Below are 61,513 nucleotides of genomic sequence, written 5' to 3'. Positions count from 1 at the left end.
TTAATATTTTTTGCATTTTCAATATGTTGTTAATTTTTCTTGCATTTCCAATTGTTTCTTAATATTTCTTGCATTTTCAATATGCAGTTAATATTTCTTGCATTTCCAATTGTTTCTTCATATTTCTTGCACTTTCAATTTATTTGTAAGGTTAATTGCATTTTCAATTTTTTTGTTACTTGCATATCCAATATATTTTAAATATTTCTTGCATTTCCATTTTTTTATTAAATAGATGATTCAAGCACATATGTGGTTCGGTGCAACCGGGGGTGGCAAAAAAAGTTTCAACCATCATGAATGTTGGGAGGTGGTGAAATATTGTAAATGCTTCATAATTATTTTCACGTGTCCCGCCGTTGTGTTAAACGAGACGCCACTACGTGATTCAACTACATCGGCTTCACCTCTCGATTCCCTTATGAGTCAAGACTCACCCATCGAAAAGGAGCCGAGGCCCATTGGCCGAAAGGCAGTGCGAAGGCAAATAAAGTCAAGCAAAGCAACATAATTCAAAGTTTTGGAGGAAATTGCAAGGCCAGAGCGAGAATTGAAATGGAGCAGAAACGCCAAGATATGGATGTGGCAATTCAAGCCGAGTGTGCACGAGAAATGGAGTATTTGTGCAAAAAAGATATGGAGAAGACGGATCGGGAAACCATGGCGATGGATACAAGTCATATGTCCCCTAAAACAAAACAATATTGGAAGATAGAACGAATGGATGTTATGAGACAAGAAGACTTTTCCGGGATGATGGGCCTAGCAACACGGATTGGTTAAATGATCAAAACCATTAAATTAGTTGGCATACCTTTTATGTATTTTTATTTTTCATGTTTTCTATTAAAGTTGTTGTACTTCATGTATTTTATTTTAGTAGTAATTCTTAATGACTTGTATTGGATTTCTTTATTTAATAAACAAAGCATTCAATAAAAGACCTTTTTATTCAACATATTCCATGCATCAAACAAAGCATAATTAAAATAAAATAAAAAATTACAAACAAGGCACAATAATAATAACAAACCACAACCAACCAAACCATAATAAATAAAAAACAACACAACCAAACCATAACTAAATAAAACATAACCAATGCATCATGCTCCATATTCATCTTCATTGCCTTTCACCGCCCATAGATGCTCCATCAAGTCAAGTTGACACCTTTCATGAATATACGAAGAGATTGATATCGATCTATCATCCGGAAATGAAACGACCGTCCTCACCAACGGTTCCGGCCTCAAACGGTTCTCCATTTGGCCCCATCGCCCTTTCATAAATCCGAGTCAAGGCCTTGTTCATTGGATCCGGTTCATAGACCTCTAAAGCATCATAATCGTACTCATCCTCCACAATCATATTATGGAGGATGATGTAAGTCATCATAATGCTTCTGAGGATCTCCTCATCAAACATACGGGCCGCACTTCGAATAATCAACCACCGAGCTTGAAGGATGCAAATAATTTTTACTTCTTGGATCGGGGATTCGGAATGGATTTGACAAATGTGGTCCACCTTAGGTAGATGTCGTCGGCTAGATAATACCCTATTTGGTAGACTGTATTGTTGACTTGATAGGTGATATTTGGGCCTTGGACTCTCAAAACATCGTTGAAGACCGAGATTGACCCAGCACGTTGATGTCATTTTGGGATCCGCAACTCAAGAAGGCATGTCAAACCCATGCGTCGAAGCAGAACGGCTTCAAAAATGATACTTTTTGGCTTTTCTATTTTCGTAATCACCTTGCAAGGCAGCTTGGGCAATTCTTCCATTGCCTGCATGCAAGTCGATGCTACCAATAATTCCTAGAAATCTCGAGTTTCGCTTTTTGTAGAAGCCGCTGAGGTCCTCGAGTAGGTCTACGCAGGTAGTCCCTAGTATACGATTTTCAACGCATCACAAAATCTTACCAAAGCCTCTAACGAGTGGACTTCCCCATTCGGCAATCTCATCCACGACATTAGCAGATGCTCCATATGCCAATATTCGTGATACATGTAAGCTTTTGCTCCGAAAGAAGCCCCAAAACCCCAGTAGCATCACACTTTTGAACAAAGTATGCATCATAATTGCAAATATCATGCATGACTTTATTGAACAAATGAGGTTTCATTCTAAATCGCCTTCGAAAATTAACATAAGAGTACAAAGCAGTTGGGATAAAATAATCTTCCAAAAGATTCTTACCCCGAGAATGCATATGTCTCTCCACATTCCGGTGACGGCCGACTTGTGAACCACGATGGCGACCTTGGTACTCTTCATCTTGCAAAGCCACTGCTATGAGAACTTGTTCATCGACTTGTCTCGCAACTCATTGATTTCATCAGCTCTACGATTTCCCTAATTTATTTCTCGCTCTTGCCTCTCCAAACATCTCCTATATTCTTCAATTGAGAATTAATGGAGTATGAATTCTAAACTCTAAGAAATGAAAATATAGAAAGATGTGGTGTGAGAGATTATGAGTTGTGCCTCTGGTTTTATAGAAAATTTTGGCAAGATAGAAATGCCAGTGGCTTGATTTGATTGGATGAAAATCTTATCTGAAATTTAAAATTCATCCGACATTTGAACCCAAATTTATCTGAAAATTGAATTTTGAAATTCATCTGAAATTTGAACCCAAATTTATCTGAAATTTGAATTTTGAAATTCATCCGAAATTTGAACCCAAACATTTATCAGAAATTTGAATTTTGAAATTCATCCGAAATTTGAACCCAAAAATCTTATCCATAAATTTTATCCAATTATGAATAGTCTTGACATGTAGGAACTCTTGGAAATCTTATCCGAAAATATTATCCAAATTAATTATTGAGGTAAAAAAATTTGTGAATAAAACAAAAAAATAAATAGTAATCTGCCCTTAGCCATAACAATAGGTGGAAACACAAAATACTATTTGCAGAGGGCAACCGCTCATTCACGTGAATAGTGGTCTGCTTTCTAGCTCCCCACTCTCTGCCGGCTAAGGGCAAATGGGTGAAGTTGCTCTTACTGGTTTGAGTTTTTGAAGGTTTCACATTTTCTCTTTAAATGACTTCTTTTCTTTTTTTCTTCTTTTTTTTTTTTTATACAAGCAATATTATATCTTTTTTTTTAGATTAAATTAATATAAACTATTGGAAGGGGAATTTGAACTCGGATGCAAAGTGGAGAGCACATCCTCTCTAGCCAACAAACCCATGTCTGCAAATAACCTCCTTTCTTGTCATTTGAAATTCTAATCAATTTTAGATAAAACTTAGTTTGTTCTAGAGTGTTGCTATTCCCACCCACCATTATTCCTAGAATAATAATACCCTTTAATTATTAATTCAAGCAAATTCTCTTTGCTAATCATTAATAGTTGAGATATGGAGATGATCAAATTGTGTTTAATGGACTGGATAAATATTTTAGTATAATATTTTGATTTTCTGAATCTTTTAGTTTTTTTTATTCTATGCCTTTTAGCTTTTGAAAATATTATGGATAAATGTTTTAAAGAGAATGATGTAAATTTATCCGTAAGTCCTTAGAAATCATTTTACAAATGGGTAAATTTGTCTTTAAAATTTTGAAGATAAGGTAAGTAGGAAAATAGGACAGGAGGTGAAAATAGCAACACTCTTGTTCTATTTTAAAAGGCATTTAAATCTTTTTTTAAAACCTAATTTACTCTCCTTTACTCAACACTACAACATTTTAATCTAAGGAAAACCAGCAAATGAGGTATTGGTTCAGCAAATGTCAATTGAATGACTAACTAAGCATTCAACGAGAGTCCACACATAAGATTCTTAAATTAATCACTACATCACTCAAAGGACAACCCTAAGAATTTAACAAGGCTTTCAGTTCAATCCTAAGAATCAAGTGTATATATACATATATATATATATATATATATTTGAAATATATATATGATAAACTTAAAATTCATATGAAGGTGAAATGGAAAATGTATGATGTTTCAAATATATATATGATGAACTTAAAATTCATATGAAGGTGAAATGGAAAATGAAAAATGTATGATGTCTAATTTCAAATTACCTATTTAAGTTTTCAACCAAAAAAAACAAAACTTAACTGTTTATCTTACTGTTTGCCATAATGCAACGAATGCTCTACTTAAGTTTTTCTTTAGAATAGAAAAAAAAAACTAAGATATATTAGTTTTACTTTGTAGGTAAAATGTTGGAGGAAACTAAAATATGAAGATAGTTCAGATGTTTCATACAAGTGGGAAGAGAATGTCCAGAAATTCAAATGAACTCATTTAAAGAGTTACATATTATATACATGTATATGTACCCTAAAAGGATCATATAGTAAACATGTGGAGTTAGGACAAATTTGGATAAGGATACAAACGTTTTGGATGCGGTTTTGTTTTCAGGTTGCAACTTTGCAATTCTGAAAACAATTGTAGTGTTTGCTTTTTCTCATTGGCTAGCTCCTTATATTGTTGTAAACATATGCGTGGGTGGGCACATATCCATCCCTTAGAGCAACTCCACCCATTTGCCCTTTGCCATGGCAAGGGGGGAATTAGAGCAGCCACTATTCACGTGAATAGTGGTTGCCTTTGCAAATAGTATTGTGTGTTTCCACCCGTTGCTATGGCAAAGGGCAATTACTATTCATTTTTTAATTTTTTTCACAAATTTGTTTACCTAAACAATTAATTTAGATAATATTTTCGGATAAGATTTTTGGGTTCGTATGTGTCAATATTTATTATAAAATTCATATCTCAATCGGATAAAATTTTGGTATTTATAGAAAAAAAAAAATCAATAATTTTTTGGTATTTTTTAAAAAAAATTTTGATTTTTTTCATTTTATTGCACAAAAATTGACCTGCTTGGATTGGAGAAAAAATCTATCGGAGAGCCCAGGCGCGACACGTGGACTTTAGCGAAGTGTAATGTAGCACGTGGGCATCAGAGCGATGATTACAAAGCAAATGTTTTGAGCTTGAGCTCGCGTTGAGCGCCCGAGGCCAGCCCGATTTTTGGGACCCACTCGGCCGGCTTGGGTGGGCATCATGGCCGCCAATACACCTGACACCACCTCAAATTCCTAACCTTTCTCTCAGCACTCTCCGTCGAACTCTGGCCTTACAAAATTCTGTTCTCTTCCTAGAATTTCAATTAGAAGATCAATTTTTTACTATTTCACTCTTAAGATATTAGGATTTGGTCTTTGTTGAGGCCCAAAATGTTACAAGAAGCCCAAATATATTTAAAGCCCAATGTAACATAGAATGATTATCACATGCTAATACAAATTGTATTTTGAAAATTAATTCATTAAATAAATATATAAATAATAGACATGTCATGCTCAGCCAATAATACATTTTTCTATGCTAAAACCACCCGACAAGCTTAAGTGGGCGCTAAGCCATATACATGTCTGGGACTTGTCTGAAGCGAGTTGTGGTGTGAATGGTTACAAGGGTACATAAGGCCCGTTGAGAGATTAGAGAGTGGAAGTTTTAGGTCTGCTTGGGAGCACCAAAACTTATGCCCACTTTCTTGATCCCAATACACACGGGTAAGCAGAGAGAGATCATGCATTTTCTTCCCAAAGCACTCAACCCCAAGCTGCCAACTGTCAAGCACTAAAAGCTACGAGCCTAACCTCCCGGAATAAAACCCTACACCGCAACCAACGGTCGAGCTAGAACATTTATTATTCGACTCCCAATTTCTTCGGGCACTAAACCCTTCCAGCAGCTCTAAAACTAGGTTGTGGTGCCTACTACCCTAACCCTTTCAGCAGCAAAACCAAGTCAAACTCAATTAAATCCATAGCCACCAATGCCTCATCTTCTTGCATTAAAAACCCAATCTTCCACAACTGCCAGGAACTCCCAACACCTATAAAAGGGAAGGCATCAGTTGCCAAGAGGGGAGGGGGGAAGAGAGGCAGAGGCAAGCTTACCCTCTGCTAGAAAACACCAAGCCTTGGCCATTCTAAAACCTTGCAGATCATCTAAAAACAAACAAGAGGCAATCTCACCCTTTACAAAACACCAACAAGCCTTAGCCATTGTAAAACCCAGACACTGCCAGAGCAGTAGCACAGAGGAAAGCTCATCCTCTAGCTGCTAGAAATACCCAAAACCAAGCCTTAACCTCTGCATCATGCTTATACCACTTCAAGCCTAAAACATCAACACAACCACCACACAGCCAATGGTGGCAAGTAGCCAGAGCTTCTCTTCTTCTGAACCACTCCCAAGTCATGAACATCATCCAGAAAACCCACGCCATGAACATACAAAGCCCAAGCCTTCCTCCATCATGCTTATACCACTTCAAGCCCAAAACACCAACACAACCACCACACAACCAAGTAGTAGCCAGAGGCAAGCTCATCCTCTAGCCGTTATCACCATGCCCCTGAATACCATCTCAAGCCTTAAACACTACCCAAACCATGCCACAACACACTGCCATAATCATTCATTCCTCATGCAAGTCTCTCTCTGATGCTAAACTTATGGGCACTTAGCTCCCACACCACAGACCTCTCATGCCAAGCCTCTTAATATTCTGACTCACCATGCCAAGGTCATGTGGTCTCTATATCAACTCATGCAGCCACAGAAATCCAAAGAGCCGCTAGAAGAAGAACAAAGTATTCCCTAGGACTTGCTTCTACTTCGGGATACTTTCGGTCTAGTTCTTGCTTACTCAAAAAAGGGGACTTGAACGCTTTATTCAAGACCTAGCAACCATCAAGCCCAGCTAAACCTTCTCAAACAAAAAAGACCCCCAGTACTCTTAACAATTTAATTAAGCCGACTAAAAAATTATTTTGAATTGTAGATAAGTGGTGTGTCAGGTTCAAATCACAATGGCAAATTAGTAGTGCATGTAAGAAAATCTCCCTTCCCCTTTATTAACTTTTGACACAAAAAAAAATAAAAAAAAAATCAATTTAACTAACCATGGTTTAGGTTTTTGAAAGTTTCACCTTTTGAGGCTTCTCTCTTTAGGTAACCCCTTTTTTTTTGTTATTTATGATCAATTTCAAATAAAAATATAGTTTCTTTTATTTTAAAAGGCTTTAATTTTTTTGAAAAACCTAATTTACCCTCCATACTCGACCACTACAACACTGTACATGTACACTACAAAAAGGGTCATATACATCAGACCAACATTCTCCGAGGGCCCGAAATTTCTCAAGAAAGTGTTTTTCCACTAAAATACTGTCCGTTGGAAATATATCACGAGCCTGAAATTTATTTCCGACAAGGAAATACCTCGGAAACAGTGCTCTCAATTGTCGTCGGAAATGTAATTTATTTGGTGGGAAGACTTGGCGCCAACTTTATTAACAACCAAAAGTACGTTTGACGGAAATAGGATGATTATTGCCGAGGGCTTTTTCTTTCCGCTTCGGAACTGTTTGACTATTTCCGATGGGCTTCTTATTCCGTCGAAATTGCTTGAACATTTCCGAGGGGTTCTCCCTTTTCTGAATTGTTTGACTACTTTCGAGGAGAAATATGTCCTCTCGGAAAAACGTTTGAATGTCAATTTCCCATTTAGAATAAATTAAAAAAAATTTGATTGATAATATTGTTAGCTAGGGAAGAAAACAGATTTTTTTCAAGAGAATTTGGTTATCATGTAGACCTAACAAACCCGATGCCAATATATATGGTAGTTGGTGGGGGCTGTGTTCCATGGGGGGTTGGTACAGTTTCATTCGCAAGTCTCTATACAAAACAAAACAAAGGCATTATCTGCATATGAAATGAAACCCAAATTAAAAATCAAAATGATATGAAAATTATAATTTGATGCACAAATCAAAGCTCAGTAGTGATATGCAGTTCTTATTTGAACCTATCAACTTTTTGGCCCCTCCCCACAAAAAAGAAGAGCCTCGCTGATCTGTGAATTTCCCATTAGAATAAGTATATAAAAATTGATTGATAATAACCAATCACACTCCAAAATAAATAACTAAAAATAGCCAATCCAAAAAAAATAAGCAATCACAATTACATGACAACTCATCCCATAGTTGTAAGTTGAACACATCAATCCCTTCTTCAATCAATTTCATTGTCTTCAACACCATTTTGGATGGCATGCATGCTTTGAATTTGAGTCTCTCGCTTCTTGGTATGGCTCAATCTCATCATTAGTCGTCTCATAAGCATTTCTTGGATTTGTTTCCACGACAAAACTCCAAATTTTATTTTTAACCCCCTTAACATAAAAAACTTGGGTTGCTTGGCTTGCTAGTACGAATGGCTCTTGAGTATTTAGCTTTGCGTGTTGTATTAACAGTAATTATTCCATAACGATCTATCTTGTAACCTGTTCCTTTTAGTGCCATGTCATACCAATCACAATTGAACAATACAACTCTATTTCCTTACATGTGTAACGGAGTTCAACAATATCTACTAAGGTTCCATACCAAGGCACATCATCAATCTGATTCTCTCCTTAACCATAACTCCACTATTTTGTGTTTTTTTATTCTCATCACGCTGCAATGTATGAAATCTGAAACCACTAATATAATAACCAGGATAATAAGTTACTCGCCTTTCAGGACCTCGAGCCAAAGAAAGCATTTGCTTACTAACTTTACCATCGTTGTATAGTTCTGTGACCTGCATAGAAAGGAAGAGCATGATTTATGCTTAGAACGAGGTATATGCTTAGAACGTGAAGAAGAGCATGAGAAATTAAAGGAGGAAGTGAAGGACTTGAAAAGTGTGTTGTATGAATTGAAAGATTTAGTTCAAAGTATGAGGGAAAACAACTCAAATACTTATGCACGCTCAAGACAATCTGCTTTAATGGTGAACTCTTTTCTTTCTCATTTCAATATTTTGCTCACTGTTAAATATTGTATTTGTTATTTTTATTCTCAAATGATTTATGTCTTATTAATTATTATCTTTTATTCGACATGGACAATATAGAAAGTTGTTCAGATGCTCACCTCGAAGACGAGTAGTGCAACATCAATTGTATTTTGCTACAATATGTATTTTGAATTTCAAAGTTTTGATATATTTATGCGGATTGCATATATGTTTTAAGGATGATGGGGATTGTTTATGTTTTAACTATTTAGAATAATTTTAATTGAATGCATAAAATTTTGGTACAAGTATGGTGTCGTATGATTTTTTTATTATTATTACCAATTAAATACGGATGATTAGAAAACTATTTCTAGCAAATATTATAATTCAAATTTCTTTTTATTAATTTTTTTTATAAAATAATTACATTTTTCGATCGCATTTCCCTCTCGATAATGCATATTTCCAACAAACACTTTATCATCGGAAATAGTTTTCCTGACAATAATTGCCTATTTCCGACAAAATTCCCTACACGACATAATCGGGTTTCGAAACAATTATATTTCCAACCACTTGTTCGTCGAAAATATTTTCTGATAGGATTAATCTATTTGCGACAAACTTTATGCGATGAATAAATATGGTTGAAATATATATTTCCGACATAACTTGCCCATCGAAAATATATTTTTATACTCTTTTCCGACGAGCTATTATATATTTTCCACAAACTCTTTTGGTCGGTAATGATAATAATTTACGAAATCTAGCCCTCACAAATAATATATCATTGTCGGAAAAAGTATTTCTGACGACACTCATTGGTTGAAAATATGAATTCACAAAAACAAGAAATCACGATAAAAGAACTATTTCCGACAATCAAATAAGTAATTACGACCACATGTACGGTCGGAAATAAATATGTAGGGTCGTTTTAAAAATCCATTTCCGATAGAAATTTAAGCAATAGCTACGAAGAATGGGCGTCGGAAATACATTATTTCCGACGGAATGGTCGGAAATGAAGTATTTGCAACCGAGCTTTTAGCGACGATGCCGACGGACTTTTGCCGCCGAAAAAAGATATTTGCGGACGGCAAAGGCCTTTGCAACGCGACAAAATGCCTCGCAAAAGGGCTTCTGTTTTGTAGTGGTAGTTATTCATAATAACAATGTGAGGTATGGACTACAAAACTCAAGTATTATGTAATGTTTCATGATAATTAATGAAGATATGACTTTTTAGTTTGACATTACAATAGTTAAACTGCAAGGGACAAAAAAATGTGTTGTCCTTAAAACATCACTTGAATTATGCTATAGTTTGGACAAATGGCATAACTATAATTAAACATCATGTTATAACATGAAATTGTTATTTTTACTTGTTAACACATCTGGAAATATGCCAAAAGTGAAGTGGTTCTTGTTAAAAGAAAATGACACTTACGGAAGTTGGACACTACAATGTTTGAGAAGTAACTAATGCTACACATATTTTAAGATATCAGGAAATACAACAGAAGTGAAGTAGTTCCTTTTAATAGGCATCAAAGATATGAAGAAAACGATGCTTATGATTTTTAGACACTGCATTGTTTGAGAAATAACCAATGCTAAACATGTTTAAGATATTTGTAAATATATCATAAGTGGAGTGGTTCTTGTCTAGGCATAAGTGGACCGTTGTTGTTCAGCATCAGTTGATTTTGAAGTTACCGTCGTTATTTATGGTAATATGCATCGATTTTTCCCCGATGTCTTTTCTAATAAGCATCACCTTCCTATTGTCAAAGCAACAACGAAAAAATGATGCCTATAAACAATTTTTTGGTACCTTATCTCATTTCTTGAAACCTAACTTTAGTAAGGTTTAGGGCTTACTTTAATCTTAAGAGAAAACCATTGAATGAGGTATGGGTTCAGTAATGTCAACTGAATGACCAACTAAGGATTCAATGATTGTCCACTATGTAAGATTTTTTATTTTATTTTTATACAAGTGATAATGGGGAGGGGAATCGAACCTAAGACCTCAGGTGCTTGGGTAGATGCTCCTTAACCACTTGGAATTGGATCTCCTAACTCTGAGGTGTCAAGCTTCATGGATTGGCTCTACCCTTTAGTCTGCCCGCCCTCGTCGGCACACTTGCACCACACGGCGCGTTGGCTCGATACTATTATGTCAAGCTTATCGCTCAGCCGTGAACACGACATTGTGCCTGCCTTTGGGGGCCTCTCTTGCTCTCACGGTTTTGTTTCTAGGAACTCAAGAGCAACTTCCCAGTGCGTCATCCATCCTGATATTACTTTAACTCAAACTTGCTTAACTTCAGAGTTCCTATGACTCCGAAGCCAGTGAACTCCCAAAAGGCCTCGTGCTAGATGGAGGTGGGTATGTACATATAAGGCACATCACCCCCTCTTCGTTGGTCGATGTGGGATGTTACATGAGGACTTCATATCATAATCAGGGGATTCCAATTCCAATCCAAAAAAGTTCAAAATGAAAATTCTCTTCCATATTCAAGTATAAAGAATTGTTGAGTGCATGTATGTTTCAAAACTCTTAGAAAAATCCAGTTTTTCGAATTCAAATGGATGATGAAATTTTATTAGCCTGAATAGATGCAGAGCTTCACGCTAATTTTCAATACCTGAATGAAAGACGCAACTACCTACACCTATCTGACAATAGGAATGCAAATTGCAATTCAACATCTTCAATTATCCATCTTAAACCTCTGAAAACTTTTCATGCCATGACAATTACTTTTTTTTTTTTTTTTTGTCGAATTCATGTTGTAACACTTACGAGGGATATTAATGGTGCTTTGTATATCTAAAGAAGATAAACTACTTGCCTGAATAAATAGCCAAGCACACTTACGAAGGATATTACTTTCTTGTTTGTCGAATTAATGTTGCTATACACAAGCACACTTTTCTCATGCACTACTTGCCTGACTAAATAGTCAAAGAAGAGAAAGAATAATCCAAGCAATATGGGTGGGGGAACGCGCGAGACCTGGGAACGCTCTAGAGGGCCGTTGGGAACGCGAGACTTGGGAAGCGCAGTTTCACACCGTACATAAAACAATATAGGTACAAAATTTCAATATAAAATTAAATTAAACATATCCACTTAATCTATATATATAAAGCAAAATGCAAGGAATGGTGAAACATTCAAAATACTAGAAAATGCCCTTAGTTAATGCAAACATTAAGAATCTGTTTACACCATAATTAACCAAGCTGTGACTAAAACACCAAGGTAGACATGCCTTCCTCCCTCACAAAGGAGATGCTGTTCGTCCAAGGGACAACCACCCGGTTGCCGAAGCCTCCGAAGCGCCAAAACCTTAAACCACAGGGAGACACGTGTCATCATCACGAACTTGCACAAAGTCCCACATCGAAACTTTGTGCAAACCTCCTACTTTTACTTCCCTATAAATAAGGAACAGAACAAGAAAAAGGGTAACTTCTCTCTCACTTATGCTTTCACATTTTGCAATAGTCACTACCCTAGCCACTAGCATCGGAGAGCTTTCGCCGGCACCACACGGTGTCCGGTTTAATAATACGCTTCTATCTTTGTCTTCTGAAGCTAGCTCTCTATCAAGGCCCAGCCCTTCTCTTCTAAGGACAATCCCCTATCTCTAAGTTGACCCTCTCCAAAAAGAGCATCAACAGCTTATTTGGCCGCCACCGTCTGTGGGAATCCAATACTTAAACCCATTTTCTCTAGGCCATTTGCTCCTTCACCTATCCGCCCCCCGCTCTTCTTCACTCCACACTCGGTCATGCCTACTGAGGATAGCCGCGATGCCCAGCGCGCACTCCCTCGAGGAGGTACCTCCTAGAGGACCGCCGGCGAGGTCAACCTCCGTGCCGAGGTGGAGCTCTCGCGCCTTTGTCGCCAAGATGTCCGAGAAGTGTGACCATCTTCACCAGAATGTTGTGCGGAACACGACTACCGCATCCTCAAGCAAAACTCGGGAGCGATGTAATCAAGCCTGTGGCTCCTAATGCAGCCTTACAGGAACTCTGGCGCACACAAAGAAACCAGCCAGCAGGAGCATTCCCTACCATAGCCTCCATCCAGCCTAGGCCGGCTAGCGGGTAAGGACTCCTCCATCCGAGGCGACCTAAGTCGCACCTTCTCGTGATCTCCCGCCGAGGAACCAGCCTCATGAACTAACGAAGGTCTACAGGGATTGCAGGACCGTATCACACCGACCGCCGATTTAAACCCTTCTTATCCCCGTTGCTGTTAATCTCCAAGACCCAAAGGTGACACACACTGCCCCCACCAAAACCAACCCATGTGCCTACAGGAGAGGGTATGGGGACTCGGATGACTGGGAGCATGATTACTCGAGAAGAGCACTGAGCCTTATCACAAACCGAAGAGTTGGTGGACTGACTTTATCTAGCTCACGCCACACACACACTCCACTTCGAAGCACTGAGACTCTCCCTCATGCCGATCAGCAATGAGACTTCTCTTTGAGAAGGTCTGCGTACTGAGAATGAGAGAAAGACAAGAACCACCAACCCCTTCCGCAGGCTAAGCCACGACTGGCCCTTTAACCGAGCGCATCCTTAATTTCACCAGGAGGAAGGAAATCCAGCCCTCTCGTGCATCGCTCTTCTACACTGCATGGAGGATCCTCACCCACATACATTTTTTCCACGCTGCCATGGGATGCAAAGGCTTAACGGAGGCGAGGCATGTGCCTTATCTTCCCATCTACCCTCAGGTGGGCCCTCGAATTGGTTCTACAGGCTGAGCCCCGCACCATCAATACGCTTGATACAGCTGAAGCGAGCTTTCCCTGGACCATTTCATGATCGCATCGATCGCCTCTACTCGTGGATGGCACCCTGTACCTGCATGCTTAGGCAGGGTGAGGATAGAGCCCCTTCGGGAGTATGCAGCCGAGGTTCATGACCACAGTACTCCTACCGCCCGCCCAGAGACCGATGATCGTGCCGCTTTGGTGCTTTCAAGAGTGGCCTCCGAGGAGTCTAACTTTTTACCTTGTCCACAAAGAACCCTTGGAACACGTATCTTTGAATAATAATAGCGAAGAAGTGGCGCGGTGCATGCCAAGGTCGAGTATTTCAACTCCAAACGTGGCCCGCCACCCCAAGACATCATCCTTTCACGATCCCCACCGCCACCCACCTCACCCCGCCTCCACATTCTACTCCCGCCCTCTAAGTACCCAAGGTACCCAAGCACCCTGCGGAAGGATAACTACCAAAGATACCTTCAACAATAACAAACTGGGTATATATATAATAAACAACTAGCTACAGCCTACCAATGGGTCAACCCGCCTCAGAGGCGGTGGATCTGCCCACTCCCTTCTCACCCCTAAGCCTAGATTCGAGGTCTCACCACCCTCAGACACCACCTACGAATGTCCCGTGCACGAGGCACCTATCATGCACCCAAGCCTCCCGGAGACGGGCAACAAGCCCATGCCCAACACGAGTGTCTTCTAGCCGCTTCCATCAGTTCTGGTGGACACGACACTGAATCTTGTGTTGCCTTGCGCAACATCATCGAAGCTGACTTATTCGCGATGGGAAACGAATAAATATGTGCACAATCTCCCACCCTCACTAACCTCACCTAACGGCGGATCAACATGATCTCAACTTATCAGATGGTGGTCCCACTCGGCCTGGAATCTCTAGCAACTCCATCAAACATTATGTCCGCTTCCATTTATGCGCACGGTCTTATTGGCCACGGTGGACGCTGCGTCAAACCCATAAATCAGCCTGGGCTCCCTATTACATCGGTGAGGAGGAAGAGCGCGGTGTTATCCTTCCCACGATGACCCAATTATTATTCGCACGACATTTCTAACTGATGGGGCGATCTCGATGGACACGGCAGTTCTGGTCAGCCGCGTGATGTTTGCCGAGGCCTTCAACAGAGCTCCGAGTTCCATCTCACCGCCGACCAAAGCATCACACCCTAGTGAGCTTTCTCCCGTGAGGTGGTCCAGCCCTATTGAAGCATTCATCTCCCAACTCTATTGGATCAGCACCCCAAATGGAGGACAATCACCACTTCCCTTCCTTATGTTATTGGATCGCTACAGGACCTCATTAGAAGCAAACATCCTCGGATCGCCCGCCATGGCCCAAATGAAGGTCTTCATCTCCACGCATATGCTGCGCGTAGTGCACGTACTGCGCTTGAGACAGCGACTTTTAGCGCCCAAGCTGCTACGCTTCAGGCAGTGGAAGGTCCACCAGCACCGCCAACATCGGGTGGTTTCAGCAAATTTTGGCTTCATGATTAGCCGAGTGGTTATGAGGCTAATCGAGAAGATCAAGGCCATACTTAGACATGGTAATACCCAGACGGCCAAGGACATCCGAGCCCTTATCCGAGGTAGTAGCAGCCCCGACTAGATTCATCTCCAAGGCCACCGACACTGCGCTTCTTCTTCAAGGCACTTAAGGTAGAGCGGTGAGTATTACTGACGACGGAGTGCGACAAAGCTTTCAATGAGTGAAAGCGTATATGCGGGCGGAGCCCTTATTGTCAAACACTCGAGCACGAGAACACCTCATGATCTATCTCTCCCCGCCTCGCCATAAACAGCGGCCGGCGCCTTCAGGCTCATCCGACATAAAGAACTCGCTGGAGCACCCAGGCATTCGTCAAGGGCGCCCAGAGGTTTGATGCACCGACATCGAGAGAAAGTCGCGCATACTCGCCTCGCTGGTTTCGCTCGCGCTACCAGCAGCCGTGCTTTGTGCTCATACCATTCATGTCTTAACCAATCAACCACTCGCAAGTGTTGCAGAAGCCGAGACTTCGGGAGACTAGTCAAGCGGGCCATTGAGCTTCAGCGAATTGATATCCACTAAACCTCGCCCACCACGAAGGGCCGTCGTGGCTATCGACTTTATCTACGAACCACCGAACTCCTGCCGTGGCTAGCCCACAAATTACGATGGAGCCACTCCTTACCCCCGAGGCCCCACGCCGCCAGAACGGCACCTAGACTCGACCACTGCCCTTATGCGGACTTTGTATGTGGATGGCTCTTCCAACGCTCAGGGATGTGGAAGCTCGCCTTGTTCTCATCTCTCTGACAAAGATCTGTCATTCGGTGATCGCCGCTTCGCTTCAATTCCACGCCCAAACAATGAGGCCGACACGGCACTCTTAGCTGGCCTTTCCGGTTAGCCAAAGAGATGGGCGCTAGGCAAAGTCAGATTTTCAAGCGACTCACGGCCGTTGTCCACCAAGTCAACCAGGACTTCACCTGCCAATGATATGTCCATGCGCAGACCTACCTCCAACATACCCCGCCATTTGCTTACAACCTTCAACGCTTATTTATAAGCCCGTACCATCGCCTCGGAGAATAGCCATGCCGATGCCCTAGCTAGACTAGCCTCACCATAGAGCAGAGCAGGTCTTGGCATAATATCCACATGGAAATCTTGGATCACCAAGCATACTGACACCACTCATCTGCGCCATCGATCACGGCACCAACATGGATGGACCCCATCCTCCAATTTTTGCGAACCACGGGACGCTACCCCGCGGACTTTGCTGCGTGGCGCGTGTTCGCTATCGATCCGCCGATACCGATCATTAATGGCGCCCTGCACACAGCAGGCGGGATTCGACACCTTACCTTCGATGCCCGACCCCGGAGAAGGCCACTATGTCCTCCGGAAATTCACGGCTGCATCCTGTGGTAGTCATTCAGGCGCCCGCTCCCTTTGATAAGGCCATTAGGCAAGGATACTCCTGGCCCTCACTTCACATTGATGCCCAAGCCTTCACCAGTAGGCGACATAAGGGTCACGCGGTTGCTTACAATATCCTCAACTCCCACCTGAACCTTAATGCCCATGGTCAGTCCTCCTGGCCATTCACCCACGGGGGGACTTGACTCATGGACCTATGCCCAGGGCAAAGCGGCTGCAGTCAAATCTGTGCACGATGTGGCCGCCGACTACTTCACTAAGTGGGGCTGAGGTCGAGGCCCAGCCACCATCACCGCTTGCATTGAGGCATCTGTTTGGCAAAATATCGCAGCGCCGGGATCCCCTAGCGCCATCGCCACGAACAACGGCCGGCAATTTGACAACGCAAAATTTAGCAGCGCTTTGTTCCAACCTCAAGATAAAATCTTTGCTTCGCTTCTCCGCCCATCCTCGGTCAATGGCCGGTCCGGCCGTGAACAAAATTATCAAGAAGACTCACTGAAGACCAAGCAGCAAAGCCAGCGGTTGCTGGCGAGCTACTCCCGAGAGGTTCTTTGGGCTTACCGCGACCACCTTTACGTACCTCAAACCTGTGGAGAAACACCATTTTCCCTTTCCTTTGGTAACAAAGGCGGTGGGCACGGTGGAGATTGACCAGCCCACATACCGAACCTCCACTTACAAGGCTGAGGCTAACAATAGCGAGCAAATTGGCCTCAACCTCGACTTCATCGCGAGCTTCATGACTAGTCCAACATACGCAAGCGTCAGTACAAACAGCCGTGTTGCCAAGTACTACAACTCTCAGAGTTAAACCCGAAGCTCAGGCGGGGCGGGTCGCAGCGTAAGGTTTTTGGCCACTAAGAATTTAATGAGGGTACCCTGGCCCTACGTGGGAAGGTCCATATAAGATCACCAAGGTTTGCCGGCCCTCGACTTATCACCGGGATCCCAAGGGCAAAACGTTGCCCCTTGACACTTGAACGCCGCCCATCTCAAGTACTACTACAAGTAAACATACCTAGACCCTAGGACATTATGTTTTTATACCTCCGGTCTTGAGCCTTGACTCAAGCCCACCATTGTACTTTTTGCCCTTCGGCACCTATCTAATAGAAGCACCTAATTGGGCCCCATTTCTACTCATTCACACTTCAGCACTTAACAGAATGCATAAGGCAAAAGGGTACTGTGCATCATAAAAATCCAAAGTAACTCGCTTTTAGGGGTGGCAATATCCATACATGTCAAAAGACTACGCCTATAACAACTGTTACATCATAACAAAAATATAAACAAGCCCTCGTGCATCAGCGTGATCATCCGCCTCCTCCTGTGTGTCGATCCATGGTCGACTCCTCCGCTAGCATCCGCACCTCTTCGCCTTAGCCTCCGGCGAACTCGAGCCTCGCAGAGAGTGGCTGCAAAGCATGACTCCGACCGGAAGGAATGGGAGGGGAACACCACCGTGTCAAGTTTATATCCAACTCGATTAAACCTGAACTGTCAAGCCACGTACTTCCACGGCCTCGGACGAGCCACGCCACTCGGTCCTCCTCCTCTCGACTGAGCCTAGCCTCCTCCACCACCCTAGCCGGGTTGTCTCTTTTAGCTCGCTCCGGCCTCCCACCTTTGCAAAGACATTCTCTCCGGATGGCTGAGCCTCTGCAGTAGCCTTGCCTGTCTCGAACGGCGCCCTAGCCAAGTCCACCTTTCTCTCCGCCCTGGCTAGGGTGAGGTACATATCCCCAAAAGCCTGCAATAAAGGTATGTTCATGAGCTAGATCATAATTGCACTATTAGAAAGTTAAAGGCACAGGACTACTTACATTGGCGGTAGAGAGCACCGTCTTCTGGACCCAATCGGAGAAGTCCGTGACCTTGGTCCGAGCGAGCTCCCAACATCAATCTTGACCCGATTAGGAAGGCGTTCAGGAGGCACTTCCTGGTGATGCATGGCAGGTTACCTCCTTCGCCTCCCGCCGAACCGAGGCAAAGTCTATATCCCTCAGACTGCAGGGAATAGCCTCCATCTCGAAGCAGCTGGGTGGGGGATCTGGGCCAAAGGCGGCAGCACTGTTCCACCCATGACGCCATGGATCGAAACTCAAGTCCTCCGCTTCTTCTCCAGCCTCCACCAACACCATCCTCCTCCGTCCGAGGTCGCTTCCAGCCCGGCTGCCGTCCCCTGAGGTACCGGGCCCTTTGCTCGCTTCTTGGCCCTATTGGCCCTATCTTTCTCTTCTCTCTTGCAACTTTCGTCTGCTCTCCTCCGGATCCACCACTACCTTCGGTGACGACTCAACCACGGTCACCACCTTCTTCGCACTCAGCCACTACAAAACAAAACCGAAGCAAAGGTGAGCAGATATACAAAACAAACACATAAAGGGAGGAGGCTAATACTTACTTCCTTGAAGCAACCCCGACTGTCAGAAGAAGAGCCGTGTCACAATATTCTTCAGCCACGCTACAGGGCACCTGCCTCTCACCAGCTCTATCTCTTCCTCTTCCTCCCTAGACACTGGCCTACACTTCACAGAACCTGCACATGGACAAAGGCGTTAGCTTTCCCAAGCTTCGGACGACAATACATATTCATACCAACACATTCAACACAAAGACAGGAGTTATAACCAAAGACCTATAGATTGAAAGTGGGTAGGCACATGTTTGCCGACAATGCGTCGAGCCAGCACTCCCAATCACAAAAGGCAAAGAACCACTGATTTCGCTACGTCTTCGGGACGATGGTGGTTGCCCTATAAAGTATCCTCTCTCCTTCGCTCGATGCTTGACCTACACCCCACCCAAAGTTACCTCCCTGCGTCGACACGGACCGAAGTATACGCGTATGCATGAACCGCTTCACTACTACCCAAAGCAAATGGTGCACCCTGCAGAAGATACACCGAAATTGGGATTATACTTGCCGGGGCATAGCCCAGTCTGAAAAACATCATTTGCACCCAGGATGCAATGGTAACCTCAATCCATGTTTGTACATGGCGAGAACACCATAACGCAACCCTCAGGGGGGTATCTAGCCGCAGAGGTATGGGCAACCTCAGCCCCACACCAATCGGTATCGATAATCCGCCTTTAGTGACTCTAGATCATACTGCAGACTCATCATATTTTTCTTCAGAGGGAACCTATTGAATGCCCACATTGGCATGCTACTACCATCGTATTCACACCCTCGATGGCCCACGCGCCACTTGCACTAGCCTCTGGTGCCCTCGGGTTATCCCAACACCCGGTTTGCACAAGCTTCTAGGGTCACATAGTTCCTTTGCATCTCCCTATAAGCTTCCCTGTAACTCCTTGACCTCGCTCCTCTCCTCCCAACCTTATTTCTCCACTATCACCCTCCACCACACGCTCATACCCAAGATCTTTCTCCCTATCGATTCCAAGTCTTCATCATGGCTACCACTCTCAAACTCTTCCCCACTCAAGGCATGGGGACTTGGAGAGCTTTGACTTTCCTTTCGAATTATACATCTACAAACACAAAAGGGAAACTAAGGGGCATGCGAAGATTGAAAACAAGAGCCTAGGCATGTTCTTAATATGTTCATGGAAGTTCATCTACGCTCATACCAAATTCATGAAAACTCAAGCAAAAGGGGCATTTCAATCCAGAAGGGAAAAGGAATACAAGGCATACCTTGTTATCACGACCGTCCACGGTTGCCGGAAATCGCTTAGCTCACGAAGGTACCTTTTCCCGCCTCGCCGAAATTGCTCGCCCACCTAATCCTAACGGAAATTGCCCTCTCGTCTACTAAAATCTTCAAAACTCCAAGTGCTCATTCCTTCAGCCCTCCATAATGTTTTAAAGGCATACGAAGGACCCTCGATTCTTGCTCCAAGCAATAACTCATCATACGTTGACGCCTCGATTTCCACGCCGACGCTTTATACCACGCCACATGAAACCGATGACGTCACACCTTTCCTTCGAAGGGTCCTTCCGCTTGGAAGGATCCTTCGCGACACGCGATGACGCCACACTTTCCCTTCGTAAGGCTCCTTCCGGCTTGGAAGGATCCTTCGCGACACGCGATGACGCCACACCTTCCCTTCGAAGGCTCCCTTCCAAGCTTGAAAGATCAATCGCGACACGCGATGACGCCACACCTTCCCTCTCGGAAGGCTCCATTCAAGCTTGGAAGCGACTCTCATGATGACGTCACATCTTCTTCGGAAGGCATGATGAAATCATACCTTCCTTCGAAGGCTCCCTTCCAAGCTTGGAAGGACTCTCGCGATGACGCCACACCTTCCCTTCTAAGGCATGATGACGCCACATCTTCCCTTCGGAAGGCACCCTTCCGCTTGGAAGGACCTCGCGACACACGATGACGCCACACCTTCCTTCGAAAGGCATGATGACGCCACACCTTCCTTCGAAGGCTCCTTTCCAAAGCTTGGAAGCGACTCTCATGATGACGCCATACCTTCCCTTTGGAAGGCTCCTTTCCAAGCTTGAAGGACTTCGCGATGACGCCACACCTTCCATTCAAAGGCATGATGACGTCACATCTTCTCTTCGGAAGGCTCCTTCCGGCTGAAGCGACTCCTCTGATGACACACCTTCCTTCGGAGGCGTGATGACGCGTCACACCTTCCTTCGGAAGGCGTGATGACGCCACACCTTCCTTCGAAGGCTCCCGAAGCTTGGAAGGAGACCTTGAGATGATGTCACACCTTCCTTCGGAAGGCTCCTTCAAGCTTGAAGGAGACCTCGGACGCCACACCTTCCCTTCGGAAGGTACCCGTGACGCCATACCTTCCTTCGAAGGCCACCTTCGCACCCCTTGACCAAGCCCAAAAAAAAAAGAGGAAAATGAGGTGTTTTCTAGTTTCCAAACTTGGGGACTAGGGACTACCTTCAGACTCGCCACGCCTACACGCTTGGTTGAATTACACAAACTCTTCACAAGTTCCCAAACCAGAAGCCACTTCTTAATTGACAACTTGGGGGACTACTGTTTACACCATAATTAACCAAGCGTGACTAAAACACCAAGGTAGACATGCCTTCCTCCCTGCCAAAGGGAGATGCTCTTCGAAGGGACAACCACCGCCGAAGCTCCGAACTGCCAAACCTTAAACACAGGAGACACGTGTCATCATCACAGCAACTTGCACAAAGTCCCACATCGGAACTTTGTGCAAACCTCCTACTTTTACTTCCTATAAATAGGAACAGTAACCAAGAAAAAGGTAACTTCTCTCTCTCACTATTACTGTTACTTTGCAATAGTCACTACCCCTAGTGACTCAGCATCGAGAGCCTTCACCGGCACTACACAAGTGTCCGCTTAACGATCGCTTCTCCTATCTTTGTCTTCTGCAGTTAGCCCTCTACCAAGGCCCAGACCCTTCTCTGCTAAGGACAACCCTATCTCTAAGTTGACCCTCTCCAAAAAGAGCATCAATAATCGAAATTATTAATTAAATGAGGATAATATGGTAAATTCACACCTTTTAATATTAAAAAAATTAAAAATGAAAAAAAAAATCAGATAATGGATCATATTTATATGGAACACAACTACCCATTATATTTTTTTAATTCTAAAATAAATTTAATTTTTGTTTAAAAACCTCTCGCAGCTAAGTGCAAAGGAGAGGCTAGTTTACAATTAAGTGCCAATCATGCCCAACAATTTGAATATATATATATATATATATAGTCCCCTTCTATTGGGGGACGCCGTTTAGGATACCCTACAATTTTTTTTCCCAATCATCCAAACCATCTATTTTTTAAGTCTTCATTCATAGATCATCCCTACAAAAAATTAGACAAATCGGAGACCGTTTCGACATCCAATTGTGTCCTACAAAATCAATGAACACGGTGCTTCAAGAAAGTACTAAAATTTCAATAACTCAATTGAGTCATCAAATGATATCGGATTCAAGTGATTTTTTGTAGAGATGATCTTTGAATGAGTATCTACAAAATAGACATTTGGATTAGTGAAATACAATCTGAAGTGGGGCTTACAATAGGTGTCCCTCAAATAAACTTATTTGAGGGATCCCTCAATGGAAGCTCTCGGACCATTTAACTGTGTGTGGAATTCTAATATTAGCATCAGGCGTACAACTTTGTATTAAAAGTGTTTGATCTTTCGGACTCTTATTTAAAGCTTGAAAATTTATATTCGTACCAGTAACTTTGTAATAAATTCTATAGACTAAGGCTAAATGTTGGGTACCTGGGAGGACATTATAACCAGAAGTCTTAATATTCAAAGTTAAAGTTTTAAGAATATAATGATCATTCAAACTTACAGTAAAATCAGGGTAACAATCGAAATGAACTGACCATTACACGACTGGACTCAATCATTCCTAGAACACTATCATTAAACTCAGTAAATCTAGCATCACGTAAACACAATAAAATAGAGGCTTGTAATCCTAATCTAGTAAGTGGTTTAACAGCAACTTGAACGAGACCTATATGCAGGAAATTATTACCATCATGCTTATGTTTCTTAATAGACTCAAGATTAAGTAACTGGCATGATTGATGTTCTTTACTTAAAGCATAAACTTGTTCAATTTTTTTTACATGAGTAGTGGAATTAAAACTAGAAAGCGACCATTTTTTCTTATAAATATTTTGACTTGGGGACTTTAGGTATATTCCAATCTCTAAAATCTAATTGTTCATCATTACTGGAATTATATTCAAATTGTTCCTCATCTACTATCTCAGGGAGGTGACCTATTGTGGTTCTAGAACTGCTTGAACTACAAGAATTTGTCCTAAAGAGGTGACTCATGTTTACTCAAGTGTTTGGGGTTGAATTTTTGAAGAAGAAGATGAATAGTGTCTTCTAAAACTGACTATTTACTCAACCAGAAACCTATTTACTCAACAAGAAACCTATTGATATTCTCTCTAGCTCTTTGTGGAATATAGACGGTTTGTCTGAGCAAGAAATAATGAACAAATTAACTCATATGTCTATGGTAGCCAATAGTTATATCACTAATCATAACCTTCATCAATATGAGATAGTTCCTTTATTAGAAACTGGTTTTACTGGAACCTTACGTTCTTGGTGGGATAAACACTTAACTAATGAGTCTAGAAGAAATATAATACATCCTATCAAACTTAATGAAGAAGGTCTCCCCATATTTGATGAGAATATAGGTCGCTGTGTAGAAGACGGAGTCAATACCCTCCTTTACACAATAGGCTTTTTCCTCATCTGTTATTTTTAATTGTCGGATAGCATCTTTTACTTTACACTTATTAGCATAGTGACCGAACTTTTGACATTTATAGCATCTTACTTTTCTTTTATCAGTACTTTTCTTAAAGTGATTATTATCTTTTGGCACTTTTGACCAATTTTTCCTAGGGTGAAGCTTTCTTTTCTTATAGAATTCATTATGCTCATTATTATGTTGGAAGGATTGTCTCTTTCTATCATAATGTCTTTTATTACGGTTATGACTAGGGAAATTGGGCTTGTTTTTCCTAGAAGGAGGGATAGTTTAATCTCTATAAACATATTCAGCAATTCGGGGAACCTCAAACCAATCCCACCACTTAACAGAAAATTGGTAGGAGAAAGTTCTTGACTCCCAATTAACTGCATAATGCCACTTTAATATCCAGGGAATTTTATAACGGGCAATAAAATGTTGGGAACATAGAAAAAATAAATCATGCTTTAAGGACTTATAAGGACTTTGTGGCAGGAAATGAAAACCATTAGGGAAATGCTCTTTTGCAATCATGGCAGGACTCATTATTTCAGGAATATGAGGCTCAGTGATAAAAATTTTAGAACTACTTTTATGAACATAAGGAGACGACTTAGGGTAAGAAGAGATAGGAGTAGCTGTTGAGGAAAGCTGAAAGGGATCATAGCTGGAAACTAAGGCAGACTGATAATTTGGGCAAAATTGGCCAACTGTGTACCTAAAGGACTATAACGATTAACAACTGGGATTGGAGAAAAACTAGGATAAGCAACAATTGAAGAGGGTGACTCTGACTTAGGGAGAGAAGAGCAACTAGACTCGGTTTTGACTGCCTTTGGACTCATTGATGCAGGGAGGATTCTGGGCAACTGGGAAGGTTGGTTTTGATTCTCTTTTTGTTTTTCTTTTCTGCTGGCCATTGCTTATCCTGCAAAATTCTCTAGTAAGAAAATTAGGAACATAATTTCTCACTTCCTCTCAAATATTCAATTTCAAAATAAAAAATGCTTAAAATAGCTTGCCAACGTGCAAAAATTTGCTTTGATGCAATATTTTGAACATCTTTTTCTAATACATGTTTAGCAGATTTACAATCAACTTTGACTAAAAATTTTTGATTTAATAAATCATCTTGGAATTTAGTAATGCATAATACAATAGCTAGTATTTCCTTTTTTATAGTACTATAATTAGATTGCGATTGGGTCCAAATACCGGAATAGAAGCGAACAATGTGCTCAGAAGGGGTAGAAGTAGTTTTTTGCTTAAGAATCCCACCATATCATATCTCAGAAGCATCTGTTTCAACTATTTTAAAGGAATCTGTTGTAGGAAAGCCAAGACAAGGAAGCGTCTTAACATGACTCTTGATTTGTTTAACTATCTCAGTATGAAGGGATTTCCAAGAAGGAGGATTACTCTGTAATCTGTCAAAAAACGGCTTACACAACTTTTTCAGATTCTGATAGAAGTCAGAAACATAATTAAGAGACCTAAAAATCTCTGCAATTGATTTTTGTCAATTATTTGATCATCCAACCCAAGTGGCTGGTTTAGGATTTCTGAGTTGAAGTTTTGTAGTTTTCTTCTTCCACTCCTTTTATTCTACAAGACATTTATTTATTTTCTCTCTTACAGTCTGACTTGTGAGTCCTCTTTCCAAACGATAAGTCCCTAGGGTAGGGCACGAGTGGTGGGCAGAAGACAGAGAGCTAGAGAGAATATCAATAGGTTTCTTGTTGAGTAAATAGTCAGTTTTAGAAGACACTATTCATCTTTTTCTTCAAAAATTCAACCCCAAACACTTGAGCAAACATGAGTCGCCTGTTTAGGACAAATTCTTGTAGTTCAAGCAGCTCTAGAACCACAATAGGTCGCCTCCCTAAGATAGTAAATGAGGAACAATTTGAATATAATTCCAGTAATGATGAACAATTAGATTTTAGAGATTGGAATATACCTAAAGTCCCCAAGTCAAAATATTTATAAAAAAATGGTCGCTTTCTAGTTTTAATTCCACTACTCATGTAAAAACAGTTGAACAAGTTTATGCTTTAAGTAAAGAACATGAATCTTGCCAGTTACTTAATCTTGAGTCTATTAAGAAACATAAGCATGATGGTAATAATTTCCTGCATATAGGTCTCGTTCAAGTTGCTGTTAAACCACTTACTAGATTAGGATTACAAGCCTCTATTTTATTGTGTTTACGTGATGCTAGATTTACTGAGTTTAATGATAGTGTTCTAGGAATGATTGAGTCCAGTATGTGTAATGGTCCAGTTCATTTCGATTGTTACCCTGATTTTACTGTAAGTTTGAATGATCCTCATATTCTTAAAACTTTAACTTTGAATATTAAGACTTCTGGTTATAATGTCCTCCCAGGTACCCAACATTTAGCCTTAGTCTATAGAATTTATTACAAAGTTACTGGTATGAATATGAATTTTCAAGCTTTAAATAAGAGTCTGAAAGATCAAACACTTTTAATACAAAGTTGTACGCCTGATGCTAATATTAGAATTCCACACACAGTTAAATGGTCTGAGATTAGTCTACCTACTGATTGGACTTTAGTCACTGAAACCCAACCTGCCCCTATACAACGAAGTTTAAATAATTTAGATTATATTCAGCAATATGTAGATGGTACAGTTAAAATTAATTTTGGTAATCATCCTAAATCCTCAGTCCAATTACAACAGTTGCCTACACCTAACCAATCCAACAAACATACACCTGCTAGACATTCCTTCGCATCTTCTTCCTCTACTCAAGAAAGAGACTTAGAAATAGAAAAAGCCTTAATTGATTTAAAATTAGAATCTCTAAGAAAAACAGCCCAAGTTAGTCACCCATGCTATGGAACTCCACCTGTTCCCCCAGTTGCAAACCAGATTAAGCCTGAGTCTCCTCCTACCTCACCTACCCAAACAGATTTCTTAGCTAGTTCAGCCCATATTTATGACATAGATAATCAGTTAAAAGTCCTTAAGAAAACTAAGCCATTTAAAATTCATGGGAAAACCTTAGATAAAAACCTCTATGACCCTGCAAATGAGACTAGAAGAAATAATTACCACATAGTTGTCCTAGATAAGAACAAAAGACAAGAGATTTTTAATGCTTGGAAAGATTATATGCGGTCTACTAAAGTTCAAATTAATTATCTTGATTTTGTTGAAAGCCGTTATATTTCAAATGAATTAAAAACCTTAACTAAAGAGAAATGGGTAAAAGCAGATAAATCCGAAGTTGTCTTTAGCCATCCCCCTGTCGAAACTATTATTATTAACCATGGATCGTCAAAAGTTATTGAAAGTCCCCTTAAAATTGCTGACCAAACATATGATAAGAATAAGAAATTGATTGAACAAAATAATTATACCAATCAAAGTCTAGGAAAACAATTAGATAAAATAGAAACCAAAGTAGACAAGCTTCTTCCTTCTGAACCTAAATTTAAGTCAAAAGAAAAACCTTTAGTTCAGTTTCAAGAATTACAGCCCGATCACTCACTGAAGACTTCATCTACTATGAAAAAGATAGAAGGTATGCTTGAGCAGTTAACTCCAGTCAAACTTGAGAAATCTGGTCTTAAAGTCTTAGGATCTTCCTTAGCCTTAGTTGTCCAATGTCAGGTACTGATTCGCGAAAGTATGGAAACCATTGAGTCTAGTAATATTTCAAAAATTGAAAATGCGTTCAAGAATCTAGAATTAGAATTTGAGTTAAAAATAAAAAGATTAACTAACAGAGTTAACCCCACTAGCTTAACTAAAAACTGGTATCTTAAGCCTACACCACCTGATATCTAGTTCAAAGAAAGGAATAATTTGAGTCAGTTTTTTGTTTCTTCTGATAAGTTGTATGAGTCGAATATAGACAGTTTGTCTAAGCAAGAAATATGAACAAATTAACTCATATGTCTTTGGTAGCCAATAGTTATATCACTAATCATAACCTTCATCAATCTGAGATAGTTCCTTTATTAGAAACTGGTTTTACTGGAACCTTACGTTCTTGGTGGGATAAACACTTAACTGATGAGTCTAGAAGAAATATAATACATGCTATCAAACTTAATGAAGAAGGTCTCCCCATATTTGATGAGAATATAGGTCGCAGTGTAGAAGACGGAGTCAATACCCTCCTTTACACAATAGTTGATCATTTCATAGGAACACCAAGTCATACCCAAGCTAGAATACATGATCAACTGAGTAATTTAAGATGTCCTCAATTAAGTGATTTTAGATGGTATAAAGATGTTTTTATTTCCCGAGTAATGCTACGAGAAGATAGTAATCAAGCTTTTTGGAAAGAAAAATTTATTAATGGATTACCAAATTTATTCGCCCACAAAATTCGAACAGTCTTAAGTAATGAGTTAGGACATATAGATTATGATAATTTAACTTATGAAAATATAATTAGTACGATTAATCAAGAAGGTATGAAAATGTGTATCGATATGAAAATTAGTAGACAAATTCAATCTGAAAGAAAATCAGCTAAATATGAGTTAGGTAATTTCTGTGAACAATATGGTTTAATTGCTATCCCTCCTTCCAGGAAAAACAATCCCAATTTCCCTAGTCATATCCTTAAGAAAAGACATTATGATAGAAAGAGACAATCCTTCCAACATAATAATGAGCATAATGAATTCTATAAGAAAAGAAAGCTTCACCCTAGGAAAAATTGGTCAAAAGTGCCAAAAGATAATAATCACTTTAAGAAAAGTACTGATAAAAGAAAAGTAAGATGCTAAAATGTCAAAAGTTCAGTCACTATGCTAATAAGTGTAAAGTAAAAGATGCTATCCGACAATTAAAAATAACAGATGAGGAAAAAGCCAATTTAATTAAAGTTCTTGAGATACGCAATTCTGAGTCTAGTGAAATTGAAACTTCGGTTAATAACCCTGAGTCAACTAACTATGAGTCGCCAGATTCCCAGTTAAGTTCACCTAGGATCCAATTAGGATGTAGAGATAAATGCTGCAATACTTTAAAATCTATTTCTGTTTTAACTAAGCAAGAAGAACAAGAAGAATTATTAATAGATTTGATTAGGAAGATAGAAAATCCTGAATTAAAATCTGAGTATCTAAAGAAACTTAGAAAGATCATCACTCAAGAAACTAATACAAGTCATCCGAGTCCTCCAACAATAAGTCTTAATACTACTCTAGAAAGATTTCATAAGAAAAAAGAAGTTTCTTTACAAGACCTACATTCTGAAGTAAAAATGATCAAAAAAGAAATAATCGAGTTAAAACAATTAAGTCACAAGTTACAAACTGAGAATTATGAGATTAAGCAAAATTTAAATTCCCTTCTAGAAAAAGAAACTTCTGAGTCTAGTAGTCAACTTGGCAGTCCCTCCAATTCTGAGAAATCTTTACAGGAGGAACAAACTATTAATTTAATCAAACAAGTTCATTTTAGGAAATGGTATTCCAAGGTTACTATAGTTGTTAAACATTTGGAAATCAACACAATCGCCTTATTTGATTCAGAAGCTGATCTTAATTGTATAAAAGAAGGTTTAATTCCCACTAAGTATTATAAGAAATCTAGAGAATCCTTAAGCACCGCCTCAGGAAAGTTACTCCAATTAAGATATGAGATCTCAAAAGCCCATGTCTGTCAGAATAAAATTTGTTTTAAAACTTCTTTTGTTTTAATAAAAAAATATAACTGATGAAGTCATTCTAGGTTTACCTTTTATAAGCATTCTTTACCCTTTTCAAGTTGAATTTCATGGTGTGGTATCAAGTCATTTAGGTGAGAAAGTTAATTTTGAATTTTTAACCAAACCTGAGTTACATAAGTTAAAATCTTTACAAAAAAATGATATTGCCAAGACAATTACTTTAATAAAAGACAAAAGTAGCCAAGTCTGCCACCTTAGTAGCCCATCTTTCCAACAACATGTCTTAGAATTTGAGAAAAAATTAGTATCCGAAATATGTTCAGATCTACCCACTGCTTTTTGGCATAGAAAAAATCATGTCGTAAGTTTACCTTATGTTAAGAATTTTTCTGAGAAAAATATCCCTATTAAAGCTCGACCAATCCAGATGAGTCAAGAAATGATGGAATTTTGCAAAACTGAGATTAATGAGTTATTACAAAAAAAATAATAATCAGAAAAGCAAGTCACCATGGTCGTGTCCTGCTTTTTATGTCCAAAAGAATGCTGAGTTAGAAAGACGTTCTCCAAGATTAGTCATTAACTATAAACCACTTAATATTGTGTTAGAATGGATTAGATACCCTATTCCTAATAAAAGAGATTTAATTAATCGCTTAAGCAAAGCTGTTATCTTCTCCAAATTTGATATGAAGAGTGGGTTCTGGAAAATCCAAATCAATGAGTCTGACAGATACAAAACTGCTTTTGTCACTCCCTTCGGTCATTACGAATGGAATGTTATGCCTTTTGGTCGTAAGAATGCGCCTAGTGAGTTTCAAAATATAATGAATGACATTTTTAATCCTTATAGTCACTTCTCTATTGTTTATATTGATGATGTTCTTATTTTTTTCCCAATCCATAGAACAACATTGGAAGCACCTGCATAAATTTTTTCAAATAGTCAAGTCAAAGGGATTAGTTGTCTCTGCCCCTAAGATTAAGTTATTTTAAACCAATATTAGATTCCTTGGCTTTAATATTAATCAGTGGTAGATTCATCCAATCAACAGAGTTATCCAATTTGTAGATAAGTTTCCTAATCAAATAATTGACAAAAATCAGTTGCAGAGATTTTTAGGTTCTCTTAATTATGTTTCTAACTTCTATCAGAATCTGAAAAAGTTGTGTAAGCCGTTGTTTGACAGATTACAGAGTAATCCTCCTCCTTGGACATCCATTCATACTGAGATAGTTAAACAAATCAAGAGTCATGTTAAGACACTTCCTTGTCTTGGCATTCTTACAATAGATTCCTTTAAAATAGTTGAAACAGATGCTTCTGAGATAGGATATGGTGGGATTCTTAAGCAAAAAACTACTTCTACCCCTTCTGAGCACATTGTTCGCTTCTATCCCGGTATTTGGACCCAGTCGCAATCTAATTATAGTACTATAAAAAAGGAAATACTAGTTATTGTATTATGCATTACTAAATTCCAAGATGATTTATTAAATCAAAAAAATTTGTCAGAGTTAATTGTAAATCTGCTAAGCATGTATTAGAAAAAGATGTTCAAAATATTGCATCAAAGCAAATTTTTGCACGTTGGCAAGCTATTTTAAGCATTTTTTATTTTGAAATTGAATACTTGAGAGGAAGTGAGAATTCTGTTCCTGATTTTCTTACTAGAGAATTTTTACAGGATAAGCAATGGCCAGCAGGAAAGATAAACAAAAAGAGAATCAAAACCAACCTTCCCGTTGCCCAGAATCCTCCCTGTATCAATGAGTCAAAAGACAGTCAAAACCGAGTCTAGTTGCTCTTCTCTCCCTAAGTCTAAGTCACCCTCTTCAATTGTTCCTTATCCTAGTTTTTCTCCAATCCCAGTTGTTCATCGCTATAGTCCTTTAGGTACCACAGTTGGCCAATTTCGCCCAAATTATCAGTCTGCCTTAGTTTTCAGCTGTGATCCCTTTCAACTTTCCTCAACCACTACTCCTATCTCTTCTTACCCTAAGTCGTCTCCTTATATTCACAAAAGTAGTTCTAATATTTTTATCATTGAGCCTCATATTCTTGAAATAATGAGTCCTGCCATGATTGCAAAAGAGCATTTCCCCAATGGTTTTCATTTCCTGCCACAAAGTCCTTATAAGTCCTTAAAATTTTACCGAGAAATCCTCCACGAGACCTAATCAGTTGACATTAAGCCTATCCGTGATAAACAAGATCCTCAAAAAATCCTTTATCATTCCTTTTACATTCACCAAATCCTGAGCCAAAAAAGTTGGAGAGCACATCCCTATGAGTTACGAACCCTTCCATTCAAATTTCAATATAATTATACTGATTAGATTGATTCTTGGTATTATATTTTCCTACACTAAACAACTGATTTTTCCCATTCCTGGTTCATAAACTTTGATTACGAACCCTTCCATTCAAATTTCAATATAATTATACTAATTACATTGAGTCCTGGTATTATATTTTCCTACACTAAACAACTAATTTTTCCCATTCCTGGTTCATAAACTTTGATAGTAAATTTCACAGTGAGTTTCCCTATTGGTTCCTCCATTGGTGGGATATCCATGGTCCTAAATCTGAAATATTACCATCTCAAGTTACTGAGTTAATCACCTATTTTACTCAAAAATATAAGTTCTCTGAGCGTGATTTATTTTTTCCAAGTTCCCAACATTTTATTGCCCGTTATAAAATTCCCTGGATATTAAAGTGGCATTATGCAGTTAATTAGGAGACAAGAACTTTCTCCAGCCAATTTTCTGTTAAGTGGTGGGATCGCTTTGAGGTTCCCCGAATTGCTGAACATGTTTTCAGAGATTTTCCTCAAGTACCTACATCTCAGTTGCCTGCAGTAAGTCCTCCTCTTCCCAATCTTCTCAGACCTCCCTCTCCGTTGAAGGAAAGTGTAAAGCTGAGCTCCAAAATATTGCACGACAACTAATGCTCCAAGCCTCTCAAATGAATGATGATGAAGACAATGAGTCTCAGTCGTCCTCCAGCTGTCGCCCTCTCTCCTCTAGTCAAAAAAGTCCTGATTGACCTTTGAGATGGTCTGACTATCCTCATGGTCAAGACCCCAATGATGACTACCCAGCTTATGACCTGAATTCAGACTAAAAGCAAATCCTTCATTATGAGATTCCCCTGAGTAAAAGCAAAAGGTGGCCAGTAAAAGCTTGAGTTAAATAAAAAAGCAGAAGACAAAATTGAAAGTTGAATTGATGAAAGTAGATTCCCTGAGTTAAAACTGCAGTCTCTCTTCCCGTGTTATGAGTTAAAGAAAAAAGCAGAAGACAAAATTGAAAGTTGAATTGATAAAAGTAGATTCCCTGAGTTAAAACTGCAGTCTCTCTTCCCGTGTTAAAGAATCCAATACTAGTTGAGTTACTTTACCCTAGTTATGTAATCATAGTTGAGTTTGCTTTTCTCTTATTTAAGTCGGCTTCAGCCTCAGTTGCATCCAGAATGTAAAAGAGCGAAATTTTAGTTTCTCAGTTTAAATGTTCTCTCAGAAACAATGATTTGAAGAACAACAATAGGAACTCGAGAGCTAGCTTTCAATCTTTGTAAGCCAACATTCTCATAAGCCTATTTTCAAGTTATCAATATATTTTGAAGTATTTTAAATTCATATCATTATGTTCTTGTTTTTATGTTCTATATTTGTATTTTCATTAATTAGGTTCATGCATAAACTATATATATATATATCATCCGAAGAAGAAAATAGGACCTCAAACACAACACACAAACTCTACTTCATTATCTTGCACTTTTCACTTCCTGACTAGTCTAGTTCGTACTTTCCACATAGTATAGCCAAGTTCTTCAATTTTCTAGTTTATTTTCATGCACTGTAAATTCCATTGTTATTAGATTTCAAGTCATTTTAATTTAAGTTGTTTTCTTTAAATACAAAGTTTTTTTCTATTCAAGTTTACTTAATGAGTTCTAGGGATAATTGTCGGAATGTCACCTGAACTTATACTTCAGTTTCAATTGTTACCTTAAAGAAAAATTAAGAGAAATGTCACCTTAATTTTTTAAAATCCATGATTTGTCATATGACTTTAACACCATCCAATTTTTCATTCTTAGGTAACATGTGTACAAAAATCCCTTAGTTTTAAGTTTTTTTTTTTTGGTAGTTTATAGTTGGTTCTTCACTTTATTAAGTTTATATATTGTTTTTCTATTTTGTTTAAACACACTTACTTTCTTGTCATTTAGTTTCTTGCACTTACATTCATCATACATAAATCCTAAAAATCCAACAACATAAAAATTAAAAATCCAAAACCTAACCATTCTTGATCCCAATGAAGTAAAAAAAACCTAGGCCAAATGAAGTTTCTTGCTTGGCCGAACAATTATATGATTAGAAGTCAAAACTACAAGCACATCCCATACTATCTTTCCATTCAAGCCATTTTTGGTGGCTTGGTACGCGTCCATGCATCGCAAACAAAGAATGACCATAACTCATTCTATTAACCTACCTGAAGAGAAGGAAACACTACAAACTACCAAATGTTTTTGCATGCGGCAAAGGTGTGCCGAATACCCTGTTGCGTAAACATAAATAAATCTACCAAAACTTATGTTGATTGTTGCAATTAGAACTGAGAAACTTCATTCCCTCAATTATTTAAATTCAAAGAACTTCATGTTTTAATTCAGTTACAAAACTTCACGTCGTGATCTCTTTATGATACAAACTCATCATAAAATAGTGTAAGTAAATAAATATGTGCTTTAAAGAATAAATAAAAATTATAAATAAAAAACATATGAATTTACCCGCCGACAACGAGACGCTTCTCTCTCCTTATAATATTTGTTCCAACACTACCAATTTATGCATTCTCTACTCTCACTCAATGCCAAACAACTGCCACCAAGAACTTCAACCGTCTCCCATTTTCCAGCAATACTGCCATGGCAGAGCTTTGAATCGGGGCAAACAATGCACGCATGATCTTTTCTGGTCGAGCCACCTACTGTATCTGTTACAAGTTGTTTGATCCAAATATATAGTGTTACATTTTGGAATATGCGAGGTATTTGATGGAATGTCGCATCCGGACATGGTCTCATGTAACACTATGATTTTCAGGTATGCTGAGAGTGGCGACATTGGGTTCGCGCAGTCTTGTTTTGATGTTATGCCTGAGAGGGATGTGGTTTCTTGGAATTCTGTGATTTCAAGGTACTTGCAGACTCCTCGACTATCAGAAGTCGACTGAAGTAATTTATGTGATTTCAGGGAATTCTACTGTACTACGACCGCTGTTCTAAACACATGCAGAGGTTTGCATTCTCTAAACCCAAAAAAAACACCCATCTAAAAATCGTTGGGGCTATGGCTTATTTATTTAAATACAATAGGCCAATGAGTCATATTTTTATTTGTTTGAAACCAGTGTGCTTCACATGGCAAGTTGCTAAGCCTACCTTTTTCTTTTGTTTACCCTTTTTATCTTTGATTGAGGTAGAAGCCAACCATGTAAAATGCATCAAAGGAAACTTCGCAATCATGTGAAAGTCGTATGAACAGAACGGATAATGACACTATGCATTTTGGGCAAAACGAACGGTAATCCATCTACCAGCTTACATACAAAATGAGAAAGGCAACGAAACTAAAAGGAAGAATATCCAGATTCACTACTTCAAGAATATATTCAGAAGCATGAAAAATAAAAAACAAAAAAACAAATCCTGAACCGAAATCTCCCCTATGTGGTTACGACTCGAGGGTAACTGCTGGATAGTCTTGGTAGCCAGTGATGCCTGTTATCCTTATCCGTGTATTTGGCTGGATACATGAAATGAGTTAAAACTAAATCAAAAGCATCAAAACAGGAATAGGCAATTAAGAGGAAAAGTGATGTGTGTATTTGATCAAGGACATATATAAGATCTTAAGAAAAACACATACAAAAGTTTGTTTTCATCCCAGGGGATAAAGGTACATGTGCCTCTTCGTTTTCATAATTTTGTTTTTAAAAAAAAAAAAACATATAACAAACTATAAGCTATAGGTGTTTGCTCGATTATACAGGAACTTCTTGCTTGGGGCACTACTAGATGAAAAGTATACAGAACTAAAAGTACACATTGCTGCCTTTGCGTCCTAGCTATGATGATAAATTAAAATAATTGAGTTTGGTTTGAGTAAATTACATGTGATGCACTCTGCAAGATTCAGCAGCTTGTACTAGTACAATACATACATATATATATATATATATATATTTCAATTTCATACATAAATTTCCCCAAAAATCTTGTCAGTATGGTACCTTATTGACTCTAATACCCGAAAATCTCGTCACAACTCAAGAATGTGCTCACCACATGGGGTCAAAATCCCAAAAGAATTAGTCACTAATGACGATGATTGTCGCCTATATAGTCCATATAGACCCAATTCATGGTGAGACTCGGCATGCAGTCACATAATCCATAACACATGGTGAACTACCATAACAAATTTTCTTTCTTTCTCTTATTTTATATTTTGCTTTGTGCTCATATCAGCCCTTAACATTATATAATACCACTTAAACTCGAATTTAAACTAGGGTAAATAAAAGATGAGGGTAATAAAATAAATGAGAAGCAAAGTCTCATTGCAGTATATGCATAATGCATATACCTGTATGCTCTAACTTCGTTTCTATCATCCTATTAGGCCAAAAAACTATATAAAAAATTGAAACTTTGTTTCTTTCCTTGTTTCCATATATGAAATCAAGTCATCGCAACAAATTTAGTTGCATTCATGAATAAACTCTACTGTTCTGGTTAGCTCACAAAGAAATGAGATGAATGAAGGTAATACCTGTCGGTGACCAATGTTTCTCCTATAATTTTTCTTCTTTTTGTACTTGAAGACAACTACTTTGTCATTTAGTCCCTGCACAATAATATGTCACAATAAGACACAGAAAATATACGCAGACACACATATAGAGACGCATTATTTGTGAGGGTAAAAGCGATCGAGTCATTATGATATAGTGACTTACTTGCTCTTCAACTACAGCATGTACAGCAGCATTTGTCACCACTGGTTTTCCAATGTAGGTAGTTGTTTTTGTTCCCACAAGCAATACCTTGTTCAGAACAATCTGCATAATATCAAGTTTAAACATCTTGAGAACAAAGCAACGATCAGTTCTTGGCAAATAAAAGAGCCAATGCTGATAACATCACTGGTTTTATAAATATAAAGAATTAAAGATTTTTTTGGGTCATGAAAGAATTAATGATTTTGAATCATTATTTAAAGGCTAGACAACAGACCACAGTATTCTCCAACTATTGATGGATTCTAGTAAAGTAAAAGTACATTCTATGGAGTTAAATAATATTCTTGTGTTGAAAGGGAGATACGGGAAGAACCTCTACACTTTGGTACATTTATAATTTGAGATTTGAGGTGTTTCGGATTCAGAATAAGAAGTTGGTTAGTCATGAGTCTAGTTTCTTTTACCCTTGTTTAGGTGAAGTACGTGCACTGTTCAGTTACTGAAAAGTCTTTCCCCTTCTAAGAGTTTGAAAAGAATCTCCATATTTTATTAGAAATTTGCAGATTCTGTTGCTCTATGCGTAGGACTTTCTGCATGTTTTATACTTCGAAAGGTGAGACATTGAGGTTCCTAGAAGACAATAGGATGGTTATAGGTTTTCATATCTGTTGATCATTATTCTTCTAATTACTCTCTTCTATTTTCTTTCGCATCTATGCAATTTTCAACCAACTGTTAATACCATTACAAACCCTAAAAGGTTCTCAATGTTACATACCGAAACATATTCTAAATATTCTAATTCCATCATGAAAGAGAAATTAAATTATGTCGCTAACTAGAATAACCTATATTCTAACTCCATCATGACATGCTGAAATATACTCTGAACTAGTTCATATTCTCATTGACAAGGCATACCCATCGGTCGGTGTAATGCAAAGGAGAGTTTTTGTTAAATCGAACCACCAAAGTTATTTAAAGCATGTTACTGGAAATCTAAACCCAAAACTTAATGCAGGCAGGCTTTTATGAACCAAGATTGCACACTATTTCTTCAAGCATCCATAAGTTCATAGTTCAATTTCAAGGCAATGGAGGATAAACTACCAATTGAGTTGTAAAATTCTTCTTCCTTTTTATTTCTTCTTTTTTAGTTCAGGATAACAAAGGAGAAGACCATGTTAATTGTGTTAGGGAAAAGATAGTGTAACAAGACGAAAAGAATCTAGCACTAAGATCTTGAAGAAGTGCCAATACAGGTAAAAGTGAACAGTGTAGCTCTCCAAAGTGGAAAGCAATTATTTTAGCTGAAATTGCTCCTCCAAAAAAGTGCATCCACAAAAAGGGAAACCCATTGTTCATAGTACTTCCTCATTCTCCCTCATCAAGTGTCAGTATCTCACAGGAAACAAAAGGACTATATAATTATAATTGATGATGGAATTACTTACCATAATATTTACCCCTATCATTGACTGCCTTGGTTATTTAAGGAGCATTCATCTAAGTAGATACTAACAGCAAGGGCATTTACACCTAAACATTGAAAATTCTAGGTACAGTAGAAGAGAATACTGTTAATGCACTACTTTTACTAAAAAAATTATTAGACGCTTCCCTTGAAGTATTGTGTACCCAAAAAAGAAAACTAGATTTTGATCCCAAGCTGTTTACAACCATAAGCAAACCCAAAAGAATTCCACGAGAGGGCAAAGCTCATAAACTGAGGGCTGTGTTCCTGATTTTCCTTTCTACCAATAAAGGGTAACCTCATTAATCAATAAGAAATTTGTTATCGGCATAGATCAAACGCCCATGACTTTGTCTTGAAATGATTACTTGTGAAATAGGAAATAGAAGGCCAATACTTGCAAACAAGTTCCTTTCCCAGTTATAATTAATGCTTCTACAATATCTTGTAAAGGATTGACTCATTGCAGCATTTTCAATCAACAGTTTTCTGTAACTATGGTTCCAACAATTTATGATTTGATGCAACATTAGCTGAAAGTCACCTAATTTCACAGGTTCTCAACTGATGGGGTTAATAATTTGAGGCATGCCACTGGATATGGAATGTTTCTCATGCCAACCCAAGAAGTAAAAGCGTATTAACTTCATCAAAATTACTGCACTTGTGTGTGATTCTTGTACTGGCAATGTATAAAAATCCAATTAAAGCAAAAAATTTCACAAAACTAAGTTAAAGCTAGATATAACTACAACAAGAATTGCCAAAACTACAATTAAAGCCAAGATGGAACAAACATGACAAGAATTCAAGTAACTAATAACCAAAGAATGAGAAGAACATCATACCTTATCATTGACATTAGCGCCTTTCAGCCTCTGAGTATAGATATATCGTCCAGGTATAACAATGTATTGGCGCCCACCAATCTATACAGACACCATACACAAGCAAACCCAGTCATAAGATTAGCAATTATGATCTAATTACAGAACCCAAAATTCGAACTTTTGTTTTTAGAGAAAAGAAACCAAGCAAAAACGTAATTACAAACAAAATGTCAGCTGGTTAATCAACTGGACAACAAAATTAATGACCAAAAACGCCATTTTTCAGCTTAAAACATCTAGGTAACCATAAATTCAGTCAATGAATTGAAATTGAATACATACCATAACAACACCAAACAACTGCTCGCGTTTTGGGGACGAAGGGGTTTCAACCACCTGCAAAGCCGCAGGTTCCGTATCATCGGGTTTGGCCTCAGACTCCGAGGCTTGAAACTCGGCCTCGACGACCACAGCAGATTCAGCTTCCGCCGACTTGGTTAGAAGAGGGAATGTGGGTCGTGAAGAGGAGGAAGACAGCTTGTGCGAAGAAGAAGAAGAAGAAGAGAGAGACAGAAAGCTGACATTGCTGGAGGGGGTTTGAAGGTTCTGTGAGATTTTGCAATGGGTTGCGAACAAAGAGCACAAGGAAAGAGTTGCAGAGGCTGCCATTGTTTTGATTTGAGAGGAAAGGCTTAAAGCTACAACAAGTGAGCTGTTCACTCACTCTGCCATGGACTTATATCCTATCCGTTAGCAGAAACCAAATATGTATGTAGGGGAAGGAAATCTATTTCGGCCCAACAATTTGCTCTTCATACCCTACATTTGCAAACTTTAAAATTCAATTTTACCCTTTGAAAATAATTTGAAAGAAGCAAAAATTAAAAAATAAAATAAAATAATACCAACCAACATCCTTAGCAAAACTAATTACTATTACTCTGAGTCTCACTCATATATCCATACTTAGCACTAATAATATAGATAAACCCTACACCATTTAATTTCTATAAACAAAAAAAAAAACCTAAAAAATGACAAGCCCTATATCAATTTAATTTTGATTATTAAATTACTTTGATGACCTATTAAGTGTTTTGAGATTTTTTATGAGATTTTAGGGTTGAGTTTGTTTTATGAAATCTATGGCAGTTTTGTAATTTAAAAGAAGTTAAAAACTTTTTTGTTATGTTGTAAATAAGTTTTTGGTGTGTTTCTAAAGTTCATTTCATATAGGGTCTTTTTTTTATAATTTGGGCTCATATATTGAGTATAATAGTGAATCTCTCTTAATATTAATTAGACAAGAGGAATTATTAATTATTTTTTTATCGAAGCGATAATATATTATTGAGGCAAAATTACATAAGAACTTAGAAAAATGAAAGGATAATAAAAAGATTAGAATGTTAAAGAAACTTTGTTAGTGAGAGAGAGGAAGAAATTGATGTGGATTATTAAACAAGTGAATGGGTATTGATAAAGTTTGGGATGACTTTTGGGATTGGATCTAATTTAGGCATTTCGACCATTGGATCTTTTGTTTTTCATCTTTAGATTTGGTCAAATTAAATCTAGATCGTCATATGGGAGCTAGTCGTTGGATCACAAGAACCAATTAATCTAGGTCACTTCAAAGTGTCATTGGACTCTACGCACAGCTGGCCTTTTGCACAATTGAACCCGTGCATCGCAGTTAAGCGATAAATTCACGTGCATGCTTGTTGAGGGGGCTTTAGCCCTGAGTGCTTTCTCTTTTTCTTGTTCTTTGACCCATCCTCTACTACATGTGCTTTAGCCACCATGGAGTTACCACTAGTTTTCTTTTCAGAACCACGGTTGTCTTCCTCAATCCTTAGCCTCAAGATCAGATCTTCAAGTCTCATTTCTTTGTGCTTATGCTTGAGATAATGCTTGAAATCTTTTCCAAGATGGTGCCAATTTTTCAATGATTGTAGCCACTTGGAAAGTCCCACTCTGAACCATGTTTTTCACCTCAATCTCATGCAGAATAACTTGGAGTTCTTGGACTTGGTTGATGACTGTCTTGGAGTCCACCATCTTGAAATCAAGAAATCAACCAACCACGAATTTCTTCATGCCAGCATATTCAGTCTTGTATTTCTTTTCAAGTGACTCACACAGGGCCTTGGCAGTTTTGATTGGACTATATACATTGTACAAAGTATTGTCCAATCCATTGAGGATATAGTTCTTGCAAAGGAAGTCCGAGTGATACCACGCATCTACAGTAGGAACCACTTCTTTAGTAGTACTAGTAGCATGAGCATCTTCCTTCAAGAACTTGGCCAAATTCAGTGTGGTCAAATAGAAAAGCATCTTTTGTTGCCACCTCTTGCAATCAGTTCCATTGAACTTCTCAGGTTTCTCTCCATGAAAGGAGGAAGTAGGGATCACCACAGGTAAAGCATGAGCCACACCTTTTCCCTTGCCATTACTAGTACAATCACTACTAGTAATGAAACGACCTGAACCAATTTCCACTTTGGAATCTGGTCGAAACTTGTTTAAAACTGACACTGTAATCGTGGGTCGTAAATGACCAAAATACCAAAACAGAATATAAACCCGAGCCCTAACTCGTGGCTGCGCCGATAATCGTAGGCTGCCTACGCACTTCTTGAGGGATCAAGCCACACGTAGTTCTTTTCTCTGCTCATGATCTCGCAATGGTTCGCTTATCTCAGAACTCATTTAATTATCCGTAAACTCGCACTAGGGCTAACATTCTTGGAGTATCCGGGACTCCATTTTATGATCTGTCAACTACTATACGATCCTGGGAATGTTTAGATTAACCTATCTGAAAATGGTTACGATCCAACGGTTCAAACATATTGAATCCGGAAATCACACACTAGGCGAGATTCGTTCGGGGTTCAAATGTATCCAAATTAAGATCCGCAAATCCTACACGGTCGTGGGGACTAAGAGATTATTCTAGGCCGACTCTGGTCCCCACCCGCTACCCATGCACCGCCACACGCCCGGCAACGCGTGGTGCCTAAAGCGATAACACTTCACCGAAAAACCTCTAAACCACGGCTCAAGACTCCTACCCTAGGTATAACACCCTATTTGGATCCACTTTTGTTCTTGGACCTACCCCAAAAACTGGCCGGAAGTGGCCGGAATCTCAACCTCAAATCAAGCAAACTTTGGATCCAAGATCGAGTTATCTACGCTAGAAATTTCTAAAATCCTATCCAACCAGCAGCTAGGGCTCAAGAAATAGATGAGTTTCCATACCTAGATCACCGGAAATTGTGGCTGGATGACGGAGAACGAGCCGGCGAAACTTTATGAAAAACTGTCCAACACCGCCGCTTATTGGCTTCCGCTACCACGGCGCGGATCGGGGCAGCAAAAGGCTGAGGCTGGAAGAGGGAAGTGTGGTGGTTCTAACGAAACTGGTCTTGCTCGAGTCGGGGGTCGGAGTTGAGAGAAAACACCTCCCGAAGTCGGCTACTCCCCCTCCCCAAAATGCAGAATTCTTGGTTTAAAACTACTAAACTTCGCAATATTTACGGTTATGTCACTGAACTTCTTTTGATCGTAACTCCTTCGTTACAACTCCGATTCGAGTCCACTACATGTCTACGAACTCGTTTCATCGCGCTCTACGCAACAGTACAACTGAAATCTCCAAATTCCTTCCTAGTCAAAAAGTCAACTTTTAAACTAATAAAATATTATAGGGGTATAATGGTCTTTTAATGGAATAAATTATTAATTAAATATTAATTAAGGACAGGGTTGTTACAATTTCCCCCTTACAAAAATTTCATCCTCGAAATTTACATACCCATCACTCAAAAAGGTGAGGGTACTAAGCCTACATCTGTTACTCGGGTTCTCAAGTCTGCTATTTTGAAACTGCACTCACCACTTGCATCTCAATAACTGTATCTATAAGGCAATCAATAAAATCTGAAGGCAACCTATGTATATATGGGTACCTGAGGTGGCTTAAGAAAGTATAAAACTCTGAAAAGATATGCCAATTAACTGAATTTCTGATAAATTTAAAACTCTGCTGCCATTAATCTGATATTTAGCTAAAATTCTCCTTTTTCCTACGAGTGCTCGACACTGCTAATGCTGGGCACAAAAGACTAATTTGCCCTTTTTAATCAAATTAACTGAAATTCAAGTGCGACTTCTACCAAAAATTCGGCAGAATCTCCCATGTAAATTGAACATTCCTAAAAACATTATACCTGTAAAACAAGCATATATGTTTAAATATGTATCTATATTACAACTGTCAGCATGTAACGAATTATATCCAAAAGGAATCAAGCATGTAGCACTTAAGTCTCAGGTTGCAACAAATCAACTAATTCAATACACTCATGAGATTCATGTCAACTTTGCGATCAATAAAAATACTCTAGCAACCTCAAACATTCTAGCTCGTGCATTCTTACTTATGCATGATTATCAAATAGTAGTTTTGCTGAAAAAAAAAAAACATTGAATGTATAGTTCATCCTATTCTATAATCATTGCTGGACTCAGGAGACATCCGTCAACCTGATCTACAACTCGCTCCTACATCTGGATAACTGTAAGACTCGTGGGGCAAAATATGCTAGTATTACTAGAACTGTTTAATACCATATCCAATAGTAAAATATGAAAGCCAATAACTTACATGAAATAAAATAAAACAACTTAAATAAAATAAACTAAGATAAATTAAAGCAAACTAAACTAAAATAAATAAAGTCCATAAGTAAATACATATATATATATATATATATGCAATATATATATATATATGCATATATATACTCCATCTATTACTTGTAAAACAACTGTGATGTTTAAATAAATAATGGTAACTGTATAAAATCCTTAATTTAGTTTAAAAACATCTCAAAACTTAAATCCTCTCCACCTAGGTGTACCCCCATATCCAGTGGCGGAGCCAGGAATTTATGTGTTGGGGGGCCAATATATAAACCAAACAAGACATCAAAAAATTTCAAATTTTCAACCTTAACAATGTTTGGAAAAATTAAAGGCAAAAAATAATTGTTTATTCAATTAGGTATCAAAATAACACTCGTCGTTCTTTCATATCTCGAAAACCATCTATGATTGAGTCAACGCTAAACTTTTCTGCAATTTCCCTTTCGATGTACATAATCAAAGAGTCTGTGAGAAATTCGTCTTCCATCTTGTTACGGAGCCTAGTTTTTACTATACGCATAGCAGAAAATGATCGCTCTGCAGTTGCTGTAGAAACAGGAAGAGTAAGCACAAGAACAACCACTCTATAAACAAGTGGATATGTCGTTGATCTTCTAGTCGTTACCATCCATTGAGATAGATCAGAAATTGTTGACAAGTTTTTGAACTCTGGAAGTCTAACGACGTCACTCTCAAAATGTTGAAGTTGTCTTCTCAAACCTATCTTCTCATGATCTTCAAAGTCTTGTGGATAGAACTTATCTACCAATTGACAAATATCATCAATCCTAAAAGATTTATTCACTTCACGAGGATCCAAAGCCGACCCCATAATAAGCAGCTCTGTTGTTTGATCACTAAATCTGCTATTTAATTCTTGAAGTTGAGAATCTATTGTAGCATAAAAAATATCTATCATATAATAATGCTTAATCGTAAAATCATCTTGTTGATGGCGAGCTCTACCTCGTCTTGCAACATAACGAGCATTCATATCTAGTATATCTATGTTCCGTGCTTCACAAAAAGAATTCACCTTGGTAAGCAAAGAATCCCATCCATCATCTCTTAATTCTTGGATGAGTGCTTTAGTGGAAGAAACAAGATTCATGGCATTTATGATGTCTTGGGATTGACATTGCAAAGCTTGACAAAGATCATTAGTGATCTCCATAAGTTCTTTCATAAGATGTAAGATAAAGATAAATTCATATGAAGTCATTGCCTCATAAGCTGCATCAGCATCTCCTCGTTGAGAATAAGTAGTTCCGTTATCAATTATATTAATTAGAACTATGCATGTTGCACTAAACATATTTACCAAGCTAGTAATTGATTTCAAATGAGAACCCCAACGAGTATCACCAGCACGTTGTAAGGTGCCAATTTGGTTCATTCCTTTCCCAGTCTCGAGCTCATCAATTGCAATCATGTGCTCAATTTCAGCAGCTTGAGCATTTTTCAGTTCATCATTACGCTTGCATGAAGCACCAACAATATTGACAATAGAAGTCAATTTAGTGAAAAAGTGGTGAACATGAATAACTTCTCTTGATGATGCAATTAATGCCAATTGTAATCGATGTGCTAAACAATGAACATAGTAAGCATATGGGCAATCATTCAAAATCAAAGCTTGTAACCCATTCCATTCACCTCGCATGTTACTTGCACCATCATATCCTTGTCCTCTAATATTTTGAATATTTAGTGAATTATAAGACAATATAGAGTATATACCTTTTTTCAGAGTTAATGCCTCAGTGTCTGACACATGAACAAGCCCAAAAAAGCGCTCCTGAATAAGACCTTCTTTGTCAACAAATCGCAACACTATAGCCATTTGCTCTCTCTTGGATTCATCACGCGCTTCATCAACAATTATACAAAACTTTGATTCCCCAATTTCTTCACAGATTGCTTTCTTCACTTTAGTTGAAAAAACATGTAAAATTTCTTTTTGGATCTGTGGTGATGTGTAAGAGGCATTTTTGGGAGCTTTATCTAAGATAACTCCAGCAACTTTTTCATTATATGCAGCCAATATTTCTAACATTTGAAGAAAATTTCCACGATTGATTGAATTTTTTTTTTCATCATGGCCTCTAAAAGCACATCCTTGGAATGCAAGCCACCTGACTGCTTCAATTGTTGCCTTAAGTCGTAGTCGATTGTCTGCAATTTGTTGGGAAGAATAATTCTCAACGACTTTCTGTATATGCTGGGATTGATTCATCAAATCCAAACATGATATTTCAGCAATCTTATGGGGGGAGTTAGGATCTTTCCCCTCGTGATTTAGAAAAGAACAATTTTTTCCATCTCTAACTTTCTTCCAACTTTGAAATCCCTCAAGAGTGAAAGCATTTTTTCCAGAATGTCCAGATGGTTTGTTAAAAAGATAGCACGGTAGACAAAAAGCTGCATCTTTCACAGGTGAATATTCTAACCACGAAGGAAATAATTTGAACCATGAACTTTGAAAGCTACGCTGATGAGTTACTGATCCAGATTTTGGATACTTGGAAAGTATAGGTTGGTATGGACCGACGTTAATGTAAGCTCGTCGAATTTCGTCACGTTGATTAACAGGATAATTCCATATTTGCGGACGTAGCCCTGGGTCGCGCTCTAAAGTACTAATATCAACTTCATTATCAATAGTCTCAATTCTTGGAGATCCAGAACGATTTTCATATGCTATTGTCTCAATATTATAATCAGGTACAGATGAGGTAACTTCAATATGTTTTCTTTTGAAAAATCCATCAATTTTAGGTTGTCTCTTCATCTACAAACCAATTACAAATTTTATTAAGGACATGATAAATTATACCACAAACCAAAATAAAAAAATAAAATCATGTTCTATGCATAGAACATATACAAATATATTATCATAAAAAGTAAATAAACAAAGGAAAAAAAAAATTAACTGTAAAGTTATCTAACCTGGAATTAGAAATTCTGAAGTAGGAGGTTGGAGAGCAAACTACCAAATTCAATTATTTTCTTTTGTTGTGTGCGGTTGCTTCGAACTAAGTTCATGTTGCTTTATATAGGAACATAAATTAAAATCCCAATCCTTTTTTATTTGGGTAAAAGTCTATTTCCTATTTGATAAAGGAAATTTTTTGAAACTTTATTTGATTGACTGTTTTAACTTTTTTTATTAATATATTGATGGACATGAGATTCTACTTTTTAAAAAACCAAAACTGGCGTGAGGATAGAAACATTCACAACCTTCAATCAAGTGGCAAGTGGTTATTATTATATATATATTTAATTGGAAAGAGAAACACATCTTGAGGGGGCCACAAGCAAAATTATCATATTTACTTTCTAAAATCTATAGGAACAGAAGACCACAAATCAAATATTATGAAACTTTTGGGGGGGCCCAGGCCCCTTCAGGCCCTCATATAGCTCCGCCACTTGCCATATCTGATCCACAATTTTGATATTCCACAATTCGATATCCAGTCAATTCCTTTAATACCACAATTCCATCTTCGCAGGTCTCGAAACACAAAGTTAACGAGCCGCATTCCTCGCAAGTCTCAGAGATAAAACTTTAATTTGAGCCGCAATCCTCGCAGGTCCCAGAGACACCAAGTCCATCCGAGCCGCATTCCTCGCAGGTCTAAGGGGACCATTAGTCAGCATGAGCCGCAATCCTTGCACCACATGGTTCAGGCATCCTCGAACTTGGGCAAAATAACCAACTGTCTCAAGGCAACTTGGGGGGTACCCTATGGTGGGTTTGAAAACCATAATCTGTTATTTACATAAACTGGTTCTAAACTGAACTTATTCAGTAAACTGGTTCTCAACTAAGCTTAAAATATATCCATATATATATGTATATATATATATATATACCAAAATCTGATAAAAACAAAAAGTTATATTACTTCCTTTTCAACCACCAAATATGTGCTTCAACTACTTAACTAGTTAATTAATCACCTTGCTATCTGCTTGCATATTATTCCAATATTATATTTATACTCTTATAACACAATTAATCATATGAGCAAGTATAAATAGGTGATGAATAAACAGATAATTAAATGCTCAACTTGCTAAACCTCAGTTCTCGACATACAAGTATATATATATATATATATATATATATTAACATGCATAACAAGTTTTTCAAATGAAAACCTCAACAAATTTTCCAACCATAAGAAATGTCCAGCAATTCTGAAAATAAGGATGCACAAGTAATGCAATGTCCACAGGAAGTTAACCTAATGCTCTGATGCCAATTGAAACGACCTGACCCAATTTCCACTTTAGAATCCGGCCAAACCTTTAAAATTGACACTGTAATCGTGGGTCGTAAATGACCAAAATGACCTGAATACAATAACATAAACCCCGAGCCCTAACTTGTGGCTGCGCTACCGATAATCAGTAGGCTGCCTACGCATTCTTCGAGGGATCAAGCCACACGTAGTTATTTTCCCTGTTCTTGATCTGCAATCGTTCGCTTATCGTAACTCGCTTAATTATCCGTAAACTCGCACTAGGACCGACATTCCTAGAGTATCCGGGACTCCGTTTTACTATATGTCAACTACTATACGATCCTGAGAATGTTTAGATTAACCTATCTGAAAATGGTTACGATCTAACGGTTCAAACGTATTGAACCCGGAAATCACACATTAGGTGAGATCCGTTCGGGGTTCAAACGTTATCCGAACTAAGATCCGTGAAATCCTACGCGGTCGTGGGGACGAGGAGATTATTCTAGGGCTGACTCGTCCCCACCCTATCGCTTCACGACCGCCACACGCGCCGGCAGCGCGTGGTGCCTAAAGCGATAAAACTCCGCCGGAAAAACTCTAAACCACGGCTCAAGACTCCTACCCTAGGTATAACACCCTATTTGGATCCACTTTTGTTCTTGGACCTACCCCAAAAACTGGCCGAAGTGGCCGGAATCTCAACCTGAAATCCGGCTAAACTTTGGATCCAAGATCGAGTTATTTACGCTAAAAATTTCTGAAATCTTATCAACCAGCAGCTAGGGCTCGAGAAATAGATGAGTTTCCATACCTGGATCACCGGAAATTGTGGCGGATGACGGAGAACGAGTGGCGAAAGTTTATGAAAAATGTCCAACACCGCTTATTGGTCGTTTCTGCTACCACGGCGGATCGTGGGGCTAGAAGAGGAAGTGTGGTGGTTCTAACGAAACTGGTCTTGCTCGAATCGGGGTCGGAGTTGAGAGAAAACACCTCTGAAGTCGGCTGCTCCCCCTCCCCGAAATGCAGAATTCTTGGTTTAAAACTAGGGAAATAGCTTAAAATGCCACCCTTTTCATAATTTTCATTAAAAATACCACTCTTTCCCAAAAAATTTAAAACTATCACCTATAAATATATTTTTATTGTAAACTGATTGCACCCATATTACATTTTCAGAAATTTGGTTCTCTCTCAACTCTATTGGCTCTGTCTCTCTCTTCAGCCCGTCTGTCTCTGTCGCTGAGCTCTCTCCCTCGTGTAACTCTCTCTCTCTCTCAGACACAATCATCTTTCTCCCTCAGCGGTGGCTGTTCATCCAATCTTAACTCCACCGTTGACATCCACGAGATACTGTTCATCTAACCCTCACCCATCTAGCAACAACAGGCACACTCCATCACCTTCATTCATCACTCCGAAATGACGGCGTATCACAGCTCATTCTCATGGTGCCGTACTTAAACTCCAGACTATCTCCTTCCTCCTCCCTCCTCCCTCCTCCTCCTCCTCCTCCTCCTCCTCCTCCTCCTTCTTCCATCTCCGCCAGTGCTGGTTCCCCAGTTTTATAGATTGAAGAAACAGTATAAAGAGATAGATTGAACAAGTGTACAAGGAAATCAGATTTCTTCCATGGTAGCGTGCCGCCAATAACTTTGCAAGTAAATTAATCAACTTTATTTATTGATTTGAACAATCCATATTTTGTTAATGTTTTGGTAATCTGTCCTATTCTCCTTCCACTTCATTGAAACTGTATCATCGTAAGTTTCAATTGCTGGAATTATATAGTAGACAGAAATATTTTTGTTTGGTTTTATTTTTGTCAATGGTCATGCACCCGCGGGAAAGATGTTTTCTGTTAGTCATATTTCACACTTAGCTATTTCTTACGATTGATTGCTTTAATTTAGTTCAGATTAATGACTAATTTTGGCTTCTAGTTTCCACTCACCACATCAACAGAACATAGAGTATATAAATTAACCTTCCATGAACATCACTTGATATTGAGGTTTGAATAATTTGGTTTTATAACTATACAAGCTCCTTCTCAAGGAATTCTGACATGGCTCCATATTGGGACTTCCTCAGAATATTGACACTTTGTTCTGTTGTGGTGCCAACTTGCCCAGTTGCATCTTTATTTAACATCATGGTGTAGACTATTGATGCATTATTTTGATTTGTTATTTAACATCATATTGATTCTAGTTTGTAACTTTTGTTTTTTTGCTTTTGTTTTCAGTTTTATGATAGTGAAACATTTTACATTTTAGGATTACTTGAAAAATCCAGAATGCGTTCTGTCAAAGCAAGCTTTAAACTATACTTCGTAGAGAAATGTTCTCTTGCCAGACAATCTGGCAGCGTAAAATGCTTATGTTGCAAGACTCTGAATTTAGGCCATTTATTATGTTGGTTCTTGTCTTAGTGTGTTATCCAAATTCACAATCTAGCAACATAAGCCTCATTAGAGTAGTTTAGAATATTACTTTTGTCAGAGAAAAAAAACATGGCCTTTCATTGGCCAACTGGTCCCATAATGAGAGTTTGTGTCATAGAAGAGCTGGTTTAAATACCAAATAATACATGTTTTGTTTTTTTGTTCTGTTTTTGGTATTGGTTTTGTTTCATTTTCTTTTATTTGAAAAAATGAAAATTAAGCAACCTTTAAACCAGTATTCTTTTTTGGTCAACCAAGGAATTAGAATTGTCAACTTCTCTTCTTTCTTGTATCCTGAAGTTTCAAAAGAAATACTCTGTTACACATTGGTATTATTAAGCACCAACATCTCATGTAGCTTAAACTCTATGTGCTTGCTTTGTTTAGGAGCGTTATTATCTTGCTTTGAGGCTTTAATTCTTGTCATTTACAGGATTTATATGTACCTACTTTGCAGGAAAATCACTTGTTGGAATAGCAGAGGTTGAAGCAGCCATACAAGAAATGTTCCAGGCACCTCATATTCAAGTGAGTCAGATTATATCTTACAGTCATGATGAAAAATGATTTCTGTTCGTGAAACTTGTTTTATTTAAATGGTATGTTACATCTTTGAAGAGGTAATCAATACCCTTGAGTGAGGTAATCAATACCCTTGAGGTAATCAATGTTTGGTCACTAATAAAAAAGCTATTAGTGACCGCAAATTTGATCACTAAAGAGCTTACAATGTGGTCACCAAAAGATGCATTTTGGTCACTAAAACTAGGTCACGTGCCCACATTAGTGACCTACTTGCTTGGTCACTAATGTTTCAAAAAAATTGGTAACTAATTAGGTTTACCACTCCATGTTATTTATTTATTGTATTATTTATTGTATTACAATATGAAATCACAATTAATTTCAAATAATTCATTGCATTCAAAAGCAATCCATATATCTAACATTCTTCCAACAAATTCACAAGATGTCTCAAAAACAAAATGCTAGATATTTAAGTTCAACCTAAATGTCAATTGATTCCCAAAAACAAAGAACATAAGATTCATCACTAGTAGATTGTCTTCTGTCCTCTGTCCTCTGATATACTAGAACTTTATCCATCAGACCTGCATCAAACAAACAATAATTATTTGCAAAAAGATAATTTCAAATGAAAAACAAGATTTTTACACTACGAACAAAGAAAACAAAAAAATAAAGGAAAAAACAAAACAGCAAAAAGAAAGAGAGAACCAATAAACAAAAAGAAAAATTCATGAGAGACAGAGAGAGAAATAAAGCAGCTGAAAGTTAATATTGAAGATAAAGTCAAGAATTAAAAATAGAAGAATAAAAAAATACCTGGAAACTTCAACCATGCTGATAAAAAAATAGAAGAATAAAAGAATTAATATCAAGAGAATAAATATAGGACCAGTTAATATTGATTCTTTCATAAGAGAATAAAAAATAAATAACTTTTTTTTTTATATACAATCGTTATATTCATGAAACACAAACTGATATAGAAATAATGACTGAAACAACCCATGCGCAGATGCAGAGCGCAAATGAAATTGTGATTAAAGAATTGTACAATAATTGAAAATTTCATGAAACTCAAAACTCAAATCAGAGCTATACATCAAATCAAAGATAATTAAGACTTCAGTTAAGCATAAAAATAAACTGATGAACAAAGAGCAAACAATACTTGTTCTTCCATCATGGAACCAGATATGGACCCTATTGCCCAGCATAAGGTGTTTAAGTTGTTCCAATGCTCAAGGTGTGACAAATATTATCTCCCTCATGATCTACAAGATCAAAATGACACCAATAACAAAAAATAAGTATGAAAACATTCAAGAAAGAAAATAACAAATAATCCAATACATTTTCTACTATTAAGAAAGAAGCATATTGTAGAAACTGAGTTTCTGGTAAGATTAAAATAAATTTAAAAAGCTTCTGTAGATAGTATTTTCAAAAGGCTTCTGAACTTAATTTCTAACAAGAAAGTTGCCCAATACCATATCTAAACTCATACACAGAAAATCCACTTTTTAGAACAAAACTAAAGAAGCATTACATGGCTAATGTGATTGTCCGCGTGAATGAGCAAGAGTGACATGGACACAACGCTTAGAAACCTACGGTCTCAAAATTTGTTGGGAAAAGATTTGAATGTTATTGATAGGAAAATGGTAAAGGTTCCAATGGTTAACTGAAAATCTCCCCAAAATTTCAAAACAAATTTAAGACACCTAACTAATTCAGACTTGTTGAGTCTCTTTCAATATGGAAGGTTTGCAAGTTCTGAGATAATAAATTGGTCTTTTCCTAGACAACCTTCTTGTTGATGGAAACCTAGAAAAGACTTACCAATTTCAAACCATACATATTTATTCAACTACAAAGAGATTAAAAAATAAATTACAGTCGGATAGACTAAAGAAAAACAGGGGGATTCAAGTAAAACTAAAGGAAGCATTCATACAAAGTAGAAAACAGAAAACTCAAAACAACAAAAATTTCAAAGATAAAAGTATCTAAATTACCGGCAGCCCCATCATATTTGCAGCTGCTGCAGGGTTATCCAAATTATGATGCAACTCAAACAGTTCCAAAACCAAGGAATTCTAATATTCTAAGCAATCTTGCTCGAAGAAACAACCAATTCCAAGTCAAATTATCACTTCATTGTTCAAATGGGAAGAGAGAGAGAAAGAGCTAAATAGGGCCTTCGGGTGGGTGCTAGAGAGCACATCATAATTAATTATACCTTAAAAACTTCAGTGTCATCCATATATGAGATGTTTATTAGATATTCAAGACCCATCAGCAATGCGGCTATATTCTGTTGTGTGGTTTCAAGCACACGAATATGTGACTGCAAAAAGAAATGGAGACAGCTAATAACATCCTCATTGGAGGCTTAAAGATTAATCATAATTGCAAACTCTTTTATGGATAAGTAAACAATAATTATAGACAACACAATAGATAAAGCTTAAAGATTCTGTTACAACATAAACCAAACAGCAGAACTATCATATCCAAATACGGTTGGCGAAGGCAAGGCAATATATCAACATATTTATCTGAAAGCTAACAAACTTGCCTTGTAAAAATTCCGGGCATAATACCTCCAAATTGAGGGTTCCAAGCCGCAGGGGCAGCTGCCTTTTCCATTTACGAACTTTCAACAAAGTCACAATCTTCTGGGCACAAAACAAATCCTAACCAATTTCAAAGCAACCTCTAAACCCTAAAACCCTAAACCAATTTGGAAGAAACCTTAAACCAATTTCATACAAATCTATACACCATAAACTAAATTCACAAAAACCCCAAATTTCTAAGAAAAGGAACGTGAACAGTACCTCGTGAATGTGAACTATGAAGTTAAGCTTGGATGGCTAAGGGAGGAAGATGACTGCGTCAAAGAGAGAGAGAAAGAGTTACACAACGGAGAGAGCTGAGCGACAGAGCCAAGAGAGTTGAGTGAGAACCTAATTTCTGGAAAAGTGATATGGGTGCAATCAGTTTACAATAAAGATGTATTTATAGGTGATAGTTTTAAAAATTTTGGGGAGGGGGTGGTATTTTGACAAAAAATCATAAAATTGGTGGTATTTTGGGCTATTTCCCTTAAAACTACTAAACTTCGCAATATTTACGGTTATGCCACTGAACTTCTTTTGATTGTAACTCCTTCATTACAACTCCGATTCGAGTCCACTACATGTCTACGGACTCGTTTCGTCGCGCTCTACGCAACAGTACAACTGAAATCCCCAAATTCCTTCCCGGTCAAAAAGTCAACTTTTAAACTAATAAAATATTCTAGGGGTATAATGGTCTTTTAATGGAATAAATTAGTAATTAAACATTAATTAAGGACCGGGTTGTTACAAGTAACACCAGTCATTTTCCTTTAATAAAGAGGAAAATCCACAATTTATTTCAAAGTAAACTTACAACTTTTAAGAAACTAAGATAAATTTAAAATTCTTTAAAAACCAATAAATATAGCAATTACCAACAAAAAAAAAAAAGCTTTCATCTTAAGATTGTTGGTAAAAATAAGGATAATTGTTATGTTTACAGAATTTCGAAAATAAATACAAGAAAATAACGACAAAGAAAATTATGAATACTTTATAGATTATCAAGTCTAGAACTTGGATCTATCTCCTTAAGACGAAATTGCTTCCTCACAGGTGCTTTTAGGATTTGTTTGGCAAACGTCTCCCAAGATACAACGATCGACTTCTTGTTGAAGTAGCACTTCAATCCCCAAGAAAAGCGAACTCAAACTTGTGTATGAATTCTCTCTTACTAACTCACTATATTTCTGAAAATATAATGCTATGAATGCTCTAAAAACTACTATTGTTGGATGGCAATTGGATGAATTAAATGTTGTAGGACCTTCTCTATTTATAGGCAATAGGGCATCTGTTCAGAAAAGATGTGACTGAAAAATATTAGTAAATGTGTCTTTTTATATTGCAACCATAAGCCAAGAAGTGCAATGTTTCAATTACTATGAAACAATGCAACTTAAGCCAAGAAGTGCAATTTTTCAATTTCTATTGCAACTTATCACATATGAAACAATGCAACTTAAGCTAAGAAGTGCAATGTTTCAATTTTTATGAAACAATGCATCTTTTCACATAAGGTATTATTATTTTATTCAAAAAATAATATTTTATTTTTGCTCGGTTAAGAACATGACTATTCCTAATTGATACATACCAATTCGTAAGTCATGTACTTAAAGTCATGGGTCCCTCAATTTAATTTTCATTTAATTATTAAAAAAATTAAATATAAATATTATAATTTTCTAACATTGGATCCCTAAGTTCCAAAACAGACATGATTGGATCGGTGACAAATTTGCTTATAAACATTTTAAGTAATTTGATGGAATTATGTTTAATATATTATAAAATCAAAATAATTTTCTCTAACATTTCATTTATATTTTACATTTACATCTATTAATTAATTTATTATATTAAACTTGACGATAAATATTTCATATTTCATTATCATATTTTTCCATTATGAAAACCGATAATTCAATCCAATCCAATATCAATTGGATCGGATCGGATTGGATTTAAACGTCTAATGTGATTGGATTGGATTGGAAAAAGCATAATCCAATCTATATTGGATCGGATGCAAATTGGTGAAATTATATTGGTTTCGAACCAATGTATACTCCTAACAGCCAGTAGTTGATTTTTTTTTCTTTCTTTTTCATGTTACTGGAACCGAAATGATCTCGTGTTATACAACCTAAATTTGTGAACATGCTTGAGCCACATGCAGTTGGAATCAACTAGTCATTGAAATCCAACGGCCATTTTTTTTTTTTTTTTTCCAATTCAAATCAATGGCATGTACTGATTTTTGATTTTAACGGTTAAACAGCCAAATTTAAATATAATGCTCAAAATAATAAAATAAAATATACTAAATCATATCCAACTATAAATTTGATCGAAATTCTCTAAATACTTATCCATTTGTCAAATAATCCACACAAGATTATATTCTTCTTATTTAACTACCAAAGTTTCTTGGAGTTTCCTTTTAATTTCGTTCTCACTTTCATTTCATTTGAAGATTACCCCAAAACCATCTCCAAGATATTCCAATTAGAAGCACCACGGGGATCAATCTCTTACATTTTGAAATCATGTGTGCCATTTATTAATTCATCACAAAACAATTATGGCTCGAAAATCTTGGTGCCCCGATCATATGAAGCCATTGAATCTAGATTCAAGACCATCAAGGATGAATGCTCTCTATGGAAGACTTGTCTGAATAAAGTCAACACGAGCTCAGCAAGTGCCATGGTAGTTATCTTCATAGTAATTATATTTGTCAACCATCATCGTAATCGTGCGGAATGTATATTTTTGAACGATATATACCTCCATGTAAAGATTTTTAAGTTGTATCATGTGTGGCATATCTCAAAAGATTGCCCCAAATAGGCCTATCCAGCTAATTTATGGGAAGATCATATCAATAAAGGGAGAAGAGTAATTTTGAAGGATGATACTCAGTTAGAGCCCCCACTCGAAGGCCAGGAGACGCGATCATCAAAAGGCGGTCAAGGAAAAAAGGAAAATGGATGAGGCTTGCGGTGGTGATGGAAAAACTTATTCATCACGGTCAAGGGTGGATCTACACTTAGGCGAGAGTGGGCTCCAGCCCAGTGCTGATTTTTTTTGTAGACTTAGTGGTATAAGCCAAATTTAGGTAAAATAATAGTCTAGGCCTCTATTTAAAATAAGTCTAGCTCTCTATATAGAAATAAGCCCATTCTTGAAGCATATAGGAAATAGTAAACATGCAATCTATAACCTATATAAATTTGATTAGAAGAAAACATCAAACTTTTTCTTCTAGGCACCCAAAACGTCATATTTGAACCTTCAGAGCCTAGAAGAATTACTCTTTTGTTTATTCAATTTTCAATTTTAATTGTTGTTGTTAAGTTTTTATGATTTAGCGTTTGGGTGAAAACTTTTGGGGATTGTTATATATGTTTTATTTTTGCAACTTGAATTATTAATTAGCATATATGATTTTTGGTGTCTAGTATTTCTTGTTAGGATATCATGTCCATGATAATAATAAACTGGCAAAGAGAGGAAAAAGTATTTCTTCATTCTTCAAAAAAAGTGGTAATGATAACAAGGATACACCTTTTGCATATGATGTTAATACTTCAATTTCTAAGGAACTTACTCAACTCGGATCTCAAATAGTTGAACAATGTGCTTAATTTTATATTTATTTATATTTTGTACTTCTTTGTGTTATATTTGCTCGTAAGGTGGCCTTGTTTGATTTATAAAATTTTATTTACATTTTTGTTTCAAGAAAAAAAAAAAGGCTTATAATATATCTACTGTAAAAAAATTTAAAAAAATTTAGCCTACCCTTATAAAAATTCTTGAGTTCGCCATTGATCACGGCAACAAATTTAAGGATGATAGAGACATATATAATGTAATAAGGATTATGGCTTGCCAAAATTGGTATCAGATCGCCGTGCCAAATCGATCGGTATGGTATCGTACGATTTCAGTACCAAAATGACACAACAAAAAAAGGAACTAATTCAATATTCAACATATTCATTCACCAAAATAAGTGATGTCTAAGTTACAAATTCAAAGATTCAACATATTCAATATTCAAATCCTAATCAACATATTCAATATCAAAATCCTAATAAACATATTCAATATATTAACCAAATCAATATTTATCCATCAACATATTCATCAAATCCAAATGGTTAAAACTCATGCCTTATGACTTACAAACCAAAATAGTTAAATCTCAAATGGTGAAGGAGAATTTTCGAATCCTATGCAGCTCCATACCCAAAAATAAAGCTCAGTCAATTTTTATGATACATACATGGAAATTTATGCTAATACAGTCAATGAAAGAAACCATATACATGAAACAACTTTTAATTATCAAATGAATCAAAAATTATATTTTAGTACTATTTGGTACGGTATTGACCGGTACCAAAATCTTGATATCGATACCATATCATACTCTATGCAGACGATACGATCGAATATCTCCCATACCAAATGAAACGGTATGAAATCAATATGATACGATACAGTTAGAGACGATTTCTAGATTTCGATTTAAGATGCACACCCCTAGCATATATAATGTAATAATACAACGTAAGTTACGAAAAAGACAAGGAAGATCACGTGGCTGGGTTCATTGCGCACCAAAAAGGCAAGCGCTCACCACACGCCCTCCTCTGCCTCGTTTTCTCCCGCCACACTCTGTCTTCCTCCCCTCCTCCTAAATGCCAAGCGTACCGTTACCTTACCTCGTTAGTCAATGACATTTTTCTGTGTAAATATATTCCCCCAAATTTCAACCAAATCCTTTGTTATTTTTCTTCGAAATCTATTGAATTTCTCTTAATCCAAGACCCATTTGTTCTGCCCAGCATTTCCAACTGCAGGTGAGGTAGGTGATTCAGTACATATTTCATTTTCTCAATCTAATTGTGCATTTCCTCTGGGTGTATTCTTCTTATTTTTTTCCACAAAATGGTTTCTTTGTTCTGATCTAGGGTCTCTGGAATTATGGCTTTTAGTTTCTTTCTAAACAGTACAAATTTTTTTCTGGATTGGGGTTAAATTGATGTCTAATTCCAAATTTTCCGTAGTTCAAGTATCATTTTCTACAAGATGGATTAAAAGCTATCATTTCAATTTATTAATTGTAATATTTTTGCGGTTCAGTTGATTAAGGGTTTTTGTTTACTGAGCAATGAGGTAGAACAATCATTTGTAGGACAGCAAACTAGGGTTTCATTTTAAAATTCAATATCTATATATAAAGTGCAAAAATTCAGGCCCAATAACGATAAATATGGTTGCCTACTGTTGTTTGGAGGATCATCTGACAAGATTCAAGAATGTCTGAATTTGGTATTGCTTCTTATTATAGGATATAAGGCCCTATCTAGTTCATCATAGAGACTGTTATTGGATCATGGGTTCACAGGATCCTGTTCCGGTGGCTGACAAGGCTAATGTAACGGAGGCCTCAGTGCGTGGGTAAGTTGTTCAGATCTTAATTTTCACATGAGCGCATAAGCATTGTTATGAGTGCTAGAAACTTTCTATTATCTGGATTGGATATTCTAATGCTTGGCATATTAATTAAAGGCTGGATGTTCATGTGTACTTAGGAATGGTAAAGCTTGTCCTGCTTTAGAAACTTTATGATGCAAAGTTGTGTAACATTTTGAAAAAGGCAAATTGAAAATTTAGACATGGGGTTTCTGAAGGAGTGATGAAAAAGATACAGGGTACACACATTATGTTGTGGAACCAGTATAAGTTTCATCCCAGTCGAAATCTACTTAGAAATATAGAAATGCAGCTACGTTTTGGAATAGAATTTTCTCAGAGAAAGTTTATGGAATTCATGTGAAGGAAAGAATACATATGATTCGTTTTTGACAGGTAGCCTTTCTAACTGATTAGAGGATTCAAATAATGTGGATTTCTTGACAGAAGTGCTCACTTAGGCTCTATTGTGAACAAAGAATTTGATTCCTGTTGATGAAGCTGATTTATGTCAGTTAAAATCTCTTTCTGATGTGGATTACTGATTCGTTTTTCATAAAGAAAAAACAACCCGCTGTTCCTTTATGTATTTTGAACTTCATACTCCTTTATGATTGCACTAATGGCATTAATATGTTCATGCTTTATAAGAGGTTTTTGAGTGTCTTCCAACTGCATTTCCTCTAGGCATTATCAAATTGTGTGAAGTTCTTTAGAATAATGGATGTGACACATCCAAGTGGATTAGCATGACTGTTTATTAGGATGAAAAACCACTCAGATTGCTTGGATAGATGTTTAAAGCTGTTTGATGTGCAGGGCTTGTCCTAGAAAAAAGATACACAGGAAAATTCCTTAGAGAATCCACAAGGCTGAGAGTGAGAAATATAAGCGTGTGTCATTTTTCTTGAGCTGGCTGATGCTCCTTGTAAGTTGCCTTTTATTTATGAGAAGTTCACCATGACTCTCTTATTGTAAGCATTTTTTGATATGATGGTGGGTCATTCTTAATTTGAGATAACTCTTGTAAAGAACTAAATCAGCTGAACAGTTGAAAGGCCTCTATATGTTGTGTGCAGCTACTCGACTGTTAAAAGTACTTGCTTGGTCAGATTCAGTACTTACGAAAGGAGAATGCATCCCCTGTTGTCAAAATCTAGCTATGTATAAAGGAACTTTACAAAATTCTTTGCCCCCAAATATTTTGTTACTGTGTCATTTGTGTAGAAGATTCAAAAAATATATGCGTACTTAATTCTGTAGGTATTTAGCTAAAACCCTACTGTTTTTTTGTTTTTTTTGTTTTTTAAGACTGGTTAGTTTGGATCATTCCTTATGCATCAGTAGGTTAGAGCTGAGAAGAAACTTGTGCATCTTAGTTGCATCTTTTTTTAATCAACCATATCTTCATGCAAGTTGTTTGAAAATTGAACAGGTGACACATGAGAAGAATGAGCTCAGAGAGGATAATTCTGCTGACAGTCTCCTGCTGATGATGGCCAATGGCTTACTTATCTTTGCCAAAGCCATTGAGGTGAGTGGTAATTCTTTTCTTTTTCAAAATGTAGTTCCTTTGTTTTTATTTATTTATTTCACCCATTTATATATGGGTTGTTCGCATTGAATGTGATTTTTACTTTGCTTAAGATTCGAAAAGGTATAGTGGTTGTATGAGATTCATTCATTAAATTTTAGCCTAAACTTTTTCATTTTGCTGTTCTTTAACTAAGAAAAAAACAACATATATACGGCTCATGTGGAGTTTTGCGTTAATAAATTATTGATATTACGTCACTGCATTTGATGTTTTGTTTCAGCAAACAAAGGGTGCTCACTTGTGAATTATGATGCTTCCGTGAGTTTTTCTTCAATATCACCCACCAATCATCATAGTTTGTTTGAAGCTTCAATGCTGTCAGTCTCACTGAAAGTTGGATATCAAATGTATGGGTAGTAATAGTGCTTTGCAGTAGTAAGTTGTATGAGAGAAAAATGTAGTGCATGTATAAAATTTATAAAACGCCCCTAGTGTCACATGTACTTGTATTAATATTGCAGTTTGCAAAACAATTTCTTAAACAAATTATTGTACCAATTGTACTGATGCCATGAAATCTTTGATTTACAAAATGTTATAACACAAAATAAAATAACACCATGAACCAAACACCACTCCTCTATGAACCTATAAATGCTTGTACAGCTGCTCCAAAAACCCACCAAATTGAGTACGAACACGACGATCCACATCTTCCATAGAAACAACCAACTTCTGTTCATGATAATGATGATTCAGATTCCTGAGGTACCTAAGAAGATCCTTCACACCCCCACCATATGTGGTAAATTTATGATGATTAGGATTATGACTGGTAGATTTACGATTGGGATTATAATGATAAACACCCAACATATGGCTATCCATGCTAGCAAGGGTTGAAGAACTGTTCCAGTTTTTGAACTTATCAAAATCAGATGATGTCAAAGCATGTTGGACATCTTGACAAGTAGTTGGATAAATCCTCTTACGTTCATA

General features: G+C 37.5%; 2 protein-coding genes and 1 long non-coding RNA gene across 4 annotated transcripts; 1 reads left to right on the top strand and 2 right to left on the bottom strand.

Moving 5' to 3' along the window:
- Nucleotides 1-35,111: 35,111 nt before the first annotated feature.
- On the bottom strand, nucleotides 35,112-39,651 carry RPL21C (Ribosomal protein L21). The gene is made up of 5 exons (XM_089049745.1): nucleotides 39,245-39,651; nucleotides 38,921-39,001; nucleotides 36,596-36,697; nucleotides 36,409-36,483; nucleotides 35,112-35,379 (listed from the first exon to the last, which is right to left on the bottom strand). The coding sequence occupies exons 1-5, from the start codon at nucleotides 39,569-39,571 to the stop codon at nucleotides 35,308-35,310; spliced, it is 657 nt and encodes a 218-aa protein (XP_088905871.1). The 5' UTR covers nucleotides 39,572-39,651; the 3' UTR covers nucleotides 35,112-35,307.
- A 1,327-nt stretch (nucleotides 39,652-40,978) lies between these two features.
- On the bottom strand, nucleotides 40,979-45,677 carry LOC148917651 (uncharacterized). The gene is made up of 2 exons (XM_089049893.1): nucleotides 44,021-45,677; nucleotides 40,979-41,442 (listed from the first exon to the last, which is right to left on the bottom strand). The coding sequence occupies exons 1-2, from the start codon at nucleotides 45,675-45,677 to the stop codon at nucleotides 40,979-40,981; spliced, it is 2,121 nt and encodes a 706-aa protein (XP_088906019.1).
- A 12,420-nt stretch (nucleotides 45,678-58,097) lies between these two features.
- Nucleotides 58,098-61,091, top strand: LOC103328522 (uncharacterized). Of its 2 annotated transcripts, none has more exons than XR_016125910.1 (5): nucleotides 58,098-58,361; nucleotides 58,853-58,962; nucleotides 59,797-59,905; nucleotides 60,413-60,511; nucleotides 60,795-61,091. It is a non-coding gene; the product is annotated as an uncharacterized LOC103328522 (long non-coding RNA). The 2 variants fall into 2 exon arrangements; XR_016125909.1 differs by having other exon boundaries at nucleotides 58,100-58,366.
- The last annotated feature ends 422 nt before the right edge of the window (nucleotides 61,092-61,513 follow it).

This window comes from Prunus mume, linkage group LG4 (genome assembly GCF_029339155.1).
Source record: "Prunus mume cultivar Tortuosa linkage group LG4, ASM2933915v1, whole genome shotgun sequence".
Lineage (NCBI taxonomy): Eukaryota > Viridiplantae > Streptophyta > Magnoliopsida > Rosales > Rosaceae > Prunus > Prunus mume.
The sequence above is the reverse complement of the archived record's forward strand: the minus strand, read 5'-3'. Positions and strand labels throughout refer to the sequence as shown.

Coding starts and splice junctions, on each gene's coding strand:
- LOC148917651 (XM_089049893.1), bottom strand. CDS start 45,677: ATGTTAGAAATATTGGCTGCATATAATGAAAAAGTTGCTGGAGTTATC. Junction 41,443..44,020: donor CGTTGACTCAATCATAGATG/GTTTTCGAGATA, acceptor CCACGATTACAG/TGTCAGTTTTAAACAAGTTT.
- RPL21C (XM_089049745.1), bottom strand. CDS start 39,571: ATGGCAGCCTCTGCAACTCTTTCCTTGTGCTCTTTGTTCGCAACCCAT. Junction 36,698..38,920: donor GCGCTAATGTCAATGATAAG/GTATGATGTTCT, acceptor GATATTATGCAG/ATTGTTCTGAACAAGGTATT. Junction 36,484..36,595: donor ATGCTGTAGTTGAAGAGCAA/GTAAGTCACTAT, acceptor ATTATTGTGCAG/GGACTAAATGACAAAGTAGT.